The 54,508-nt window shown below is 45.2% G+C and overlaps 1 protein-coding gene across 1 annotated transcript; it reads right to left on the bottom strand.

Annotated features, from left to right (window-relative positions):
* Positions 1-11,991: 11,991 nt before the first annotated feature.
* Positions 11,992-53,756, bottom strand: LOC101944688 (cytochrome P450 4B1-like). Its single transcript, XM_005284943.4, has 12 exons — positions 53,441-53,756; positions 44,161-44,305; positions 40,895-40,939; positions 38,505-38,632; positions 34,864-34,988; positions 34,188-34,339; positions 33,353-33,459; positions 25,841-26,031; positions 22,519-22,652; positions 21,281-21,345; positions 20,662-20,744; positions 11,992-12,354 (listed from the first exon to the last, which is right to left on the bottom strand). Exons 1-12 carry the CDS (start codon positions 53,648-53,650, stop codon positions 12,180-12,182), a joined length of 1,560 nt encoding a protein of 519 aa, XP_005285000.2. The 5' UTR covers positions 53,651-53,756; the 3' UTR covers positions 11,992-12,179.
* Between the last annotated feature and the right edge of the window lie 752 nt (positions 53,757-54,508).

Below are 54,508 nucleotides of genomic sequence, written 5' to 3'. Positions count from 1 at the left end.
GGTTTGCTTTATGTTTTTCAAAACATCATCGGTTGGTTTAATAAACCCCAAATGGGGCTGGTTTGGTTCTGGGTTCCGTTTTACCCAAACAGATGACGTTCAAAGGTCTGGAGGGACGATTCCTGTTTAGGGACATATCTGTATGTAGCACTCTAGAAAATGAGGTTTGCAACAAAGCTATGGCTGTTACTGCAATGGAAGGGGTGACTGGGGGTCTTTCCTTGAAAGGCCATGGACTCTTCCAGGATAGATAATCTGCTAACAGTACTGAGCTTACAGCAGTGAATGGTTGTTATCAAACAACTGCACACAGCTGGCTCTAGGGAACGCTGAGCTCTTTGTAATAGATTTGGAGAACCAGGCTGTCCTATGAAGGGATGGATCTGCACTACACTTGGCATTTTTGTGACCATTCAGAAATAAAATGCAACAACTCTTACCTTCTCTGGCAAATATGGCCTGAGCATAATCAGGGCAGCTGATACTTAAATACACTGAGAAACTTTCCACCCAACAGGAAAGTCATAGAAGTATTTATGGCTCCACGTCACCACCTTGCCTACGTCATTTTCATCTTGCTGAAACGGCAGCAATAAGGGGGCCGGTGGGGAACAGCAGAGGAAAAAAGATTGTTGACAAAACCTCCTTCCTACGGAGTGTAAGAGTCTTCCCAGAGTCAGACAAATGATCACCAGAGGCTATTACAAACTGGCAATGGCTCATTAGGCATTCAGAGACCAAATTGTCGGGTGAAGTGTAAAAAACCTAAATAGAATAGAATGACTCTATTCTGTAGTGCATTAAGCGGCGTGACTAACACCTGTCTTGTGTTTGTTCTCTCATCGTCTCTTCGGGGGCAGAATTGTTTGCGGCGGGGTGTTTTGTTTTGCCATCGTTTCATAATAAACATACAGGTTGTTATGTGTTTATGATCTATCCAAATATGTCTCCATGTCAGTGCTGAAATGCCAGCTGGCATGAGAGTATTGCAGTGCCGCTTGGCATTTTTAATCAACTCCAAAAGTCTTTTTAATGATCATTATTTATTATTTGTGTTAGTGGAGCACCGAGGCACCCCAGTCATGGGCCAGGACCCCCTTGTGCTAGGCGCTGTACGAACACAGAACAAAACGACGGTCCCTGCGCCAAAGATCTTATAGTCTAAGTATCAGACAAGAGACAACGGATGTATACAGATAGATGGGGGTGTACAAGGAAACAATGGGACAATATTGGTCAGCATGATAGGTTGTGATCTCAGTACACCATCAGTCAAGTTTTTTATAGGCATCACAGCGAAGGAGAGTTTGGAGCAGGATAATGGGTTGGTGTTAATGGGGAACTCCTCCCAAGCATGGGGGCCAGCATGGAAGACAAGCATGAAGGTGCTTTTTCGAAAGTGCAACAAGTAGGAAATGGAGGCCGGCGTCACGGGCATAAACTCACTTTCAGACATTCATATGCAGCTTCTTCATACTCACGCAGCGGCTGGTGCAATATTGAAAAGGATCCAAAATTGTCATATGCGGTCCATGGGACAAAAGACAAGAAAACTATTTACCAGGGGCATTAGTGAGAAGAGAGAACCTGAGGGCTGGTAGATATCAAAGAATGGGCTCTCGCTTTTGCTACATTTTTCAAAAATTAATTGAAGTTCTTGAAGTGGTAGCTGCCGTTAGAAGAGTCTGAGCTATCCTAGCTACGAGGTACTAATTTCAGCCTAACCTTCCTGCAAAAGCACCTATATGGGGAAACCCCGACTTACAAATTGGGGGGAAGGGGAGTCTATTATTTGGAAGAATTGACTGAGGAGGGCCAACATATGGATTTCCCAATAAGTGAACGATGAGGGATTTCCTGAAGCAACACTATGACCTGCTATCCTCAGCAGAGTGGCCGTACTTACAGCTAAAACAAATGCTGAGAGATCAATTTGATCCGGACACTGCCCAAGGCCCCAGAACTACCAGGAACCTTAGAAATGCTTCATAAGTTCCCCAGGCTCATGCCCACTTTATGCTCTATTAATTAAGAGGAACTCCATTAGTCTTCAGTTGTATGTGAAAGAACCCCAATGGCAGAATCATAGATGGGGTCATCTAGTCTAACCCCCTTCCTCAGGTGCATGTCACGTAATGTTAAAAATGCCTCTGTGGATCTCAGGCTATACTTGATACCACAACTGGATGCCATTGAGGTCACACAATGTAAAGTCCGTATCTTCTGATGTCTGTTGGTGCTTAATAAGGGAAAAGGGACCCTGGTGCATATGCTATGGGATTGTCCAACTGCCAGGGAGCTACAGAAAGAGGTGGATATGGGAGTTCAAATGGTACTTAACTTCAGCAGCCAAACCTCGCCTGCAAATTATATCCTCTGACATGTGCTGGCTGAGCTGGGTTTCACTCTGCCTCAAAGACTGGTTTTTTGAGGGTTGCAGTGATCACCAAGCCCATGAGGTTAGAAACATGGAAGAAACATGGGCAGCCGGTGACCTGGCCGTTGGGGGAGGCTAGCCCCTGGCCCCTTCCCTTGTGCCTGAGGCCCCACCCTTCCTCCTTCACCTCCCCCGCACCCCCGCAGGAGCCCAGAGCACATCCACTGCGGCCCCCAGCGCCAGGCAGTCCACCCCAAGTCCCAACCAGCCAGGGCCAGTGCAGAATGCCGGGAACTGTAGGAAGGGGCCTGAGGGCGGGGTGGGGCGGAGCCACACCAGGCTGTTTGGGGAGGCACAGCCTCCCCCAGCCTATGATACCCTCCGCCCATGCCCAGAATACAGCAATGGTATTCAGACATGTTCTAGTTACCAGCCAACGAAAAAATCACTTTTCACCGCAGAGATCAGTGATATGAATTTAAAGACATTTGCAACTTGTTTCTAGATACATTTGAATAAAGACCATTAAGATAGCTCAAAGAGTCCCAGACTTCCAATCCACCTACACCTCCCCCCCCGAATCTTCCATCCTTTTCCCTCCTCCCAGTCCCCTCCTTTCCCTTTCATGTACATCTTCTCTTATTTTTTTCAGTAATCCCCACCCAAATGGTTTGTGTCTATGCAGCATTGTCTGAGTGTGTCATTTTGATGAGTTGTAAAATTGCATAATGCTCCCATTCCATTGGCGATCCTGTGAAGTGCGCTGTATTTGGGGTCATATATGAGCTGTAAAACGTTTACCTTTTGGTACTTTTAATTGTTTCTCTATAAACATTAATAGCAATCACAGAAATTGCTCGAAGAAAACATGAGAAAGCGTAAGAGGCGGTACAAACACTGCTGCATGTAGCAATTATTAGCCATGTAAGATACACACCCTTTATATGCTTTGGGCATATTTTCATAATTATAAACATCTTAAAACATAATTAAAAACGGCCCATCAGATAAGAATCAGCTTAGCGAGGGATCTAAGCCCAAGCCTTGTTAGGCAACTTGCTGTACTCAGGGAAAGTCTGAGTAAGTTGTAAGTGTCCCCTGAGATTTGGGCTTTGCTGGACTAATTTGAAAGATGAATTCCAAAATCAGGAATCCCCTTCTGAGGATGTCCTTCTGCAAGCCTCTAGAGAAATGCTTCTATGGACTCTGAGCATAAGCACTCTGGCTGGTCTTAAATCTTTATCAGTAATGATGTTCCACGAGCCAGAAAGAACCCAGCTTGCTTCTCAGATCCCAAGCTGAGTTTGCAGAGCTGACCAAAAAAAACCCCAACCACTCTTCTCTTGTAACTGAACAAACATGTTTGATCTCGATGTCACTGAGCGACAATAAACATGGAACTCCACACTGCTATTTTCATTGAGAAGAACTGCACTTCAGACGTAGGATGTAACTCTATTGGCTTCAGTAGAATTAACTTTGATTTACGTCATTGTAAGTGAAATCAGAATCAGGCCCGAGGACACCAGTTTGAAAGTCAGGCTCAAATTCTGCTATCGGCTAAACCAGTGTAAATCCAGAACGATTCCAGTGAGGTGAGTTTATTTCAGAATTATACTGGTATAATTGAAAGCAGAATTTGGTCCTCAATTAGTAATATATATTAAGGCATCTATAATAGCAAAGCATATTTAACTTTTTAATGAATCGATAATGACCTGTTAATAAGGGAAACCCATGTGACCTGCTTTGAGCAGGACTTGTGAGATGTGCTCGTATGGTATGAGCAGATCACTATCTTGAGCCTTTCCTTTTTTGCAAGGGCTAGATCCAGAGATACTTACATGGCCTCCATCACCACTGTAGCTAAGCACCGGCCCAGAAACCCCTGCCTCATTCAGTGCACAGGATGGACGGTGCTCAGTGAACGAGCAATATTCAATATTTTGTTTGCTCCTCAACATTCCATGTGTGGCCCCGGGCCTTATTCATGGCATCCTATTCAAACATGGCTCTGAAGACAGAATTATTAACTCCCATCCCTAAGGTATCTGACTGCTTCACAGACATTAACAAATTTCTCTTCATTAACTAATTTATACCCCTGTAAGGTGAGGGGGTGGCATTAAACTACCTTACCCAGGAAACTGTCCTTTCTCTCCTTGCAATGCCCTCATTACTATACACCTTCCCACTTCTGCAACAAATGAGACAGACGACCTACAGGCTACCAGCCCTACCTAAACTAGCAGGCTACATTTGCTTCTCATGTACACCAATGTAACTCCAGATTTAAACACAGTTACTCCTGACTTACCCCAGTTTAAGAGAGATCAGGCCCCATAGTTCATGTAGCATTCAAGAAACTACCTTAGCATTGGAATGGGAATTATTTCTCTGCTCATGGGTAACGGACTCCCCACAACATTCCAGTAATGTATATAACTATTCTTATCCCTATTGGAACAGGCAGTTGTCTCCACACTCCAGCAGAAAGAGCTGTTGACAAGGTTGCCAGCACTAGGATCCCATCATTTATCTGCCACAGGGTCCAGGGCCTTAGAGTTAAGTCTCAGTTGCAATATGTCCATAACTGCATCAATGCTCATTCTTTCGGGGCATGTAGCACCAATCCAACTCCTTCCTACCTTGTGGAGGTTGCCATGAAGCAAGTGGGTCGGAGGACCTGGGGAAACTGTAAGTTTTTGATCAGCTCCTGTCTCCTATGACATAGCTGGATCACTTTCAGCAGCGTGCAGGTGATCAATCCAAGAGACATCCTCCTACACCCATGACCAAGAGATGTTTTTCCACCCTCTCTAGCACAGATGTCATGTTCCCACAGCACTGCATGCTCCCACATATAATTAATTAAGCATCCTGGAATGGTGTCCCTAGCCTCTGTTTGTCAGAGGGTGGAGATGGATGGCAGGAGAGAGATCGCTTGATCATTACCTGTTAGGTTCACTCCCTCTGGGGCACCTGGCTTTGGCCACTGTCAGTAGACAGAATACTGGGCTAGATGAACCTTTGGTCTGACCCAGTACGGCCGTTCTTATGTTCTTCCATATACCTGACTTCAGTTGGCATCCTCAAACGTTGTGCAAAGAGGCAGTTGCATATATACCCAAGTGCTACTCTGCTGCCGAATTGTAAGAACTTTTCCTGGGTTGAAAGAGTAGGAAAAGCCCCACCTGGAAGGAACATCAATAAGGAGGGAAGAGGTCTGATGCTCCAAAGCAGTACGCCGCACATCAGCGAAAGTCTGCTCTACTGTTCTTGGATTCTGGGAAACACGTTTCTACCCGCAAAAGCCCATGGCAACCAGATAACTAGAAATGTATTCCCACCGCACAAGTTATTAGCAACTAGAGCCAGTCAACAATTTTTCCAATGGAATAATTTTCCATCAGAAAATGCTGGTACAATTAAATGGAAGTGGTTCAGAGGAACGTATCAATTCTTTAGGTGTGTATTGAAATGTTTTGTTGTGACTTTTGTTATATTATTATTTATAATACAAAAGTCCAAATGTTTTCACTTTTGTAATATATGATATGTCAAAATGATAAGGTTAAAACAAAATGTTTCAGAATATTTCATTTCATGAAAAATTCTGAGATTTTTGACTTTTTGCCCAGGTTTGGGACATGTGACATTTCAAAATCTCAAATTCCGGTTTGGGGTCAGCTGTATAGTTGTGATATTGCTCCTGGACCTGCAAAGCAATCTATAGGTTCTGTTATACAAGTCCCTAGAGCTTTTAACTTCTCATTGAGCTTAAGGACATGGGCCCTGATTCAGAGTTCATTGAATTTAATGAAATTATTTCAATGGATTAAGCCCATTTTGAACAACAGTCTCCTATCTGGGGACCTGTTCTTCCCATATGTCCTTCAGCAAATCAAGACTACCCTGAGGTTGACTGCCATAGAGTAACTTCAGTTGGGTAATCCTGTTGAGATATCCCACATGCAGCAAAGAATAGGAACCAGGAATAGTTGATCCCAGTGGTGGGGCTCATGGGAGATACACTTCTTGGGCCTATTTTTAAGGATATGGTTAAATCTTTCTACAGTCCTAAACCATCAGTTTGGGGATGGTAGCTTTAGTTTTCAAGGAAGTGCACACTTGTTTTATGAGCCTAGATTTGAAATTGGCCTCCTGATGATCTAGAAAGAATAGTTTCAGGGAATGTCTGCCCGGCTACTACATCTCCCCCATACCACCCCGACACATACTTGACTTCAATGGGGTGGCAGCATGTTTAAATAAAGTGGTGTCTCTTCACCAGAGAAGAGTAGCTCCCGCCTTGCTTATGTTAATTAGTTATAATGCTGTGTTCCTTCTTAGCAGATTAAACAGCTGTAGAGGGACTGTGATATGCAAACCAAGGGCCCAATCTGGAGAGCTGGTGTGAAGTCACAGGAGATGGCTTTTTTTCTCAGGGGATAGTCACAGGATGTTGCACTACTGAGGTTGGGGTCTTTGCACCCAACTCCCACTGAAACGCAGTGACATTTGGGTGCCTAACTCACATGGGTTCCTCTGAAAACCCCAGCCCAAGCCTCTATTTAGCAAATATGCTTCATCAACAGAATGAAAAAGAACAGTAGTACTTTAATGAGTAGTCAGAAACAATCTGTTAACAAATACACAACGGACTGAATTCTTCAATATATAATAATATTTAGCTGCTATATCACACTTCTTATTCTTAAAACACTTCTGTACACAGCACCATCAAATGATACAGTTGTCCCATTTACTGACATTGGTGTGACATCTTGCACATTAAATTATATTTTGTGATAGTTACCGTTTAGCCCAACACATTTTTTTAAAATTATTTTAAGGACATCTCTCCTTGCCAAATAAGGTTCCAAGTAGTCCTCTTGCAGGTATAGATGGGGAGAGGGTTTAATCTCACATTGCAAGGGGAAACCTGGATGCTTTTACTAGGAATGTGCCTGACTTGAGTAAAATGTGTTTGATGAGGGAGTTCCTTACTGGGCCTCTTAAAGAAAGTGGGAGGAGTAACAGAATTACGGGGATACAAAGTGCTGTGTGTCCACAGTCTTGAAGCTGGTCATCTTTTAAAAGAGTAAGTCTGTGCCACTTTAACTCACCTGTGTAATTTACAAGGTTCCTGGAGGAACGCGCCACCATTGTTGTCATTCTTATTATTTATTTCCCATGCCAGGCTGTGGCGCCATTGTGCGAGGCGCTGCACAAACACATCGTTAGAGATAGTCCTTCCTCTGAAGAGCGAAAAAGATCATCGGTGCTTGTCATTCAGATCAGACAGGCTCCTGGCATAATCTTCATTTTCCTTCTGCCTGACTAAAGGCATGACCTTCACCTGAAGGAAGATTCCCTCCCAGGAAATTAACATTCAAATAGTCCACAGGGAAGACAACGGACAATTATTTGGTACTTGGTTTCCTCACAGGGACTAAAGGATTTGGCACATTCAAAATACAATAGTGAGAAGAGCCGGTGACTGGTTGTTTAGTTCACGGAGGTCTATGTAGATAGGAACTGATCCAAAGGCCATTAAAGTCATTAGCAAGACTTCCCATTGATGTCAATACACTGTGGATCAGACCCATCTTTGATATATCTTCATTATGTTACGGGCTAGCTAGATTGGAACCTTATTATTGAGGTTGTAGCTGGGTTAAAACTGTGATCTATCACTTTAAGTTCTATGGGGTTTTCCTGGCCTTGTTTGCAGGCTAGGGGCCTTTATAGGAAGCATATGATCTGGGTCTTTCAGTAAGCAACTTGCAGAGAGCCATCCTAGAGTGAGGTAAGTTGAGTTGAGTTGTGCCTGCTTTCTCTCTCTCTCTTTTGGGGTATCATTCTGAATCCTAAGAAACAAAGCAGTGTTACATTGCAACCTTCCAGCAAGAGTATTTTATGTCATCTAACTCCAACTGGAATAATTGCACAAGCAGGACATCATTTCACCTGTGGAGTTCAGCAAATGGGATGCACCACTTGTATGTAGCCCAAAGGGTAATGGCAGCATAAGAGTTTGTGGGGACTATAAATGCGCCATATCCCCCTGGCTGGAATTGGACCAATATCCAGGGCCTAAACCACAAGATTTATTTGCAAAGCTGACAGGGGCAGTGACGTTTACTAAACTAGACTTGTTTCAAGCTGACCTGCAGACGGCATTGGAGCTAGATTAAAAGAAATGTGGGCAATGAAGACACATAAGGTGCTATTTAGATATGAAATATTATCCTATGGGATAGCTGGTGCCCGTGTTATGTTTCAAAGAATAATGGATCAGTTAGTGCCGGTGGTAAATGGTGTTTCCTGTTATTTCGATGACACATTCATTCAGAGATTCCAAGGCCAGAAGGGACCACTCTGATCGTCTAGTCTGACCTTTTGGATAACAGAGGCTGGAGAATTTCCCGTAAATGATTCCTACAGCAGATCTTGTTTTTAAAAAATCCAATCTTGATTTTAAAATTGGCTGCTGGAGAACACACCACAAGTCTGGGTAAATTGTTCTGATGATTAATTACCCTCACTGTTAAAAAGATACACCTGATTTCCATCTAGCTTCCACTGCCAACCTTTGGATTGTGTTACCTTTGTGTGCTATGTCAGAGGAACATTTAAAAATCCTAGAGGGGGTTCTAAAGAGCTTGTAAAAACATGGCTTTAAAGCTAAGTGTGCTTTTTTCCAAAGCCGGTTACTTCATCCAGCCATTTTCTAGATGCGGGAGTACACCTGTTATGTACAAAAGCCATTCAGAATGCCCCTAGGCTATGTAATGTCTCAGAGCTTAGATCGTTTCAGGTGACGTTAAAACTATTATGGAAGGTTCATTCCAAACTTATCAACAGTAACCAGTCCGATGTCTGCCCGGTTATGGAGAAATATGAAGTGAGTTTGGACAGAAAAAGAAAATAAGGCTTTGGAGAAAGCAAAAAAGAAACTAAGTCGTGCCAGCCTATTGGTACATTTTAATCCGGAGCTTCCCACAATGCTAGCCTGTGATGTGTCTCCTGTAGGAATTAAGGTTTTTGTTTCACATCTTTGTAAAGATGGGAGTGAAAAACCCATAACATCTGCTCCCAGAACATTGTCAAAGGTCAAGAAAAAATACTCACAGATAGAAAAAGAGACTTGGGTTATTAATTTCCATGAGTACCTCTTTGGAAAAAAAGTTACCCTCGTTACCGATCATAAACCACTGGTAAAAATAATGGGCCCAGGTGTAGGCATTCCACCGCTAGCGGTAGCTAGACTTCAAAGAGGGGGGGTTGATCTTAGCTGCCTACTAAGCTGGGATATATTATAGACCATCAGAAAAACATGTGAATGCAGATGCATTGCCCTGTTTGCCCTTGCACACAAGGAAACATATAGAGGAAAATTCCATGGACAGAGTCTCTTTCCTAGATGACCTCCCTATTACAGCTAAGGAAGTTGCTCTTTAAACAAGACAAAAAGGTGATTTTGGTTAAGATGATGCACCACACTTGGGACTGGCCAAATCACATAACCAAAGAGCAACTTAGCCGTTACTATTTCAAGAAGCCATGCAGAAGGGTTGTTTGCTATGGGGAATACAAGCGATAATGCCAATATGTGTACAGAAAAGGATGCTGGTGGAATGACACGAGCAGCACTGAGGGTTAATACATATGGAAGGGATGGCCAGAAATTGTTTTTGGTGGCCGGCTTTAGATTAAGTAGCCAGTGCGACTCCCGTTATAGCCATAGGAACATGCCAGAGGAGACACTGTCACTCTGGCCGCAGCTGTGCATTGGCTTTGCAGAAAAAGATAAGCAAATATATGTCATAGTGGTTAATGATTATTCTTGGTGGCCAGAGGTGAGGCACATGATTTAAAACCTCTTCTGTAATAAACAACTGACGTGCTTTGCAATATTTGCCACTTATGGGTTACCTGAGGAACTCCTCACATAACAGTCCACAGGTTATTTCTGGGATTTTCAGACATTCCCACAGCAAAATTCAGTGAAACGTATTGGGTCTGCTACCTACCACCCAGCATCACCTGGATTGGCACAGAGTGTTGTGCAGACATTAAAACAAGCACTAGACAAAACTGAATGGAGTCCCCTGACACACTGCATTGCAAATTCCCTACTCTCATATAGGTCTACCCCACAGCCTGCCACGCAGAAGACTCCAGCAGCTTTGTTTTTAAAATGCTAGTTACGTACTAAATTTGATTGATTTAGACCCGACCTGTAGAAAGCACTCAACAAAAGATGGCAAAGAGTGAAAAAACCTACCAGGTTTTTCTGCTGATGACAGACAGTGTTGGTGCAAAATCACATGGGAGGGAAGAAGTGGGGGAAAAGCAGTAAAGCAGATACTGGGACTAGAGACATATCTGGTAGAGGTAAAATGGGAGATAATGAAGAGGCCCTTTGATAACTGTTACCAGAAAGAACCTCAGTACCATTACAGAATGCAGCCCCTGACATTAGTAAGGATGGATGTAGCTTTTGTTGGCCAGAGGAGGAGGAGAAGGCACTGGAGATGGTGGCCAAGAGAGGGAGAGGGATAGTGCTTCTTTTGGGGGTGACACAAACAGGACAAAGGTCAGGTGTCACTTTCTCTCCCTGGCAGGCACCACTGGCCTCAGCGAAATCACCAACCTCCTCTAAGGTTAAATTTGTGATTTTTTAAAATTGTGTTTGAGGAATGTACAGGGGAGGAGTGTGGTGGATTGAAAAGTGTGTTAAAATTGTGATCTATCACTTTAAATTCTCAAGGCGGGTCCCTGGTTTTGCTTGCAGGCTATGGGGCCTGGTGGGAAGTGTGCAATCTGGGCCTGAAGCCGTCTGCCTGCAGACAGAGAGCTAGAATAGGGTGGGGTGAGTTGTGCCTCTCTGTTTTAGGGAGCAGCCTGCTTTGTCTCTCTGTTTATTGGTTGTTTTGCATTATGGTTCTGAATTCTACGAACATAAAGTTATATTGCAACCTTCCAACATGAGTATTTAAGTTCTTATCTAACTTCTCTATGTTCATGCTGTGAACACAACTAGAGAAAGCCTGGGGAGTCATTCCACACAAGAGCAGGAGTACAATCCTGCAGAGCCCAGGAAGGGTGAAGAGTCCGTGGAGGAGTGAGTCTGATTAGGAGCAAAGAGTTATGTTTCTCTAAGTTCATTTTATTGGACTCTTTGTTTACCCCAGAATGGGTGAAACTGAACTAGAGAAGGAGTGCCTGCAACACTACCTCCAGCCATGAGGGGGCATGCCAGCAGTGAGTCCACTCTTCTACCCTACTAAAGAGTGATCATTTGCCAAGAGTTGCCACATAGAGGAGTCTGAGATACCATAGCTTCCCTCTGTACCTAGCAAAGGAAATAAAAGCTTTAAGGTCACAACAAAGTTCCTTTTTGCAGAAATTGGCTTTAAATGGTGACCACTGGATCAAATTTTCAGATCTCATCTGGTAACATAGGCCTAAGTCTCCCGCTGGTATCAATCAACTAAACTCCGATGAAATCAGTGGAGCAAGGTTGATTTACACTGGCTGAAGATCTGATTCATATTTTTCTCCCTTGCTGATCAATCCTCTGTCATTAAAGTAACCAGAAAGTGTTTGGGAATACAGTTTTAATGGAGGACATCATATGGCTCAGAATAAATATATATATGGACCAACAAGCAACCTTTCAGGCTCAAAGGGACTGAAGATCTTTTTTTCCCCAAAGATGGGATTTTTAATGCATTTGATAATCAAATAACTTACAAATCTCTTATGTATTTTGCCCACTTATTTCACAATGTCAATGCCAGTGGATTTTCTTCAAGTGCACATGTATCCCATTCTTGGACCGTAAGACCAACTGGGGTATTTTCCTGGGAATCTTCTCTGGATTGGGTGAAAACTCAAAGCGTAGCAGGGACAAAGCAATGGCCACTTTCATCTCGATCATGGCAAACTGCTGCCCAATACAGTTCCTGAGAAGAGAGAGATGAAACCAGTGAGAATACCCAACCTGAGTATCCTGATGCTTGCTCCAAAGTCGCTTGAAATCAATGGGAAACTTTCCATTGACTTCAAGCGCTCTTGCATCAGGCGTATTAAGATTCTTTCATTTCCCATTAATCCAACAAAAAGCAAGCGCTTTAAAAGAGTTTGTTTATTTTTCACTCTTTGCCAATACTTTGATAGGGCTAATTGCTGCTCAACAATTCCCTATGCTCCATGTGGTTCATGCCTAAAGGAATCAAACTGGTTTAAGCCATCCAACTCATTAATTTATATTTTAGGATCAGACCAAAACGTCCATAGACTCCAGCATGGTTGTTCATTGAATATATAGAATTCTACAGCTACAAGGAAGAAACAACACGCAACTCTTAGCATGAACAGAAGATTAGATCAGGTTTTACTACCTCCTTAGTGGAGCCCTAAGACCAGGAGATGGTACTGCCATTTATAGGTAGGTGACGTCATAGAATAGAATCATAGAATATCAGGGTTGGAAGGGACCTCAAGAGGTCATCTAGTCCAACCCCCTGCTCAAAGCAGGACCAATTCCCAGCTAAATCATCCCAGCCAGGGCTTTGTCAAGCCGGGCCTTAAAAACCTCCAAGGAAGGAGACTCCACCACCTCCCTAGGTAACGCATTCCAGTGTTTCACCACGTCAATATATATGGCTTGACTATAAAGTAACCTAGAGAATTGTTGCCATCACATATTAGTTAAGCAATATGTTGTGAACGCTGGTGTAAATTGACATCACTCTATTGACTAAAAAGGAGAAATGCTGACTTACACCAATGGAGCAGCTAACTTCTGGAGTGCATTGTTTGGCCACTAATTCAGAGCTTCAAGCACTGTAATTCTGAAAAGAGGGACTGAAGGACAGGAAAATGCCCTTCGTCGCTCAAGAAATGCACCAATATCTAGGCACCTGCTGGCATGGCTGATTGTTAACATAATGGGGATGGGCAAACTCAGGTGCAGGTTTGGTTTTGCAGCACCTTGTTGGTTAGGGTAGTCTTTTTGCAAAACCAAGGACAGTTCAGCTACAGAACCCTGCATAGCAGGACCATTGTTTTTCATAAGAACATAAATGGTCATACAGGGTCAGACCAATGGCCCATCTAGCCCAGTATCCTGTCTTCCAACAGTGGCCAATGCCAGGTGCCCCAGAGGGAATGAACAGAACAGGGAATCATCAAGTGATCCATCCCCTGTCGCCCATTCCCAGCTTCTGGCAAACAGAAATTAGGAACACGAGCCCTGCCCATCCTGTCTAATAGCCATTGATGGACCTTTCCTTCATGAACTTATCTAGTTCTTTTTTTAACCCTTTTATAGTCTTGGCCTTCACAACATCCTCTGGCAAAGAGTTCCACAGTTGACTGCATTGTGTGAAGAAATACTTCCTTTTGTTTGTTTTAAATCTGCTGCCTATAATTTCATTTAGTGACCCCTAGTTCTTGTGTCGTGAGGAGTAAATAACACTTCCATATTTACTTTCTCCACACCAGTCATGATTTTATAGACCTCTATCATATCCCCCCTTAGTCGTCTCTTTTCCAAGCTGAAAAGTCCCAGTCTTATTAATCTCTCCTCGTATGGAAGCTGTTCCATACCCCTAATCATTTTTGTTGCCCTTCTCTGTACCTTTTCCAATTCCAATATATCTTTTTTGAAATGAGGCAACCAGATCTGCATGCAATATTCAAGATGTGGGCGTACCATTGATTTATATAGAAGCAATATGATATTTTCTGTCTTATCATCTATCCCTTTCCTAATGATTCACAATATTCTGTTCGCTTTTTTGACTGCCGCTGCACATTGAGTGGATGTTTTCAGAGAACTATCCACAGTGACTCCAAAATCTCTTTCTTGAGTGGTAACAGCTGATTTAGACCCCATCATTCTCTATGTATATAAAGAAGCTGAGGGCGGTAAGATAAATGTTTCTGGCCTTTCTCCAATTTTATTATTCTATGACTCTTTAATATTTGCATATATTCACTTTTTAAATTTTGTAAAAAAAACAAACTGTGTTCAATTATTATTACAGTTACACAAAAAATACAAATTGACAACTATCCAAAGTTCTAGGCACCTCTGCCATAGGACCAATGAGATTGCCCCCAGAACACTTGACTTCCCTCTCCCACATACAAGTGATTTCTCTCAAAGAGAAAGACATACATACACACCTCATAGGAGCCCACATAAATACATGTGTCTTGCGGTATGCTCTGAAGATCAGTAGATTTGAGCTTTCTTGGACCAGGATTTCAAGTCTGTCCCAGAGCTCAGGAACCGTCATAGAGAAGGGGTTCCCACCAGCCCACCCTCTTTTCAATCGAGCCCACTTGAGCACCGCTGCCAATCTCAACTGAGGCTGTATGGCATGGGGAGAGATCACAGGTATCTTGAGCAAAAACTCTTCCACCGTGGAATGCAGTGCATTGAGAAAGACACAAGAAAATAACAGAGAAAGAAATAGAAAACTCTTCCTTTCCCTAATGAATGAGTCCAATACTGAGCTCTTTGCCTCTCTTATTTACTCACTCCCATTGATTTCCATCATAGTTTATCTGTGCAAGAACAGAATAAAGGACTCAGAATGGATCAGCAAGGAGAGCTGCCTCTTGGAGGTCAGAAAGAGAAGGATAAAGTGAGAACTGCCAAAAGCCAAGCTGAGCTGGACCTTGCAAAGGAAATAAAAACCAATGGTAAAAGGTACTTTAGCCAGGTAAATAAAAAAGAAAACAAAGAAAGAAGAACTGGGACCACTAAGCACTGAGGATGGGTGGAGATTAAAGAGATAATCTAAGTATGGTCAAACACAGAAATGAACATTTAGTCATTTTTTAGTAAGGGTAATGAGGCATTTGGGGCCAGTGGCAGGGTGGCTAATGGGAACAAGGATATGAAGTAGAAATTACCACATTCAATGTGGAAGCCAAACTCAAACAGTTTAATGGGATCAAATTGGGGGCCTGGATAATCTCCACCCAAGAATATTAAAAAAAAATCACACACACACTTGCAAGCCCAATAGCAAGGATTTTTAGTGAATCCATAAACTCGGGGGTGATACCCTGTGACTGGAGAATTGCATATATAGAATCTCTACTCAAGAAAGGTGGGGGAGTGATTCAGGAAACTACAGGCCCGTTAGTTTGACCTCAATTGTATGCAAGGTCTTAGAGCAAATTTTGAAAGAGAAAGTAATTAAAGACATCGAGATAAATGGTAATTGGGATAAAATACAACATGGTTTTAAAAAAGATAGATTGTGTCAGACTAACCTGATCTCTTTCTTTGGGAAGATAACCGATTTTGTAGACAAAGGAAATGCAGTAGATTTAATCTGCCTGCCTTTCAGTAAAGCATATGATACAGTTCCACATGGGAAATTATTAGTAAAATTGGAGAAGATGGGGATTAATACGAGAACTGAAAGGTGGATAGGGACCGATTAAAGAGGAGACTGAAATGGATCATACTAGAAGGTGAACTGTGAGGCTGGAGCAAGATCACTAGTGGAGTTCCTCAAGGATAAATCTTGGGACCAATCTTCATTAACATTTTCATTAATGACCTTGGCACAAAAAGTGAGAGTGTGCTAATAAAATTTGCCGATGACACAAAGGTGGGAGGTATTGCCAATATGGAGGAAGACCAAAATATCATACAAGAAGTTTTGGATGACCTTGAATATTGGATTAATAAAAATGAGATGAAATTTAATAGGACAAAATGCATGGTCGTGCACTTAGGGACTACCAACAAGATTTTTTGCTATAAGCTGCAGACTTACCAGTTGAAAGCAGCAGAGAAGGAGAGAGATCTGAGCATATTGGTTGATCACGGGATGACTATAAGCTACCAATATGATGTGGCTGTGAAAAAAGCTAATGCAATCCTAGGGTGCATTTAGCAAGGTATTTTCAATAGAGCTAGGGAAGTGTTAGTACCATTATATAAGGCACTGGTGAGACCTCATCTGGAATACTGTGTGCAATTCTTGTCTTCCATGTTTAAGAAAGATTAATTCAAACTGGAATAGGTACAGAGCAGGGCTACTAAATTGATGAGAGGAATGCAGAACTTACAAGAGGAGACTTAAGGAGCTTGGCTTATTTAGCCTAACAAAAGGAAGGCTGAGGGGAGATATTGCTTTGTATAAATACATCAGAGGGACAAACATCATTGAGGGAGAGGAGTTAAGGTAAGGGCCAATATTGGCACAAAAATGGATATAAACTGGCCATTAACAAGTTTAGGCTTGAAATTTGATGAAGGTGTCTAACCATCAGAGAAATGAAGTTCTGGAACAGCCTTCCAAGGGAAGTTGTGGGGGCAAGAAACCTAATTTGTTTAAAGACTGAGCTTGATAAATTTATGGAGGGAATGGTATGATGAGATTGTGTACAATGCATATGGCCCAACCACAACTGCTATTAGCAAATATCTCCAACAGCTGGAGATGGGACACTAGATGGGGAGGGCTCTGAGTTACAGCAGAGAATTCTTTCCCAGGTGTCTGGCTGGTTGGTCTCACCCACATGCCCAGGGCCTAACTGATCTCCATATTTGGAGTCGGGGAAGGTATTTTCTCCCAGGTCAGATCAGCAAAGACCCTCAGAGGGTTTCACATTCCTCTGCAGCATGGGGAATGGACCACTTGCTGGCTTGAACTAGAGTAAAGGGTGGAGTCTCTGTAACTTAAGACTTTAAATCAAGATTTGAGGACTTCAGTAACTCAGTCAGAGGTTTGGGGTTTACTGAAGGAGTGGGTGGGTGAGGTTCTGTGCCTGCAATGTGCAGGAAGCCAGACTAGATGATCATGAAGGTCCCTTCTGGCCTTGAAGTCTATGAATGAGGACTGGGTCCAATCAATGCACTTCTAAATGATTATTTTAATGTTTCTTGCATGCTGCTGGAAGGAGCAGCTGGCCTCATGTTTGGCATTTTCTATATTCTTGTTTTCCCCCTTTCTCTTGACCCCACATCCCAGTTATTTCCTTTAAAACATAAACATGTACTTAACAGCTCTCAATTCACCTTCTCACTTGAAGGAAAACTCTGATGTAGTCCTGCTGCCTTTCAAATACTGCTAAGTGCCATAGGCTGGAGAAGAAAATGTGGCATGTCTCTTTAAATTGAAGCCAGTGGAGAAATTCTAGTGGCCAACCCCACCCATGTCCCATCTCCCCTCTTCCGCCCCTCACAGCCAGCAAATCTCTACATGTAGCTGGGCTGATCTGAAAAGAAGCTGCCTCACTGGACAGCACTGCCTACCCCCTTTCCGCCCACCCCCTTTTCCTTATTTCCCCACCCTCTGAATGTCACAGGTATGCGGGCTTTCCTTTCTGTGTGGGTGATGAGCTTGCAGCCAGACATCCTTGGGAGTTGGTGATTGTGACCGTGTGCACACGGCTGAATCTGATCCTTGGCAAATAAGGGGTTAACCTCGACTCAGCTTCCCCCTGTCCCTTCCCAGGTGCTTAGGGACAGGGTTATAAATCGTTGCTTGGGAGATAGAGAGGCGAGAGAATGTTTTTGGCAGGAACAGGTTCCATGCTCGGGGTCACAGGGCTGGGTTGATTCCTTAATTTGCCTTTTTGCTATAAATATTATGCCTTGAGGAAGACCTTGCCGACTGCAGTTGTATCTCCCTCCCTCCCCCAGCCATTCTTCCGGCTTATCGTAACCTCATGAAAAAGGCCGATATGACCAATCAGAATGTGATCTTGAATCATTTGAGCCTGATTCACTGCTCTCTGACTCCTGCTTAGTGCTGGTGAAATGCCCTTGATTTCAACAGACTGATGCTGGAATAAAACAGCAGTTGCACAGTGGCAAATGATGCGTCTGGTATCCTAAATCAGATTGTACTGAATAGGTAGGATCATGTCCCATGTTTGGCTGTATAATCGCTGATATTCTCAGCAGAGCCAGGAAGGGCAGCATAACCGTGTAATAATGTGTAAATGATATGGAAAAGCACAATAGGGTTGGATTTCTCCCTATTGTGTTGAGAAGGTGGAGTCACTTATCCCCTGCTGGAGGGGCCTTTCAGAAGCTAAATTAGGAAAGAATCAAATCGCTTTACTTAGAGTTTGTTTACCAAGCTTCAAATGACAAAACCCCATTGCCTCCAGCTATGTCTGTACTTTTAAAGTGTGTGGTTTAATATTATGTCAGGTGTGAGAAGAAAACACTCTAACTTGTGTTAATCAGTGTCCGGGTGAGGCAGATTTTGTGCCTTTTTTGTAACTGTTATTTACAGAATGATTAAGTCATAGGAACTCAATGGCGCTACACTGGGGGCTCTGGCCCATGAACTTCTATGGAGCCCACCATGGCAGAAATCTCTGTGCGGGTATAAAGCTGTCTTAGTGTCCCCTGTGCCATGCTACTTGTAATTCCCAAGTGTAGGGGGCAGATCTTGGGAAAGGAGGTGTGATAATTGGGTCTGCGGATATACCCTAATTGCAAGCCCAGCTGTGACAAGTGAGTGAACGTCCATAAAGTGTCACAATAATCTATAACACCCCATGTTGATGGGGAAAGGTGCAAAGGGGAAACAAACTGAATTAGTCCAAGCAAAAAGGCCTCCTGATCTAACTCAGGGAATGTGTTTAGACCATGTCGGGAAATCAAGAGAAGTGCAGGACTGGAAATCAAAGGACCAAAACTGGTGTGTTGGAAATTAGGCCTAACTGGTGAACGCGGTAATGAGAACAAAATATTCTGCTCAAAATTCCCTTTTCGTTTAAAGGAGAAGAAGCTGTCTGACAGCTGCTGGTTGGGGACAGGTAAATAGAGAGGAGCAAGCTTTGCCATCAGGGCAGCCACCACCACCATCTCCTGGGACCCCGGGAGCTACTTGGCCATTGTTGGCCTTCGTCATCCTCATCCCAAGCACAATGAGACTCAGATGACATGGCCAGCTGTACTGGCTCAGGCTAGATCCCAACCGCCACCTGGGATGTGAGACTTTGTCCTTTCCTGCCTTGTTCCTTCTCTTTCCTATTCCTTTCCTTTTCCTTTCTGTCTAATAAGAGTGGCTTAGCCAACCGAGACTGTCTATTTTGCTGTGCAGCTGTGAGCCTGTGATCACAGAGGCAGTTGAAAAGCAATGCTCTAAACAGTCCACGGCTGGTATGAGTTTGCCAGGTCTCGGAGCGGCTAATAAAAATATGTGCCACGCTTGTTTCTCCAGCGTGGAGGTTGCAAGTAAAAGCCAACATCAGAGACAGAAGCTGCATTTCCTATCCTTGCTGTTCTTTTCTCCCCTCTTGTGTGGATTTGTCTTCTTCTGTCTTTTAGGAAACGGGACTGGGTTTTAACAACAACAGCACCAACCCACCTCAACTAACTTCTCTTTCTCCCAAAAAGGACAGTTATTGCCATCTTTAATACCAGCGAAGAAACTGTAAAATAGGAGGGTTTTCCTTCTAAAAACTCGCTCCGGCTAAAGGGAAAGGGATCAAGGCATGCTGTTAAAATGAAAGCCTTACTTAATACCTTACATTTCAAATGCTTGAATTGTTTTTCCTTCTTTTCTGTATCTTTAATAGAAGATTTAAAAGATTTTTCAGTGGAGCTACACAGACTTACACGAGCTGGGAATCTAACCCATTCACTTCCATGGGGAGAAAACTTTGTGGGGGCATAAAGCTGTCATAGCGACCCCTGTGCCAGTCCACTTCTTGGTCCCCAGTGTAGGGGGTGTGTCGTGGGAAAGGGTGATCTCTGCACTGAAATACCAATCTCTGGCTGTTGGAATGGCCCCATGACATCCAGGGTAATGTAAAGCAGCTCTGAGGCTGCTCTAAATTACTCCAGGGATCAAACCAGGAGCTGGCAGCCTCAGAAGAAGGGGGTGGAGGCTTCCAATCCCTTCTATGTCTCCCATTCTTGGATTCGCTTCACACTGTTCTCTGCACATGGAACAATCTCCTATTTCCTGTCTACCTAGTGCACTCTCTCCCCTTTCAAATGCCTCCTTAAAACCCACTTCCCCAGGAATCTGCTCTGCCTTGTCTTCCTGGTCCATGATCTCTCTATGCCATGTCCCATTCTGTTGCCTTAAAGTATCTTCTCTCCCTTTTTCCTGTCTGCCGTAGGGCCTCATCCTGCTCCCGTTGGAGTCAGTGGCAAAACTCCCATCTGGATCCGGGCCTGAGCTCTTGGCAGCACTGATTGCAGGTTTGTAAAGCACTGCGTAGGTTTGTGGCACTAACTAGACATGAATACTAATGCTATACCGCACCTTGCTCCAGCTGAAAAAGGCATGAAGGCATGGGAGTGTCTCTGGGAGGAGTTCTCCGGCGAAAACCTCATGGGATCAAATACCTGTAATGAGAGTGTTTGATAACTCAGAAGAGATAACATCACTGTAGCACTCCTGTTTAGATTGGCGGCTGATTTCTCGTATTCCTGTTGCTCGCTGAATGATGGCCTCTCTGTGTCATGGTTGCATAAGTGAGATTATAGCACTGTAAATTAGATGTGTCTCCAGCCAGAGGGCCACAACAGAACCAGGTGTGGCAGGGAGCTTTATTACATCCTTTGAATAGGCAGTACCATGATACAGTGGATAAGGATGCGGCCCTGGCAGTCAGGCCACCTGGATTCTATGTCCTGAAATGCTGTGTGACCTTTGGCAAGTCACTTCCCCTTTCTTTTTTGCCCCCTTTCATCTTTTCTCTGTCTGAGCAATTTGGGCTGTAATCTCTATGGGGCAAAGGCCAGGATCTTGCTCTGTGTTTGTACAGCACCTAACACAATGGGGACCTGATCCAGGACTGCCCCCCCCTCCCCCCGGTCACTACCCCAGTATAGTAGCTGCAGGAAGCAGGTTATTGTTATAAAGACAAAAAATACCATACCTCAGGATCTTTCCATAAGTTGGGGTCCCTATGTATAAGATAGATGTTTATTCCAACCAAAGTGCCTGCAAAGCAACAGAAGAGATAAAAAGCTCAAGAAAAAGACAGGTCTTAGACATAGCTTCTCTGCTTAAGCTATGTTCTCTGAGGGGCTAAGCGTTCTTACAACCACTGTAGCTAGCATTTTTATCACCCCCATTTTCAGGCCACCCATCCCAGTGCAATTGCTCAGTGGGAAGGTATTACAGCGCTCCCCCGAACTTTGGTGATAAGAGCAATAATAATATCTAGCTCTTCCCGGATAATAATAATAATTAATAATAACAATATCTTGTTCTTTGACATGAAACCAGCTGGAGCTCCTCATCTCAGCCTGACTCTATGGCTGTGGACATCAACTGGAATTACGTGGGAGGCTTAAAATGGGCAACATATCAGCCTTATGGGCAACATATCCATCCAGTGTCCAGGCTTCAAAGTCTAGACATCCCTTGGGACTATTGGAGACAACACCAGGGAGGCCCTGCACCCCTGTTACGTCTCCCCATCTCCACAGAAAGGGAAGTGAGGGGGCAGGTGGGACTCCACAGCTGAGAGTCAACTGCAGAAGCTCCATTTTGCATCAGCCATTGAGGGTGGGCAGATCTGCTGGCACAGAGATTTTCCCCTGGGGCAGTTGGGAACTGGGAAGACTGGACTACACCATCACCATGGTCACCTCCAACCCTGCTAACCACCAGAGGAACATTTTTGTCCCCCTTATTCCCTGTACTGCTCTAGGAGGACGATTGCAGCCCCACAACTGCAGTAGTCTATGTGTGGAGGAAAGAAAGGGGCAGGATCTGTGGAGGTCGGCAGCATGAGACGTTCATGGATGTATTCTCCTTTCAGCTTCTCAACAGTGTTACGGGGAGGGAGAAGAGAGGGGAAGCCTTGAAAGTCTTGCAACAAACATGGTGAGATCACCGTGACTGGAGAAGGCATTCAAAGCTAAGGCTAGTTCTTAGACCCATCGACTAGGGATCATAGGCTCAGATGCAGCAATAATGAAGGCAGATGGACTATGTGACCCAACAGAGGCCAATTCGAGACCAAATAACTTCAGGATTCTACATGGCCCATTTAGTAAGCCCGGACTTGGTGAGGCTTAATGGAGTGGCTGTGGAAGCAATTTGTAGCTCTCAACAACCAGCAAGACAGGGTGCAGACTCCAGAAAGGGGAAATGGAGTAAACCGACCTTCTGGTAAATAACGTCCATCGTGGAACGTGATGGGTTTGCTGAGCTGGCGGCTCACAAGGGGCACCGGCGGGAAAATGCGCATACTCTCCTTGATGCACATTGTGGTGTAAGGCATCTTACCCAGGTCATCCCTGCAAGCAAGAGAAATTGAGTGACACCCTTCTCGATGCAATAGCTCGGCTGAGAATCCACACTGCATACAAAACCTACACCCAGTATCCAGGCTGAGCTGCTGACCGTATTGTTCTGTCTAAAATGATCATTTTCACTAGACCTGCTTAGCTGGCTTTTACACTGACAACTTCTTTCCTTTGATTCTATTTTTTAAGCCTGTAAAATACAGTTTAATTTTCTCCCATGTGATGAAAATCAGCAGAAAGTAAGTCCGGTGATTCAGGGGGATAGGATTAGAGGATTTACAGCACCCAGGCTTGATTACCTTGTGTTCTCACTGAAAAGTAGGTGGGTGCTCAAGCCAGCCTGCAGCAAAACCTGAGTTCATGTCTATACCTTCAGCTGTGCCTGCTAGCTCAGCTCAGAGTATCCTCAAGCCTAGGTTTTGCTGTGTGAACCAGAGGGAGGGTAGGATAACACCCAGGCTGTAGCCCAGAATAACTCTGCCATGAAGATTTACCCTAGTCATAATGATGTATATAACAGGCGTGGCCAAACCGTGGCTCGTGAGCCACATGTGGCTCTTTTTACAGTTAAAATGCGGCTCACGGAGCCCACCCCCCATTCTCCACCTACCAGGTTGTGGATGTCTTGCAGCTCTTGAACTTCTGAAGATTATGGTATGCGGTTCGGAGGGTCAGTCAGTTTGGCCACCTCAGTATATAAGAATGGCCGTTGCTCAGCTAATGGCACTATGGGGACCACAGTGGCTTTGCTTAATGAAGGCTTTGTGAACTATTCCTTCTCTTTCAATTTGTGGCCATGGGGTCATATCCCCTGAGCTTGTTTTGTTGGTTAGTTTTGCCTAGATCTGTAACTCTTCTGCTTTTCCAATGAGTCCAGCGTGTCCGATCCGTGGAAGGGCAGGGGGTGGGGATGGGAGTTCTGCTCCTTTCCCTGCTGGGAAGGGCAGCGGGGAAAGGAGCAGAACCCCCAGCCCTGCCCCACAGCCCTCTCCTCCTCCTCCTGCTGCTGTGTCTTTCCGGTACTCCATACTGGCTATAAATAGCTTGCTGGTACGGCGTACCGGAGGGTACCGGCCTACTTGCACTGCTGGCTTAGTCACAAGTGTTTGCAGGATTGGGCACATAGTTTCCTCCTGAAACATAAAGCAGTTGATCTACATTTAAAATCCTGGCCTGTCTGCATGCTCTCTACTTGCTTTCCTTGGCACGCCTCCCCAGTTTCTGAAAGGACAGAGGGTTTGGGTGGGAAAGGCTGAGTGGCTACACAGCCAACAAAAGCTGTCATTCATTTTTATGATTATTTATGCAACTCTCAGCTCTCAGCCCTGAGCCTCCTCCTGGAGCCAGCACCCCATACCTCCTCCTGCACCCCTTACCTCCTCCTGCACCCCAACCCCCTGCCCCAGCTGTGACCCCCTCCCAGAGCCAGCACTCCATACCCCTTTCTGCATCTTAAACTCCCTCGTGCACCCGTGCCCTTTCCTGTACTCCAAACCCTGCCCCAGCCCTGACCCCCCCCCCGTAGCCCCTCCCACTCCAAACCCCTCAGCTCCAGCCCAGCATCCCCTTCTGAACTCCAACCCCCTGCCACAGTCCGGTGAAAGGGAGTGAGGGTGGGGAGAGCGACGGAGAGTGGGGAGAGGGATGGAGTGAGCGAGGCGGGGCTTCGGGAAAGGGGCGGGGTAGATCCTGGGTTGCACTTAAATTCAAAAAGTGATCTTGTGTGTAAAAAGTTGGAGAGGAGTGCCTAAAGAGTGTACAAAGCTGTGTAGATACGCATTTGAGGTGAGTAAAGAAACCCCAGTGAAAAATGACTCAGCATATTCAGTCTCCTTTTTTTCTGCTCATGGACTATTATGTTTTTACTCTGTGGGTTGTGACTGATTGCAAACAGTTTGCTGAAAGGTTCCGGCACTTTCTACTAGAAATTTAAGTCATGTGGCTTAGTTGTGATTAGACAGATCGGTTATACAGTACAACGTTGCCTGGTTGAATGAGGGCACAAGCATTACCAACAGGAACCTTTGTCTAGGCACATTTAAATTTGGTTCCTACAAATATTCATGCACGTGGATTTGAAATTTGCTTCCCACAAAAATCCATGCCAATAATACCTAATCGCGTGAACATTTTCAGAGAGCCAAAGGGACAGAATGCAAGGAGGCCCATGGGAACTCATTAAACCATTTGAATATTCACAGAACATGATTGAAATCTACTCCCAGCTCAGTCCAAGTGGTTTAATCTGAGAGTGACCCTAATTAAAACAGGGTTACAAAATTCAGCTTGCCTTTGACCACTACACTTTTTGATGGACAAGTAAAATATTGCTTAATTTTCTCATTATCATCCAAGGCTCACATACATATTACGTGCGTCTGACGAAGTGGGGATTCACCCACGAAAGCTTATGCTCCAATACATCTGTTAGTCTATAAGGTGCCACGGGACTCTTTGTCTCTTTTTACAGATCCAGACTAACACGGCTACCCCTCTGATACTTGATACAGTGACAAGAGCTACTTAATTATCTAGATTAGAGGGTTGGATGACGGGCGATAAAATTTTGCATTCATGCTGGTAGATTTTTATGACAACTTTGCAACACCGATTTCCAGGGGTAGCATCCGCTTATTTTTAATGGATCTGAAAGTCACATATGGCGCCATTAATTTGCCTGTTTACATCAGTCTCATCAGTGATGTCAGGCACAGCTGTGGGATTAGCACTTGTTAACTGAATGCCCCTGAAGAGCCAGACAGTGGAGAACAAGAGCGTGAAACTTTTTTAAAACCGTGGGTCCCACAAAGTTAGTGTCTATTTGTGTTTAATGTGGGGAGTTGGATTTTTAAATATATAAGTAAATCAGAGCCAGCTGAACCCTCAGCTATTTGACAGTCTCCATTTACACGCAAAACGTGAAATGTTCTTGCAAGCCATCCATGTTAAAGACAATGAAAATCCTGTTCAAAACTCTGATCCAAAGACCATTGGAGTCATTGTAAAGACTCCCTCAGACTACCGCTGGGCTTTGGATCAACTAAATATCAGGGCAATATACCACGCTGCCTGATGCCCTGAGTTTCAGGGACTTCTTGGTTTCCAACGCTCAAGAATATCTTAATTCACCAGACATAATCTTGAGAGGAAATGACATGAAATAAGATGTGAGCGCTCACCACTGAATGATTTCCCGGTCTCCCAGAAGCTCCCGTATCTCTTCTCTGCATTTCTGCTGGTGCTCTGGGTATATGGCCAGGCAGTATAAGGTCCAAGAGATCCCGCTGGCTGTGGTATCATGACCCCCAAACATGAAAGTGTCCACCTCAGCACGTATGTCTTCATCAGATAATCCAGCTCCGTTTTCATCCTAATTAGACAGGGATATTGGTCAAGGGAATGTTTTAGCCCAGAGATATATTGCTGCTGCTGCCCCACATTGCACCTAATGCTGTCCTTGGCAAACATTAAGCAGACATACCACTACCACTACCAATGGTTATTCCAAATGCAGAGTAACAGTAGGGAAGGAGGGTTAAAAATGGTCTCTTCTCTCTTTCTTTCTTTCTACCCCTGAGCTCCAGAAATCTCTATATTCTCTCAGGTCTCTCCCCCATTGGGCATACAATGTGGTTCACTCCAAGATCAGTGCACAGACTGCGGTGGCCAGTAGAGATGGTCTGATTTTTTTTCCTCATGGAAATTGTCCATTTGTTTTCATCCAAAAAAAAAAAATGATGGGAAATTAGAAGTTTTCATCAAACTCTAAACTGAAAGAGTTTGGCTGAGAATAGGCATTGTAGTGCCTCATGGGAGTTGTAATTGGCTCCCCTTGTCCCCATTCTCCGCTGTGGGCCAGGATCCTGTGACGGGTTTGGGCTGAACAGGCCACACCCCCTCGCCCTTGCTGGGCATGCTTTCACGGAGGGAGCATATAAAAGGGAACAGCTTAGCTCAGTCTGGGCTGGCTAAGGAGGAGAGCAGATGTGTGCAGCAGGCTCCAGCCAAGAAGCCGCCAGGACTTCAAAGCACTGAGGCGGAGCACCCTGGGGAGCCAGTTGCCCGTGGGGACTGAAGGGGACGATGTGCCGCAACCAGCAGAAGAACTGCCAGAGACAGAACAAAGGGTAGGAAATGGCCCAGGGGATGCACTTAGGGATTCGGAAACCTATAACAGGGTACCTGGTTTCGAAGGGCCCTGGGTCATAACCCGGTGGAGTAGTGTGGGCCCAGGTTCCCCTACCCTCCCTGCACTTGTCATTAGGCGACCCTGCCCCTAGGGAAAGTGACCACAGGGACTCCAGCCATTGTGCGGCACTCTGCCAGGGAAAGAGGCCTACTTGGACTCTCACCATTGGGTGGCATTGCCACTAGTTAAAGTGGCTACTCATACTCTAGCCACCAGGCGGTACTGCCCCTAGCTAAAGCAGCTTCGTGGACGCTTGGCAAAGCCATTGCCAGAGAGAGCGACTCGTTGGACTCTCACTACTAACTCCCCCCAGAGGAAGCACCTCTTAGGATCCCACCACTGGCCTCTACTGCCCTTAAAGCAAAATGGCACCTCGGACCCCGCTGACCCCTTGACAGATAGTCAGAAAGACAACTCCCACCGTGCATCCTGCTCTCCTCTTTTTGTGAAGGGAACCTGTGCAATGTGGGTTCATACACAACTTGCACCTTGAGCTATTCACCTGAGGAAATTTCTTCAGTAAGATACAAAATGAGCATGGATGCCAAAGCATGAGAGATCAAGGATTTGTAATGTTGATATCAGCACTGTGGGTGTAATTCTTTTACCCACTGAAAAAACTCAAGATGCTTCTAAGGAAGGGTTGGGAGCTACATCACTATCGAGACATAGGACCAGGGCTGGCTTTAGGCCGATTCCCCCAATTCGGGTCCCGCGCCTAAGAGGGCCCCACGCCCACACCTAAGAGGGCCCCGCACCCTAAAGAAGAGCGCCTAACTTTTTAATTTTTACTCACCCGGCGGCGGTCCGGGTCTTCGGCGGCGGGTCCTTCACTCGCTCTTTGGCGGCATTTTGGCAGTGGGTCCTTCAGTGACGTGGAAGACCCGGAGCAAGTGAAGGACCTGCCGCCGAAATGCCACCGAAGACCCGGACCGCCGCCAGGTATCCGAATCGGGCCCGCACTTCCTAAAGCCGGCCCTGCATAGGACTCAATGACTGCTCTAACATGTGCAATGAGATTCCTGTTACCAAAAGCACCACTGTATTCACACCCTACACATTACTGAAATAATTGTTGTGCAACATATGCCTTGCGAGGTAGCATTTATAAACTAACACGCTGATCAATATTCTTGTTTAATGTCTGTACAAAATGTGGATTAAGAGTTATGAACATAAACTGAAATTATGACTACAGTGTGTTTACCAGACATCTCTGGGGAGTGAGTAAACTGGTTCTCAAAGACAAAGGACAATCTAATGCCTCTAGTTAGGTGTCATCAACACTGATTGGCCTGTCAAATGAAAGTTGGCAGGAATAGATCAGTCTGCATTTTAGCAAACAACTTTGATCTCTGTGCCTGCTACATATAATCGCTTTAAATCAATCTTTCTCTAGTTAACAAATCTGCTTTATTATATTTATTTAAAACAGTTTGGGTTGAAGTGCTGGGGGAATCTCTGCTCAGATTACAAAGGCTGGTGCATATCTACTTTCCTATGAAGAAGTGGCAAACTTATTCATGAGGTTGCACTGTCCAAGGGAACCTTACGCAAGACAGTATATTTCTGGGATGCAAGGCTGGGGAGCTAGGGGGAATTGGCTGAAGCCTTTCTATTGATGGTTCATGAGTGGCTGGGAGATCATTCATGTAACTCAGTGGGGTGTGTCCCTGACTGTGGATGGCTATGTAAGGGCAGTGCCTATAAGAGGCTTGTAGCTTGACATTAACATCACAATGTGAGAGACAGCCCAGGTTGGTGGGTTTGGAGGGCTCAGTGGTCCCACACTCCAGGTTGCACCCTGGGGACCCTGTCACAGTGACACAATCGGTCACTGGGCTGGACTGCACCCCAGAATGTAACAGATACTATCAGAGAAAATGATTGCACAAATGAAAAATGGTATGCTAGGTTTTGAGTATGGTTGTATGAAGTTTCACTAGTTTCTCACTAGTCTTGGATTCAAGGCTGAAATTGAAGATAAACCAATGACTGATATACAAGAAAGAAGTTGGAGCAGAAATAATTCATGCCCAGATATCACCTAGTAATCAAGAAAAGGTGGGGGAAGGGGCTGGGGGAAAGCCGACAGGTGCGGAGGAGCATGTGGTTCGGACATCCCTTAGGGGAGGATCTATAAATGGAGATTCCCTATGTCCTAATAAGGAGGAGAGGATGGAAAATGATAAAATACCGGGAGGATCTCATGAGAAACAGTCAAATGAAAATAAGTCCCATTCAATGACGTCATGCAATAGGGGACAGCCAAAAAATGACAAGTTTTTAAAATGCTTATATACCAATGCTAGAAGCCTAAATAATAAGATGGGAGAACTAGAGTGCCTAGTATTAAATGAGGATATTGATATAATAGGTATCACAAAAACCTGGTGGACTGAGGATAATCAATGGGACACAATAATACCAGGGTACAAAATATATCGGAAGGACAGAACAGGTCGTGCTGGTGGGGGAGTGGCACTATCTGTGAAAGAAAGCGTAGAATCAAATGAAATAAAAATCTTAAATGAACTAAATTGTACTATAGAATCTCTATGGATAGTAATTACATGCTTGAAAAATAAGAATATAGCAGTAGGGATCTATTACAGGCCACCTGACCAGGATGGTGATAGTAACTCTGAAATGTTCAGGGAGATTAGAGAGGCTATTAAAATAAAAAACTCAGTAATAATAATGGGGGATTTCAACTATTCCCATATTGACTGGGTACATGTCACCTCAGGAAGGGATGCTGAGATAAAGTTTCTTGACACCTTAAATGATTGCTTCTTGGAGCAGCTGGTCCTGGAACCCACAAGAGGAGAGACAATTCTTGATTTAGTCCTAAGTGGAGCACAGGATCAGGTCCAAGAGGTGAATATAGCTGGACTGCTTGGTAATAGTGACCATAATATAATTAAATTTAACATCCCTGTGGCGGGGAAAACTCCACAATGGCCCAACACTGTAGCATTTAATTTCAGAAAGGGGAACTACGCAAAAATGAGAAGTTTAGTTACGCAGAAATGAAAAGGTACAGCACCAAAAGTAAAATCCCTGCAAGCTGCGTGGAAACTTTTTAAAGACACCATAATAGAGGCTCAACTTAAATGTACCCCAATTTAAAAAACATAGTAAGAGAACCAAAAAAGAGCCACCGTGGTTAAACAACAAAGTAAAAGAAGCAGTGAGAGGCAAAAAGGCATCCTTTAAAAACTGGAAGTTAAATCCTAATGAGGAAAATAGAAAAGAGCATAAACTCTGGCAAATGAAGTGTAAAAATATAATCAGAAAGACCAAAAAAGAATTTGAAGAACAGCTAGCCAAAGACTCCAAAAGTAATAGCAACATTTTTTTAAATACATCAGAAGCAGAAAGCCTGCTAAACAACTAGTGGGGCCACTGGACAACCAAGATGCTAAAGGAGCACTCAAAGACGATAAGGCCATTGCGGAGAAACTAAATGAATTCTTTGCATCGGTCTTCACTGTTGAGGATGTGAGGGACATTCCCAAACCTTAGCCACTCTTTCTGGGTGACAGATCTGAGGAACTGTCCCAAATTGAAGTGTCATTAGAGGAGGTTTTGGAACAACTTGATAAACTAAACAGTAATAAGTCTCCAGGACATAATGGTATTCACCCAAGAGTTCTGAAGGAACTCAAATGTGAAATTACAGGACTACGAACTGTCATCTGTAACCTATCATTTAAATCTGCTTCTGTACCTGTCATAACTATACAGGGAAGGGTAACAGCCCTCCTGTGTACAATACTATAAAATCCCTCCTGGCCAGAGACTCCAAAATCCTTTTACCTGTAAAGGGTTACGAAGCTCAGGTAACCTGGCGGACACCTGACCCAAAGGACCAATAAGGGGACAAGATACTTTCAAATCTTGGTGGGGGGAAGGCTTTTGTTTGTGCTTTTTGTTTTGGGAGAGTTCGCTCTTGGGACTAAGAGGGACCAGACATCAATCCAGGCTCTCCAAATCTTTCTGAACAAGTCTCTCATATTTCAGACTTGTAAGTACAGCCAGGCAAGGCGTGGTAGTTTTTTCTTTGTTTTCTCAACTTGTAAATGTACCTTTTATTAAGGTGTTTACCTCTGTTTGCTGTAACTTTGAACCTAAGGCTAGAGGGGGGTCCTCTGGGCTCTTTAAGTTTGAGTACCCTGTAATGTTATTTTCCATCCTGATTTTACAGAGATGATTTTTACCTTTTTCTTTAATTAAAAACCTTCTTTGTAAGAACCTGATTGATTTTCCCTGTTTTTTAGATCCAAGGGGGTTGGATCTTGATCCACCAGGAGTTGGTGGGAGAGAGGAGGGGGGATGGTTAATTTCTCCTTCTTTTAAGATCCGAGGGGTTTGGCTCTGTATTCACCAGGGAATTGGTGAAGAGTCTCTCAAGGCTACCCAGGGAAGGGAATTAGCACATTGGGAGTGGTGGCAGCGGACCAGATCTAAGCTGATTGTTAAGCTTAGAAGTTTTCATGCAGGCCCCCACATCTGTACCCTAAAGTTCAGAGTGGGGAAGGAGCCTTGACAGTACCAAGTGACTGGAGGATAGCTAATGTGACGCCAATTTTTTAAAAGGGCTCCAGAGGTGACCCTGGCAACTACAGGCTAGTAAGCCTCACTTCAGTACTGGGCAAATTGGTTGAAACTATCGTAAAGAACAAAATTGTCAGACACATGGATGAACATAATTTGTTGGGAAATAGTCAACATGGTTTTTGTAAAGGGAAATCATGCCTCACCAATCTACTAGAATTCTTTGAGGGGGTCAACAAGCACGTGGACAAAGGAGATCCCAGTGGATATAGTGTATTTAGATTTTCAGAAAGCCTTTGACAAGGTCCCACACCAAAGGCTCTTAAGCAAAATAAGCACTCATGGGATAAGAGGGAAGGTTCTCTCATGGATTGGTAACTGGTTAAGAGATAGGAAACAAAGGGTAGGAATAAATGGTCAGTTTTCAGAATGGAGAGAGGTAAATAGAGGTGTCCCCCAGGGATCTGTACTGGGCCCAGTCCTATTTAACATATTCATAAACGATCTGGAAAAAGGGGTAAACAGTGAGGTGGCAAAATTTCCAGATGATACAAAACTACTCAAGATAGTTAAGTCCCAGGCAGACTGTGAAGCGCTACAAAGGATCTCACAAAACTGGGTGACTGGGCAACAAAATGGCAGATGAAATTTAATGTTGATAAATGCAAAGTAATGCACACTGGAAAACATAATCCTAACTATACATATACAATGATGGGGTCTAAATTAGCTGTTACCACTCAAGAAAGAATCTTGGAGTCATTATGGATAGTTCTCTGAAATCATCCACTCAATGTGCAGTGGCAGTCAAAAAAGTGATCAGAATGCTGGGAATCATCAAGAAAGGGATAGATACTAAGACAGAAAATATCATATTGCCTCTATATAAATCCATGGTACGCCCACACCTGGAATACTGTGTGCAGATGTGGTCACTCCATCTCAAAAAAGATATATTGGAATTGGAAAAGATTCAGAAAAGGGCAACAAAAATGATTAGGGGTATAGAATGGCTTCCGTATGAGGAGAGATTAATAAGACTGGGACTTTTTAGCTTGGAAAAGAGGCGACTACAGGGGGATATGATAGAGGTCTATAAAATCATGAGTGGTATAGAGAAAGTAGATAAGGAAGTGTTATTTACGCCTTCTCATAATACAAGAACAAGGGGCCACCAAATGAAATTAATAGGTAGTGGGTTTAAAACGAGCACAAGAAAGTATTTTTTCACACAATGCACTGTCAACCTCTGGAACTCCTTGCCAGAGGGTGTTGTGAAGGCCAATACTATAACGGGATTCAAAAGGGAACTAAATAGATTCGTGGAAGATAGGTCCATCAATGACTATTAGCCAGGATGGGCAGGAATGGTATCTCTAGCCTCTGTTTGCTAGAAACTGGAATTGGATGAAAGGGCATGGATCACTTGATGATAACCTGTTCATTCCCTTTGGGGCACCTGCCATTGGCCACTGTCAGAGGACAGAATACTGGGCTTGATGGACCTTTGGTCTGACCCAGTATGGCCGTTCTTATGTTTCTTATGTGTCAAGTATGCACGTTTTGGTTGATGACATACACCTGGATGATCTGGCAAAAGCAGAAAGTATATGAGAACGTGATACAAGCATCATGCACTTTATCATCCAGAATAGGACAAGGGACCACCATTCAAGAATAGGGAATTCCTGGACTATGCTAAAATATGTGAATTTGAAGCCATAGATACCTATAAACAAAGGAAGCTGACGGATGTGGAGTCCTTAAAGAACTTGCTCCAGAAATTAACTGATGCTAAAGAAAATTCACTTTTAGCCCAATCCAGCTAGGGAACTACGCTGCTACAAAGTGGAAAAATCAATGTGAGAATTTTTTTGTCTAACAGACATACACACACTCCTTTACTAGATATGAGAAATAACCAAGGTTCTTCTGTACCTACCTTGGCACACAAAAGAATATCCAGGAAGTCCAGGTGTCTCTTCTTCTGAATCTTTTCAAGTTCTCGCTCGTCTTTGAGGGATTTCTTCCTCTCCTTTATCACTTTATCTGTTTCAGAAAAAGAATAATAAAAATATATATTTCAAGACTCTGGATTTCTCTGTTAGCTCTACCAACAGAGTGAAGGACCATCATTCAACATGTGAGGGCTTTCTGGCCCCATCATCCTCCATGTTGACGATGATAGGATTCACTCTGTGTACCATAGGATGCAGGGCAGAAGGGCAAAAGCAGAGGCCTGTTAGAAGGACTCTACTCGGTGCTTTCTTGTATCCGTATGTGGGGAGGAATGGGATTTCTCTCATTCCATTACCCAATTGGCTGCACAGTTATTTCTCACTAAATTTGAGTTTGCATAATTTGAATGTAGAGGAAGGTAAGTCCTCAAATCCAGCCCAGATAGGTAATGACTGCAAGGTGCAATCAGATGTCCACCTCACATAACACCTTTGATGGCAGCCTTATCAAAGAAGCCAAGGGTCCATGAAGAGTGCACCTCCCTCTCACCTCTAAAAGTGGACTCCCCAGAATAGGAGTGAGGCACACTGGCAGAACAATATGTGGGAAGCTTGTACCGCTATACAATGTCTATAGATCAATAGAAGACTTTGTTGCTATACTGAGAGTCATAGAGACCAAGGCAACAATCTGGCTTCTGTTGAAGTCAACTGATCGCTTCTCACTGGCTTCAGCGGGAGTTAGATTTTCTCTAAAGAACTTTTAGCCCTTCCCCCTAAGTTTCAGAGAAAGACAGCGACAAGAACATTGGGAAATACCTGTTTGGAGATGCACCATTTCACAGGCCTTCTGGAAGCGACGTCCATCACGACTGAGCCAATAGATGAAATCAATTTGATATGGGAGGTACCATATCCTGTAATTTATCTGAAAGGTGATTTCAAAGACAGATTTGATGTAGGAATTCTCCCTGAAAGAAAAGTTTATAGAAGGATTTAAATGGCATTTAGCAAAGTATACAACTTTTCTGCCTCTGGTACATAGTCACCATTAATCCCAACGTTGCAATATCCTATACCTAAACAGTGAGTTAGTGGCAGCAATATATCCAGATAACATTGCATAAAGCTCCCATTTAGAGCTGGGAGAATAACTGATGTTTTGGTTTGAAGGCAGTTCTAAAAAAATAAAATAAAAAATTCAGTTTGGGTTGAACTGAAGCCAAAAATTTTCAGTGAATCAAAAAAGTCTATTTTCTAGAGGCGGATTCAAACCAGAGTCTCAGATATCTTAACCACTGGGCTAAAGGTTATAAAGGGCGTGGGAGGAGGGGTATCGCAACAGAACCACACCACACTGCCCCCTTCTCCTCCAGCTGTTTTGTGACTATTTGTGTCAAATTCGCAAATAGTTTTGAGTCAACCAAAACTGCATTTTTTGGCAAATAAATTATTTGTCCAAAAATGTTGCCCCAGGTCTACCCCTTGTACTGACCTGTCAATCTGGCAGTTGCTCTCATGACTAAAGGCACATTTTAAGATGCTGTCAAGAGTCATCAAGCTGACATGTCCAAAGAGCTCCACCGACTTCTCCTGAGTGATCAGATGTTCCCATTTATCCTAATGCAGGAAGGAGACGGAAATGAGATGGGACAGAGGTGCTTTGCTAGTTGCTACAGCAACAAGGTGAATGAGGCAATAGCTTTCATTGGACCAACTTCCATGGTGAGAGAGACAAGTTTTTGAGCTTACACAGAGCTGTCGATATACCTAACGTCACAGGAGAGTTGGTCGTTGACCCGCTCAGGTGGCTGATTGGTATAATGATTGGAGAAAGTAAATAAGGAAGCGTTATTTACTCCTTCTTATAACACAAGAACTAGGAGGTCACCAAATGAAATGAATAGGGAGCAGTTTAAAACAAGCAAAACGAAGAATTTTTTCACACAACGCCGTCAACCTGTGGAACTCGTTTCCAGGAGACGGTGTGAAGGCCAAGATTATAACAGGATTCAAAAAAGAACTAGATAAGTTCATGAAGGATGGGTCCATCAATGGCTGTTGGCCAGGATGGGCAGGGATGGTGTACTAGCCTATGTTTGCCAGAAGCTGGGAATGGGTGACACAGGATGGATCACTTGATGTTCTTCTTATGTTAACCTTACCACCTACCAGCTCCAAGAGGAAGACAGAAGAGAGCTCCCGCACCACCACCACCTTCCCCTCCACTTCCCAGTTAAAGGATCAAGAGAACTAGTATTGCCAGCACTCATGATTTTATTATGAGTATCATGATATCTGGTGTTTCTCTTAAATCCCCAGCTCCTGGAGTCATGCGAATACATGAAAATCTCAGCTTTCATTTTTAAACAAGAAAGCTTCTAGCCCTCATGATTGCAGAGAAAGGCTTGAATATGTGACCCAAGTGCACTCGAAAGAGTTCAGAGACCAGAGGGCAAATAAAAAGAACCCAGCTTACCAATGGCTGGAAGCTAAAGCCAAACAAATTCAGATTAGAACTAAGACACACATTTTTAACAGTGATAGTGATTAACCCTAGGAACAAACTACCAAGGGAAATGGTGCCTTCTCCATCTCTTGATGTCTTCAGATCCAGACCCAGGGCCTTTCTGGAAGAGATGCTTTAGCTAAATACAAATTACAGGGCTTGAGAAATGGGGTGAAATTCTATGGCCTGTTTTCTACAGGAGGTCAGATTAAGTGATCTAATGGTGCCTTCTGGCCTTGATTCATTCAAAGATTCACAGCGTTTATTATTATTATTTATTATTGTTTTAATCTCATGAGTTTTAATCCAATCTCATGATTTTGACGGGCCTGAATCCTGGAGGTTAATAGTACCAGGATATAAAATGGCCCTGTGAACTCCTTTCCCCCCTCCTGATTACTCCTGAGGGTGAGGTGGGGGGGAATTTAGCAGAGGAGCTGTGACTGGGTGTATCAACCCCGCATTGGTGACACAGGGATTAACAAACTGCTTTGTGTCCAAGAGGCCACGCCCCCTCGCCTTTGCTGGGCACACTCCCAGTGGAGGGAGCATATAAAAGGAAACGGCCCAGTCTGGGCTGGCTGAGGAGGAAAGCGGACATGCATGGCAGGCTTCTGCTGAGAAGCCAACGGGACTACAAACCGCCAAGGCTGAGAATCCTGACTATACCACAGAAGCCCAGTTCACCGTAGGGACTGAAGGGGATGATGCACTGCAACCAGTGGAAGAGATACCAGAGTAAGGACTAAGGGTAGGAAGCGGCCCGGGGGACATGCTTGGGGATATGGAGACCTGAACCCTGCAACGAGGTAATGGGTTTTGAAGGGCCTGGTTCAGATCATGGTGGAGTAGGGTGGGCCCGGGTTCCCCTCCCCTCCCTGCACTTGCCACTGGGCCATACCACTGCCAGAGAGGGCAGCTCCTTGGTCTATTGCCGCTACGTGCTACCGCTGCCAGAGAAGGCAGCCCTCTGGACTCCTGTCACTAGGCATGGCTACCTCCAGAAAGAGGGCGACTCCTGAGACTCTCACTACTTATTCCTACTAGAAAAGACACCCTCTTAGATTCCCACTGCCGGGGCACTGCTGCCCTGAAGCCAAGCAGCACATTGGACCCCCGCTGGCCCTCTGACAAGAAGAGAATGTAGGGCCCAATGGAAGTGAATTGGGGGAGAATGGAAGGGGGAAGAGGAAGAAATGGAGGAGGGCAGAGGGCACATTTATACAGAAGAAGGCAGGAAAAAGTTATTCATCAGGGGAAACGGGAAAACTAAGGCAAAGGCGAGCAGACAGAACGGGAAGAGTGAGAACAAAAAACTCAGGTATTAATCAAACAGTTCAAAATAACGGCCACAACAATGACCTGGGCGCTGGAAAACAAGCTTTCCAATGGGAGACCTAAGGAGCTCAACCCACTCAGCTTACCCAAGAGAAGGCTGAGAGGCGACTTAACGCTGTGAATCGGTACTTATGCGTGGGAAAGATATCTGATGGTGTGGGGCTCTTCAGCGTTGCTGATGAAGGCATAACAAGACCCGGGAGCTGAAAATTGAAGCTAGGTGATTTCCTAAACACTGGAACAGCTTATCCGTGTTGGGGGTGGACTTGCCATCACTTGGAACCTGTGTGTGCAATGGGGTCAAATGGATGTTCGTAGCAGTCTCTTCCGGCTTTGGGATCTGTGAATCTTTGGGTCCCCCGTTCATCTCCTTTCTTCACTGGCCATGGGGAGAACAGGATCGCCTGCATTGCCCTCAACATGCTCATAACACTTGCATCTCTGTATTAAGAGAATGACTGTAATCAAATCGGATGCTTCAGGGCTTCAGTCATTTGCCTGCTGGGGTAAGGAAGGAATATTTTTCCTGGTGCACAATTGGCTAGATGAATACTGAGGGGTTTTCCCACATTTCTCTGAAACGTCAGAGATTGGCCACCGCTTGGGACAGGACATTGGACAGGGTGGACCAGTGCTCTGAGGTGGTACAGAGAATCCTCTTTCAAGATGCCTGGCTGGTTTGACTCTCTCTTGGGTCATATTGACGGACAGGTTTGGAGTTGGGAGGGAATTTTCCCCCAGAGTACATTGGAAGGGGCCTGCGAGGGGGGTTCACATTCGTCTGCAGCCTGGAGCCAGTGCACTCCCCTGATCCTGGGTCTGGTTTGACCTATAGACTCAGGGCTGCTCTAACTTGCTTTCAACTGCAACATGTCCCAAGGAACTACACTAGCAGCAGGGGACTGCTGGAGCACGGATGCTCTCTGGAAAACCCCCTCTGGTCACCCCCACCTCCAGGCTGGGGTTTAAAGAGTGTGTGTTGGGAGGATGATATAGGGCTCGCTATATTAGCTCTCTAGTGATTTATACTTGTTCAAAGTGAGTGCAAAGAGGATGTAAAATGTTACCACCATTGTGAGTGAGTGGAGAATTCTGATTTGGTAACGTGTAAATTATGTCATAGCCCTCAAGACAGCAGTGAATCACCCCATATGTCCTTCAAATAGTACATCATGCAGGCAGAGATTCCAAGAGAACAGCGAAGAAACGGCAAGAGAAGTTTTGCCTTTAGCATAAAAGTTGGAAAAGAACCAAGTACAGGTGATGACAATAGCAACGGCAGTTCCTACCAGCATCACTTGTGTAGACTTGGTGATCAATGACACATAAGGTTTCAAAACCCCATAGTGAAACCCAGGAGTCAGCAGTTTACGATGCTGGAACCACTTTCGTCCTTGTAACGTCAGTAATCCTTTCCCTGGAGAAACACAGGCAACAAAGATCAGATGATTTCAGTCACTAGAGAAGGAAGCTGCTCAGAAAAGTGGTAAGTATGTTTTTTGGGGGGCGGGGGGAGGAATAATTTAGTTTTTTCTACATTCCTTGCAAAAATATTCAAAATCTTTTGATTTATTTTGAAGAAAAAATGGAAACATAATGGGAAAATGTTTGCTTTTCCAAAACCTTTCTTTGGTTTTTGCAGATTTAGTGTTTTTCCCCATTTCTCCTCCTTTTTTTTTTTTTTTTTAGTGAAAAGAGGGGCATGCAGAAAAAAACTGAAAGAAAAGGAGGGAGACAACCAAAACCCCTACAATTAAAAAAGGAGTAGGTTTCCAGTTTTGAAAAATGAAATGCTTTTGGTTTGGGGGCATTGTCAAAAATTCAGAAAATTTGAAGAAAACCCACATATATATCCACATTTTCATTTAAGAAAGGCCTTTTTCTCATGGAAAAAAGTTCCAAATTAAAAAATTCAGCACAATCTGATCATTTCTGTATCAATGCCTTAGCCTCGAGGAATTTGGGTCCACGATCAACAGTATTACTAGCTACGCAGTTCAAGTTTAGGGAATGCTGCGCACCTGGTATTTCTGGCTCAACCGGAAGAAAGTACCAGAATCTAATGAGAGGTAGTTTCTGCTTGCAAAATCTCCAGCCTGACTTTTTTCTAAGTGCAAGAGGTTCAGATAAGCAGCATCTGAATGTGTCTCCAAACCAAACCTCCGTGTCTCTCCCCCACCCTCACCCCCACTCATTACATTTTATCCTGTTTGCTAGTTTCAAAGTAAATATCTTACAAAATCTCATTTCACGTCAATATTTATTTCCAAGGTGGAAAGGTAACTGGGTATGCCCATCACTACCCTATTACAGGCTTTCCCCTGGTACCATTAGCCTATTGTAAGACTGCAGTCACCCTCTTCGTAATAGAGAACGGAGAGACCTGAGGGGAGCAAGAAGATTCCTTCAGGGTGAGGACAAAGCCTGTGGGTGGAGGGTGGGGGTAAGATACACGACTGGAGCAGGCTTCTGTGGTTGACCCTGATACAAGGGCAGGAATTTGGCTTCTTGGGGAGAAACCCTGGGAGGAGCTGATTGTTACAAAGAACTGAAGAAGGGACTGAAGGCAGAAGGAGTCCAGGGAGGCAGCAGCACCGTGTCTGAGGGAGCAGATCTTGGCTGCTTATCCCAGGGTTCCTGGCCTGGAACCCAGTGTAGATGGTGGATCTGGGTTCCCCTACTAGCCACTGGGAAGGTGGCTTGAAGCCCCTGACATAAGGGGATCAGGATGATTTAAGGCCCTGGGAAAGGAGTATAGGGAGTGGACATTGAGGCTGAGATTTGGGACCGAGGACCAGACGTAAGGACTTCAATTCGTTGGGCTGGTCTACACTAGGGGCGGGGATCGATCTAAGATACGCAACTTCAGCTATGTGAATAGCATAGCTGAAGTCGATGTATCTTAGATCAATTTACCTCGGGTCCTCACGGCACGGGATCGACGGCCGTGGCTCCCCCATCGATTCCGCTACCGCCTCTCACTCTGGTGGAGTTCCGGAATCGACGGGGAGCACGTTCGGGGATCGATTTATCGTGTCTAGACGAGACGCGATAAATCGATCCCCGATAGATCGATTACTACCCGCCGATCCGGTGGGTAGTGAAGACGTACCTGTCACCCCAGGAGGGGTGTAACCAAACCATGACCTGGCTAGCAGGCTGAGTGGCAGAAGAGGCAGATCGCCTCTGGGCCAGAGTGACTGTCACTAGAGAGGAAACTGCTGCAGCGAATCAGCTCCGTCGAAATAGTTTTAATGTTTAATACACCCTGTAGCTTTTCAAATGGAAATGAATTCAAGAATGCAAGTCTTTAAAATCACAGACAACATGAACACTTCAGACAGCTGCTGACCAAACCATTGAGGCAGTACAGCAAAAGCAGGAAGAGCCAAATTTGGACATGTAATTCCACTCATTTGAACAGCTTCATCCCTTCTCACGCTCTGTTTGTATAGGGCCAGCACAATGGGGCCCCACGTTTGGTTGGCCCGGCCTTAGGCACTACTTTAGAATCCTGAATGGTAATAATAAGGGATGAAGTTGCCCCGGGAGGTTCTGTGTATTGAAACAATCTGAAACAGCCGTGCTTGGCAATCATGGAAACACAAGGGCTGATCGTCAGCTGGTGGAGTAGCTTCTCCATATCATTATTGATGGCTAAAAGCAAGAATATACTTACCAATCCATGGGAGTACGTAGTGATAGAAAATATTATCCTTGGGGTCTGCAAAATCGTGATTGGGAGAGAGAAAAACAGCTTTGTGTTAGTGGTTTGGTCCGCACTGATTGATTACATTGGTCATTCATATCCCTAGACAGCCTGTCTTCAGACCTATTGTGACGGGTGTGGAGTTGCCTGTAATCTATGGGTTTGTCTAGATGGCGAGCTAGTGTGCAGTACGCTAAGGTGTTCCTAGCATGCCGTGCACTAACGGTCCCTCTGGATGATGCAACCGTGTGCTAAAAGTTCCCTTGCACATATTGACCTGCTCTGCACTAAGAACCGTTTTCAGTTTAGTTAGAGTGCAACACGCTAACGCGCTGTAGATTTACAGCCCAGCTTGCCAAGTGCTAACTCACCATCTAGACAAGCCCTTCGAATACTAGGGGCGCCATATGTTTGTCTGAGCTTTGTTCAGGGAAACGACCCAGGAAGACAGACAGTAGTCCGCATAAGAGCTCACTAACACACACCTGGGACTCGTAACGGTGGTGATATGCTATCTCCATTCCCCAGGGTTGAATCAGCCTAGGAAGGGGGAGATGGGTTTAGCTGATGGTTAAAGGGGAGAAACTGCCCCCCAGACCTTAGGCTGCCTAGAGTGCCTACCGAGGGCAAGGAAGGTAAGATGAACCTACTTGTGGGCCTTTTGTTGTTTTAGAAACCTTTTCCCTTGTCATACTGTGTTCCTACTGTTAGGACTACACAATACTTTGCTTAAGAAGGCTGTTTTGAATCTTCTATTCACTGCTGGCCACTAGATCCCAGAGGGAAGAACTGTAGGTCCCGAGTCCAGTAGGATCTGTTGGGATAAGCAGTTTGTACACAGGGTGCTACAGACTAGTACCCTGGTCTAAGAGTGGGAGAATCACAGGATTCTGCCCTAGAGGTGAAGGCTTGAAGCCACCTGAAAGGGGGTTCATTCAGAAGAGAGGACAGAGGTGCTTGAACTGTAACCCGTGTCGTTCCGTACATATAGAAGGGAATGTTGCTCCCCCTCTGTGCTTTGTCTCTGGGGTATTAAAATAATGGGGGATGGCATATAATAAATAACTCAGCACAATGTGAAGTCTCTGCATGAAGAAGAGACACAGGACTACAATGACCAAGGATCCTGTACGTCTAGAGCTGACTGGGAACATTGTACAGGACCAGCCTGTATCGTTAAAATAAAAGGACCATTTGTACTAACACTGTGACACCTCGTCCCCCGCAACCTTCTCTCCCATCACAGTTCAGAATGGTTTATTGTCTCTGGATATGCTAAATATGATGATCCTAGCTACTGTGTTCTTTTTATGTAGCCCTATAGAAAATAGACATGCAGTGTGGGTACAGGTGCAGCATGCAAGTGTCCAAGTGTGCAAAAAAACCCACTTTTCTATAACTGTGTAATTTGCCATTTTTGCCGCCTCACTGCTCAACCCTCTATAAACACATACATAAAATCATCCATCCCCACCTGTTACCTCCCCTAACTCTCCTAGTGTAACTCCTTTGGAGAGGGTGTTTCTGAAATGCTACACTGAGCATCTAGTGGACTTGCCCCTGAATCACAGCAGCAATTGGTGGCAGAGGAGACAGACTGGCTAGCAACACTACCAGAACCAGTCATAATAAGGCAGAACTCCGAGACGGCGTGTTTGGTTTTACTTTCAGTTTTTTGGCTGTGTTTGGAGTGTAGCAGGGAGAGAAGCATCGCAGCCAGGGAGTCAAGTATCGGAGGGGTAGCCGTGTTAGTCTGGATCTGTAAAAAGCAACAAAGAGTCCTGTGGCACCTTATAGACTAACAGACGTATTGGAGCATAAGCTTTCGTGAGTGAATACATCTGACGAAGTGGGTATTCACCCACAAAAGCTTATGATCCAATATGGATGTTAGTCTATAAGGTGCCACAGGACTTTTTATTGCTTTTTACAGCCTGGGAGGACCTTTCAACCCTCCACATTCCTATCCAAGGGAGGATTTTACGGGATTTTTGGGACACTCAGTAATGTGCAGAGTCATGGTCAGGCTACCAAGAGCCAACCTACCCGCACACTGGAATACAGACCAGAGAGCAACAAGGATGATCTGGCCATCCTTGGGGTGGATACTTCATAAGAACATCCTTATTTATTTATTTTGCTGTTTTGTTTTAAGCCAGCCACCAACTTCAGTGTTGCAACACCAATCAAAGGATGAGCCTTAAATCATTATTTACCTAGGCAAGTGGTGGGCTCAAAGGGTGGCTTTTAGTGGCTATACATGTTGGAAGGTGTGGAGTTTATGTCTTGTTGTTTTTATCTTTTATTATCCTGATCCCTTTTTCCTTTGTCCCTTAGCCTCAGTTCCCCATACCTAATCAACAGTTACTGTTTTATTACCTGGGAATTGTGATAGCTATTTTATTTTTGTGTGTGCTCTAACTGACACTCCTCTTTATGATATTGTGTGTGAAATATATTCTGAAGAGACAAGCTCTCTGTGTTCTCTGCACTAGGAGGGGTTTCGTTGGATGGAGGTATCAGGCACGCTTATAGGTGAACTCAAGACCCATAACAAATGTTCCCTCTAATTTTTCCCATGCGTGTGCAGAACGAATTTGGAGGTGATGTGTGGTGGGGGTGAGGCCGAAGGGTTCGGAGTATGGGAGGGGGCTCAGGGCTGGGGCAGAGGGTTGGGGTACGGACGGGGGGGCGGTGAGGGCTCTGGCTCAGGGTGTGGGCTCTTGGGTGGGATCAGGAATGAGGGGGTTCAGAGTATGGGAGGAGGATCAGGGCTGGGGCAGAGGGTTGTGGTGTGGGAGGTCAGGGTTACGCCTGTTGGTGCGGGCTCTGGGGTGATGCTGGGGATGAGGGGCTTGGGGTGCAGGCTGCCCTGGGGTTGCGGTGGGGAGAGAGGACTCCCCCCAGCCCTCTCTCCCCACAGCAGCACCTGGGCTTGGAGGAGATGTGTCTCTCCCTGTTGCGGCAGCTCCAGGGCTGGGGGAAGGGCATCTTTCTCTGTCACATCCCTGAGCGCCTGCGCAGCCCTTGATAGGCTGCTGCGCAGCCGCACAGATTAGAGGGAACTTAGCCCATAACCCCAAGGAGAAAAGGCAGAAGACTGCAGCCATACATCAGGGCTGAGGTTACACTTGCTTACTCAATTCCTGGCAGGCCTCAGAGCAGAATCACACCTTGGAGGACTTCGATAACAAGTGTGTTGTTCTCATTCAGAGGCAAAATGCACCACCTCTTACCTCCCCTGGCACATACAGCCTTAGCGTAATCAGCATCGTTGAGGGTCACAAACACTACAAATTTCCCAAACCACACGGGGAAGGCACGTGCGTACTTTTTACTCCATTCCAATACCTTGTCCAGATCCTTCCCTCTTCCAGTGAACTGCAACAATGATGGAGGGAAAAGAGGACAGAAGCAATAAGTCAGGCGTTTGCCAAAAATCTCTCTCCTGTAGAGTTCAAGACAACCTGTCCAGTGTCAGAAGAATGGATAACTATCACAGTGCAAATTCTAAAGTCTGTGATCCATCTGACCATGCTTCTTATGGTGCTATAAGAATCAGTGAATTCCATTATTTAATAATCCGTTGCTGTGAAAGTGAGATGAACAAACATTTAAGCAAGCACAGTACACACACCTTCCTTCCCTACTACACTCCAGTATTAAGATGCTTCATCTTCCACCCACAAAGTCTCACTTCAAAACTTAGCTCCCTTCATATACCCTGTGGGAGTAGAACCAGCTTGAAGACCTTTGTTTTTGTCAGATTTACAATGTCATTTGATAGCAGTGGTTAGTAGCTTAATAAAAGAATTGTGCCTTACCATAACGGTTTAGCAAAAGCAACCAACCTCTGCCATGGGCTGGATAACGCAGGACTTGAAACTATGGTGCCTACAATAATAAGCGCATTAAAAATCTACAGCACCAAATAAAATAAGATGAGCCAATCTGATCCAGTTTGTCAACTTCTATGATGCATCCTCAGATTTTTTGTTAGCACATTTCAGATGCTTTAGGTTGTTCAATGATATCTTCATAACCTGAAAGGAGACCAGATGCCTTCCAAAGGGAAAGAAAACAAGTTCTAGCAGGCATCTGGTGTCACTTATACACAAGTGATATCATGGGTAGAACATGGCTGGAAATTTTGTCACAGGATATTTTCAAAGAACACTGACTTTTCAACCACATTGACTTGGGTTGAGGGTGGGAATTTGCTTAGTTTCTCTCCTTTTTTAAAAGTCTCCTCCCACACTGTCTTATGCTTCTTACACTTCATCCACACCTCTGCCCTGATAGCTCCGTTAGGCTCCACCGCTCACTCCTGATTCTGTGCCTTCTCTTCTGCCATGCCTGCATTCTTGGCACGAGCACCCAGCTAATCTTCCTTATGTACCATCCTCCTCTTTCTTTCTTAAAACTTCTGAAGTGCCACCTACTCCAGGAGGTGTTATTGCTACAAGGGTCAAACTCAGCTCTGCTTGGTCTCTGTTGCGTCAGTTTATGCCATAGGATTTGATCCTGCGTCCTTAAAAGTCGGTGAGGAAAATCATTAGTTTTCACGGCGCAGGGATTATTATTCTACAGCACCGTGTGCTTTTATGGTGCTATAGGAATCAGTGAATATCTAGATTACTAAATACTAGTAATGAATGACCTGTGCTGGTTGGGAACCTGCAATTCTGTTTTGTGGGAAAATCTGTGAATTCAAAATTCATCTTTGTTCAGAATCAGAATGAAACACTGAATTTCCAAGTCTCCTGTGAAATGAAATGTTTGTGTGTGGGGGGGGAGAATTATTTGGGGGTCCATTGAAATTTTCCATTTCAATAAAATCAAAACGGTATGTTTCGGTATTGATTTTTTGATTTTATATTTTTACATTTTAGATGATGCTTATGATGTGTTGTTCTATTTTACATTTTATTTTTGTATTATTTTATAAAATAATGTAAATGGGTAAAAATAAAATGTAAATACACCTCTACCCCTATCTAACGCTGTCCTCGGGAGCCAAAAAATCTTGCCGTGTTATAGGTGAAACTGCGTTATATCGAATTTGCTTTGATCCACCGGAGTGTGCAGCCCTGCCCCCCACCCCGGAGCGCTGCTTTACTGCGTTATATCCAAATTCGTGTTATATCGGGTCACGTTATATCGGGGTAGAGGTGTATATACAAATAAAATATTTTTAAAAATTCAAAACAAAAAAGCTGTTTTGAAACAAATGCTTCATTTTGATTTTTTTTCCTAGACAAAAAATAGTCGAAATCGATATGTCTATGGGATGTTTAGATTTTGATGAATCAGATTTTGTGATAGATCCATGTTCCATCTGAAAATTTTCAGCCAGCTCTATTCATGACAAAGAGAAGACAAAAGTTACGTGTCTGATATGTGCCTATGCCAAGTCCCCCCATTACCACCCATTTTTACTCAGTTGTACTTTTCCGCTGACTTTTAACTTGAGCGGCTACTGTGATTTCTGAGGCCCCTACATTGTTGATCAAAGGTGTCGTAATAGAGATACTCCATACCACCCTGCTTGATAAACTGAAACAAATCTCCCAAAAGGGAAAGGTTTCTTGTCCATAGGCGTGTATTTTGGTTTTGTCAGACACAGAAAAATAAGGAAAATAATTTAAACTTCATCATATCTAGGGCCCTGAATTCAGAAAACTTCCAGGTTACTGAAACTTAAGTATGTGCTAAAATGCCTTCCCAATTCCAGACTACAAAAACCCTGTCACTGTAGTGAATCCACTTCCCTAAAAGGCGGTAGCTCGGTTGATAGAAGAATTCTTCCGTTGGCTTAGCACTGTCTACACCATGGATTAGGTTGTATTAACTATGTTGCTCAGGGGTGTGAATTTTTCACAACCCTAAATGATGTAACTGGATCGGCCTAACATTTTAGTGTGGACCTGCCCTTAGATTTAGAGGTGGCAGGAAAGCAAGGTCAACAGGGGACAGGTAAAAAGCTTTCCCGTTATTCCCCCTGTTTTTTCATTGATTTTTTCAAAATTTCCCAAGCAGCGATAGCAATGATTGGAAGCTGGACACGGTTTTTTTTTTTAATTTAAAATGTTACTGTGGTTATCTCATGTGTTTGCGTCAACATTTCAAAATCCTGACCAGCTCTAGCCAGAGAGACACTAAGGCCCATATCCACAAAGAAAACGTAGGCATTGCAAGGTTGAGTGGTGCAACACCTAACTCTTAAACCCCTAGCCACCCAGCGAAATCCACAAAAGCTGAGTTAGGTGACCAGGCTCCCTCCGATGCATAGGGAGAGACAGCCCCTAAGAATGGGATCCACAAAAGCCACCATGCTAGGCCGGGAACCACCGTAGTCAGCCAATATCAGATGCCAAGGAGATGGGTGCATCCTAAACCCCACATCTCTCAGGGAGTTAGGCTCCTTAATCTAGGCTGGAGGGAGGCATGTATTTCTGTGAATCTTTCCTAGAGTCACAGGCCTACGCTACTTCTTCCAAGAATGATGTTGTTCCACACCTAATTCTACAGAAAATGCCCCGTGGCAGGGGGAGAGAGGAGGAAGCTTCCCTTATAACCTGTAACCCCGTGGTTAGGAAACTCCCTCAGGATGTGGGGGACTGTGGTTCAATCCCCCCCTCTCCCAGATGAGGAGAAGGCATTTCAACAAGGGTTTCCCTCCTTCCCAGGTGAGGGCCCTAAGCACTGGACTCTAGGATGTTCTGATGTGGGGTCTCTCCATCTCTCCCATTGAAGCTGTTCCTCTGTGTGGCTATAGAATTAAATATGCATTGGGCCAAAGAGATAGTGAGAGTGACTGTATAACCTAGACGTTAGGGGCACCCACCTGAGAAATGGACAATCCATGCTCAAATCCCTTCTCCTCATGAGGCTAGCCCACAGGCTCTGCCCCTTCCTCCTGAGGCCCCACAGCCAGAGAAATCCTAGACCATCTGCTCCAGCCGCACTGGCTGCCCCCCCCCCCAGTGTCATGCCAAGCTACCAGCTCCCCCAGCCCCCGGCCGGCCCTCCCAGCCTCAGGCCAGACCCAGCGCTGCACCAGGCCGCTAGCCTGACCCTACCCAGGCTGGTCCCAAGTGCCTGACCCCCCCTTACCAGGCCTGTGTGAGTTAAGGTTGCCAACTTTCTACTGGCACTTCAAAAGACTTATATTGAGATGTGTGAGACGGTGGGGGTCTATCGAACATTCATAGGCCTTTGTATCAATACGTTTTATACGTGTTTGTGTGTTCCCGGCTTTCTGGCTGAGATTCTTTTGGAATCCAAACACACTAAGGGGTTATTAATGCCAAATCCTAATGCTGGTTATGCAGTTACCTGGCCTTTGAAGCTTCCCCCCCGGGCAAAGGTGAAGTAACTGGTTTTACTTGTTTCAGGATAGCTGGGAAACAAAGGTCCCACAAACTGTATAGAAGTGTCAGCTTAAACTAACTGAGAGGGCCCTCATTTGGATCCAACCAACTGCCAGGAACCTTTAACCAAGATGGCAATCCCTGCTCCAGGGTATGAAGGACTAGATCCTGTCAAGGTCTCCAGGTGCTAGGTGCACTTGGTAAGCTGAAGCAAGCGTATAGACTGTCAATTGTTTTGCACGTTTTCTCTGGAAGGCTTTTGTCCTTAAATATCTGTGATGGCTTCCTGGTCTCTGGTAAACCACTGTCATAGTCCTTGAAAGAGAGAGATCCAGATTGCAGGTGCTACAGGATAATGGCAGTGAACTGCAGGGGGACTGCATGCCAAACCATGGTCTGGAGGGACAGAGTCGCAAGACTCTGCCTAATGAGAGGTGACAGCAGGACCCCTGAGACCTAAGCAGGGCCATCCTTAGGCATAAGCAGCATACAAGGCTGCGTAGGGCACCTGAAAATTTGGGGCACCACTGGGTCTTAATGCCCACCCTTCCGTGTCTTCCTATTTCTGTTCTGACCCTTCCTGCAGGCTCCCACAGCTGGCTGCTGCAGCCTGGTGACTTACTCTGGAGAGGATCTAGTAACTTAAAAGTGAAAAAGCCTCCAGCCTGCCCGACCTATTAGCACAACATTGAAACTGTTAAAGAGCCATTCAAGTGGTAATGAACCTATTTAACAGGCATTTGCCAACCTCCAGGTATATACTGTCAGTTTCTAATAGGGTTACCATATTTTGTGCCTCCAAATGGAGGACACTCCACGGGGCCCCGGCCCCACCCCCAGCCCCGCCCACGCCCCAACTCCACCCCCTCCCCAAAGTCTCCGCCCCGTCCCCTGCTTCCCGCGAACATTTAATTCGCGGGAAGCCTGAAGCAGGTAAGGGGGAGTGTGGGGGGAGGAGGCGGGGCCCAGGCTGGCCCCCCGGCGGCTCCAGCCTGGGTCGGCTCGGGCCCTGGGGTGCCGGCCCCGGCCCCCGGCCGACCACCCCCGGCCCGCCCAGCACTGCCGGCCCCCGGCGGCCCAGCGCACCCCCTGGCGGCCCGGCCCCGCGACCCCGGCCCCGCGACCCCGGACCGGCTCCCGGCCCCGCGGCCCAGCGCACCCCCCCGCTACCCCGGACCGGCTCCCGGCCCCGCGGCCCAGCGCACCCCCCCGCTACCCCGGACTGGCTCCCGGCCCCGCGGCCCAGCGCACCCCCCCGCTACTCTGGACCGGCTCCCGGCCCCGCGGCCCAGCGCAACCCCCGCTACCCCGGACCGGCTCCCGGCCCCGCGGCCCAGCGCACCCCCCGGCGGCCCGGACCGGCTCCCGGCCCCGCGGCCCCGCGGCCCCGCGGCCCAGCGCACCCCCCCGCGACCCCGGCCCGGCTCCCGGCCCCGCGGGCCCGGCCCGGACCCCGGCCCGGCACCGCGCCCCTGGCTCCTCGCCCGGCCCCGCGCCCAGCCCGGCACCATGCCCCCGGCCCCGCGACCCCGGCCCGGCCCCGCTCCAGCCCCGGCCAAAGAGGCCCCGGCCGAGCCCTCCCTCCCGATTTTCCCGGACATGCCCGGCTTTTGGGGATTTCCCCCCGGACGGGGATTTGAGCCCCCAAAAGCCGGACATGTCCGGGAAAATCCGGACGTATGGTAACCCTAGTTTCTAAGGCCTTGGCTACACTCGCGGATTCACAGCAGCGCTGTGAAGCGCGAGTGTAGTCGCGCCGCCAGCGCTGTGAGAGCTCTCCGAGGGGAATAGCTCACAGCGCTGCGAGCGAGCGTGCAGCGCTGCAGGTGTTGATTACACTGGCGCTTTACAGCGCTGCACTCGCTGCGCTCAGGGGGGGTGTTTTTTCACACCCCTGAGCGCAGCAAGTGCAGCGCTGTGAATTGCCAGTGTAGCCAAGGCCTGAATTTACTGACAAAAACAGTTGTGCATGACTGTCATATTTATTCAGCACAGGTCAGTCTACAGGACCTTAGTTTAAAATTTGCTTTAAAAATATTTCATTAGTGAGTTGGTGAATATTATAAAATCACATCTCTAAAAAATCCTTGCATAGATTTTTAGATGCACAATCATCTTTAGCCTTAAATGCTTGGATCTTCAGACATATGTTTTTTTTAAATAAATCCTTCAAAAGACCACCCTTATCTAAAATACACAATTTAATTTTAATTACTATAGGGGAAAAAAAACTTGCTTCCAAAGCCTTGCTGTCCTTTCTGTCCATCCCTTTCTCCCTTCACCACCCCCACACCCCCATTGAAGAGAGCCCTTAAAGGGACAACACCCCTTTCCGTCCAGATAACTGGACAAAGAGTTTCCCTTTCTTTACTTCTGACTATCTGATGAACTCGTTTTAAGAGAACCCTCCAGCAAAACCAGTGCTTAGTAAGATATAAAATCCTTTGTTAGGCCTAAAATCTTTGGAAACATTTTTTAAAGTTGGTGAAGTTTCATAAACATGTCTATTGTTATGGAGATCACACAAAATAAATTAGTGTTCCCTTTTTCTAAACGCAATGAACATTGTTATGAACACACTAAACCTCTATGACTGATTAATTTAAAATAATGTCTTTGTTTCAGTGAGTTAAATATGTAGTAATCTGGAATGATTACTTTATGAAGGCTTAAGAGTACATTTAAAATATAAAATCAACTTAGAAATACTGATTAAGAAAAGGGAAAACAGAGGGAGACAGTGAGAAGAGGGTGGAGCCTGGGCAGAGTGGGGCGGGGCCTGGGGTGGGGCAGGGTCACAGGCAGAAGAGGTGGGCTGGGGAGCTAGCCTCCCCAAGCGGCAGCTTCACCCACCGCCCATGACAGCAGGTAAGAGTGGGTTGGCTCCGACACACCAAGCACACACTGCAGTCTCTGTAGGCAGGGGCTGTATTCACAGCGCCACGCATTCTGCGCGAGGGAGAGGGTACGGGGGTGTCTGTAGGAAACTGTGACTCTCCACCACCGTGAGGCAGGCCGGGCGTCTCGGTATCCTTTGCTGCCTCATCCTTCCGCCCTCTCTCCCCCGGGCTGCCGTTGGGCATAGGGACACCAGTTTAATAATACTGCCTAGGCCCCATAAATCCTCAGGACGGCCCTGGACCTAAAGGGGGCATCCCTTGAGCACACAGGGGTCAGAGGTGGAGATGCCTGAAACTGTGCCAGCTGCCAGTGAAGATAAACTATCCTAGTGTGAAATAAAAAGAAACAAAATGTAAAGGAACAACTGAAACCACAGGGTGGTGTCAATCTATTTGATCTAAGCAGGAGCTCTTACTGAGGGACAGATGCTCAGTTTTTGTTGTTTGAGCTGTTGTACAACACCCTGGCAAGGAAACTGGCTACTCGGTTGCCATTCAGTGTAACTAACTCACTTGCGTAACACAATATTCCAGCTGAAGAAATGGCCCACAATTCAGGAGTGAGTCATTTCCGCAGTTCTCTTTGTATCAGTTCAAGCCCGCCACGTCAAGTCCTTCCTACACACGGTCAAGTGAGTTAGCAGAAGCGGCAGTGCAAAATGGCAAAGAACTTGCTGAGTTTTCTTTTTATAATCCCTGGTGTATTCAAGGGATCTAGCCCTAGCATTTTCACTCTATTGCAACACACTCCACGCTGCTGGATTAGGATTGCCAGGCCAGAGATTTGTGGGAAGAAGGACAAAATACTATGTTTACCATTGCATTTTTGTAGGAGGCTTCACACAAAGCAAGTCCCCTATCCCTTACCTTATCCCCTGTGCTCCACTCTGGTGGTAAGAGGGGGTAGAATGCTGATATAAGTAGGCAGCTGGGGATCCCCGGATCTCAGAGGCTGTCATAGACACCTTTATGCCACATGCTTCTGACCCCCTGGGATAGAGGGTGTGCTGGGGTCAGTAAGGGGGTGACTGGAGTACACTGCTCTCCAGGAATCCTTGGCTGGTGGATGGCTCTTAGATGGCTCAGACAGCCAGGCATATTACAGAGCAGCCCCAAGGCTGCTCTAAATTACACCAGAGTCTGAAACAGTCCCCTGCTGTCCCCAGGATTAGGGAAGGAGAGCTGCAGAAAGGTGATGTGATGCCACCTTTCCGTCAACTTAGTGCCACTGATAATACAACCCCCAAAGTGGCCAATCTCTTGGGGACTAAATTATGCATTCCTTACTCACATTAGTAGTCTCACACTTACATGAATAACCCTATTGACTTCAGTAAATATCTGACTTTCAGTATCTGTAAGCTAAGAACACAAGCATAGATTTGGACCTTATGTATCTACAAAGAAATTACTGAATAGGAAGCATGCAAAATGAGCAAGGTTATTTATTTACTTATAGATTATTTTCTACTGAAAGTTTAACCAGAGTTTCCCTGTCTCAAATCCCTCTTGCCCCATCTGATTGTTTCTTCTGTGGCTACTTAAATGGAAAGCACACACTGTATAATGTATATGCTACACAATGTTATGCGTGAAACATAGACCTGAATGATATTAACATAGAGGCCAGGAAGGTGCAGTTGTTTCTCTATTTCTCTTTTACTTCATATGAGCACTGTCATTGCCATAATACATCAGATCAATGGGTCCATCTAGTCCAGTATCTTGTCTCCAACAGTGGCCAGTACTATCAGATTTAGAAGATGGTACAAGATACCCTGCCAAAAACAGTTATGGAATAACTTGCCCACACAAATGGTTCTTTTCAAGCCCTCCTTAGCTACTGGTTGTCATATGTCTCGAAACACGAGAATTTATAACCCTTCCAAACTCCTGGGGTAACTTTTTAAAAATCCATAACCATATAACCCTAATACTTCAGCATTTATAGAGCATAAATGTCTTTGGAGCATTGTACAGTTATCAGTTTATCCACTCAATATCTGGTGATCAATGTAAACATTATTATTCCTCCTTTACCATGAGTAGGCAAGAGGTTAAGTGACTTCCCCACCCCTCCATTCTAGATAGCAACTTTATATTAGAGCTTGGATTATACCTCAGGAGGTCCTGGCTCCCAGGCCTGTGTTCTAACCACTAGGAAGGCTGTCTATCTATAGAAGGAAGCTGCTTTTGGTTTTTTGATTTGAGCTTTAAGTCTTCACCACCACCTCTTTCCTTACCTCATGGACATTGCCAAAAAGCCAGTGGACTGGAGGGCCCGGAAAACTCTTCAGTGCTTTGTTCAGCTCCCTTCTCCACTGATACAGCTTGATTGCTTTCGACACCATGTAGGTCAGACAAAGCACAATGGGCAGGTAAAAGATTCGAGAGACATCCTTATGCAGCCAGCACCAAATAGCGGTTATCAGTCTCACCACCACACAAGTCATCTTCCTGCTGTGTATGTCTTCTCCCCACCAGCAAATGCACCATCCAGTTACTCTTTATAGATGTTCCAGCTGGCAGACTGATCCAATGATATCCAAAGAGGTAGAGTCACACAAGCAGTTGATCTGATGCCAACTTTACCGGGGGGAGGGAAGGACCAGAAGGAATGTGTTTAGGTGTTGCCCCGCTTAGAATTGCAACACCTTAGGTATTGCTCTGCTCAAAATTACAATGCTTCATGGATTTAGGTTCTTTAATTTATGACTCCACAATAAGAAGCCTGGGCTGGGACTCTTGGGGCTGATGTTGTTTTGCTGCCTCCCAGATGCCAAAGTAAATGCTGTTATAGCAAGTTACGAGACATCCTATCTCTACCAATGATAGCCCACCCAGGAATACGTGTCACTAGCCAACCGGAATTTGATATAATCAAGAATCACTCAAGAGAACACTTCAACCTCCCTGGTCACTCAATTACAGACCTAAAAGTCAGAATTCTCCAACAAAAAAACTTTAAAAACAGACTCCAACGAGAAACTGCAGAATTGGAATGAATTTGTAAACTGGATACCATTAAATTAGACTTGAATAAAGACTGGGAGTGGATGGGTCATTACACAAAGTAAAAACTATTTCCCCATGCTAATTTTTCCCCTACTGTTCCTCACACCTTCTTGTCAACTGTTGGAAATGGGCCATCCTGATTATCACTACAAACGTTTTTTCTCCTGCTGATAATAGCCCACCTTAATTGATTAGTCTCCTTAGAGTGGGTATGGCAACACCCATTTTTCATGTTCTCTGTGTATATATATCTTCCTACTGTATTTTCCACTGCAAGCATCTGAAGAAGTGGATTT

This window comes from Chrysemys picta, chromosome 8 (assembly GCF_011386835.1).
Source record: "Chrysemys picta bellii isolate R12L10 chromosome 8, ASM1138683v2, whole genome shotgun sequence".
Classification (NCBI taxonomy): Eukaryota; Metazoa; Chordata; order Testudines; family Emydidae; genus Chrysemys; species Chrysemys picta.
This window is presented reverse-complemented; position numbering and strand designations above follow the sequence as displayed.

Excerpts from the sequence above, each read along its gene's own strand:
- LOC101944688 (XM_005284943.4), bottom strand. The coding sequence starts at position 53,650 with ATGACTTGTGTGGTGGTGAGACTGATAACCGCTATTTGGTGCTGGCTG. Across the intron at positions 44,306-53,440 it reads TTTTTGGCAATGTCCATGAG|TTCACTGGAAGAGGGAAGGA; the intron begins GTAAGGAAAGAG and ends TCATTGTTGCAG. Across the intron at positions 26,032-33,352 it reads ATATTCTTTTGTGTGCCAAG|GATGAAAACGGAGCTGGATT; the intron begins GTAGGTACAGAA and ends CTGTCTAATTAG.